At 36.6% G+C, this 72,089-nt stretch overlaps 1 protein-coding gene across 1 annotated transcript; it reads right to left on the reverse strand.

Moving 5' to 3' along the window:
- Nucleotides 1–3,609: 3,609 nt before the first annotated feature.
- SLC35F5 (solute carrier family 35 member F5) lies at nucleotides 3,610–41,332 on the reverse strand. Its single transcript, XM_047871980.1, has 16 exons — nucleotides 41,034–41,332; nucleotides 40,072–40,162; nucleotides 39,784–39,925; nucleotides 35,984–36,127; nucleotides 33,074–33,136; nucleotides 30,922–31,003; nucleotides 29,948–30,138; nucleotides 24,391–24,472; nucleotides 23,702–23,789; nucleotides 21,915–21,979; nucleotides 19,619–19,723; nucleotides 16,304–16,463; nucleotides 11,572–11,662; nucleotides 7,280–7,434; nucleotides 6,670–6,763; nucleotides 3,610–4,456 (listed from the first exon to the last, which is right to left on the reverse strand). Exons 1-15 carry the CDS (start codon nucleotides 41,071–41,073, stop codon nucleotides 6,688–6,690), a joined length of 1,575 nt encoding a protein of 524 aa, XP_047727936.1. The 5' UTR covers nucleotides 41,074–41,332; the 3' UTR covers nucleotides 3,610–4,456; nucleotides 6,670–6,687.
- Nucleotides 41,333–72,089: the final 30,757 nt, after the last annotated feature.

The raw sequence follows: 72,089 nt of genomic DNA on the forward strand, positions 1-72,089 counted from the left end.
AAAAAGTTCATGATATTCCTTGTTAAAAGTTTCGCTTTAAAAGTTCCAATTTGGAAATATTTCTTTTCCAACTTTGAAATATCATGAAGGAAATGTCTTCATCTGAGTACTTCCCCACTGAAAATTCCCAACTCAAAAATAAATTCACATTCATCTTACTGAAAACTCAAAATGTTCTCATTAGATATTTTTAGCATTTCAGCAAATATGCCTAACCAGAGTACTAGTTTCCCCACGTAACTTTTCCTTAAATATATGTCAATGATTTCATTGTTGAGATTCTAATAACGTATGTTGCACATGAAAAATTTTACCAGAAAACATTGTTTTAAATGCAATGATATTAAAATGGTGCTTAGTTTTTAAAATATATAAACCACAATTTTTCTAGATAACCAAAAATCAGAATGAAAATAAGGTAATCTAAATAAGAGTTAAAGTTAAAATAAACATTTCAATTATCATGCAATCATTATGTCTGACAGCAAAACAGAAAAGCTTCATGTCAATGTTAACAGTGAATTCCCAAGTCATTATTTGCTTCTAATTTATAATGAACTCATCTGTGTCCCCAGTTTATTAAGATTTAAAGGGAGATTACCTGTGTAAATACAGTACATGAACTACAAAACAAAATTTGTGTACACCGATAAAGCTGATAATATTAAAATAAGGAAATGGGGGGGGGGGAGTCTAAAAATTGCAAGTCTATGCAAAAAGTATATCTCAATTTATCTAAATGAAACTTTTGGTACATGACATATTAAAATAGAACCCTAACTTCAAATTCTGTAAACTGAAAATCTTGTATTAGTCACATCACCATTACAAAATAGAAATTAAATCTGCAGATGTCACAAATACTAATTATTTCTGTGAATTCTTCCTAAAATATTATTCAGTAATAAAGAATATTTCAAAAGGAAAGTAGGGAGAAATGAAGAATTATAACAACTAGAATTGCTTAAAATAAAAATAACATTTCATTTATTTGCTAATATGATTCTGGAAAAAAATATTTTCTAATTAATTCCTACTTTATTCTTCTTTCCAGATACTTTGTTTCTTCAACCAGCACACTGAAGATTAGTGCTCACATACCTTACCACACTGACATCCGAAAACCCTTAGCTTCCAGAGAAGTAATACCTTGCAACCACAAATCAGCTCTGCATGAACGACCATAATGGGATATTAGCATTCTTCCTGCAACAAGGCAGTATTCCTTTGAGAACATTAACATTTAACCTTGTGAGTTCACTTCTATAGAAACAATAAACTTTATTCATCAGCTACCAGAGGAAAATCAGTTTAATGTAAGGAATTAACTAAGCCAGGCTGATAGAAGCCAATATATCAACTTCTTAAAAATTCAAAATTTATTTAAAGTATAGGTGTATCACCTACAGCTAATGGCTTCTATGAGCTCCAACAAGCATTCATCGAAGCACTTGTATGGCTGCTTCATTTTTCAGTTTTGTTTCAATTCAGAGTCTGATGTTCATCAAACATAAGGTCATAATTTGAAACATTTAAGAGTGGGATTTAAATTACATATAGGAAGAAAAGTCCAAGACTGAAAGAAGGAATCAGAAATCCCTATTTTGTCTTTTACTTTAATTTTTCTTATTTTAGAGAGAGAGCGTGTGAGCAGGGAAGGGGCAGAGCGGGGGAGAGAGAAAGAGAGAGAGAGAGAGAGAAGGGAGAGAGGGAATGAATCCCAAGGAGGTTCCACACTCAGTGCAGAGCTGGGGACGAGGGGCTCAATTCCACAAACGTTGAGATAACAACTTGAGCTGAAATCAAGAGTCAAACACTCAACCGACTGAGCCATCCAGGCGCCCCTGCTCCATGTAGTCTTTGGATTCAGAAAAACAGAACTGTGGACCAGTACTGCTCTAACAGAGGGAGAACAGGAGCAGTTACTAGAATGTAACCCTGCCAACATTTGCAGAGGCCTGCAATTAGGCTGCTGCAATCTGAGGGCCTTGGACCTACATGTCTGGGAAATCACAGAATGGAAGTAAACCACAACTTTATTTTTTGAGCAGATGAACCCTTGACTACAAAGGTGCAGAAAGGAAGTCCCCAACTGCTCACTCTTTGTGGCTGCAGTATTCAAACAAAAAAATCATTCAGACAACACCTGAGAGAAAAGGTAATAGGTAGATGAGTGAAGCAGCAATAATTTGTACTTTCAGTTAACTGATTTAATGATGCTTCCTTCTAAAGAGGTTGTTCTTAAATTAAGAATACAAAAAACAAAACAAAAAACAAAACATAGTAGCCTAGTGGAAGAAGTCTAACCAGCATGCTAACGCTTATTACTGAGTCCTTGAGTGACAACACATGATCTGTAAGACATGTGAACACAGAGCATAAGAAAACCCAAAAAATTCTAAGTTCAACCTCATTTCCTACCATTTTTACAGAATAATTTAAATTTTGAATTCTGCCTTCACTGTCTCAACGATTTTACCCTGTAATTGTTGAAGGTATTGGTGACAAAACAGAAAAAAAACAGAAAGTAAAGGTATCTAGATAATAAACCTCAACTGAAGCTTGAGCTATTGAAATGTTACTTCATTAATTTCTTTTTAAGAAAAAATTCCTTAGCCTGGCTGGCTCGGTCGGTAAAGCATCCAACTCTTGATGTCAGGGTCATGAGTTCAAGCCCCATGTTGGGCATGGAGCCTACTTAAAAAAAAGAGGCAGGGGCACCTGGGTGGCTCAGTTGGTTGAGTGTCCACCTTCGGCCATCTCAGGACACGATCTCGCAGTTCATGAGTTTGAGCCTACATCAGACTCTCTGCTTGTCAGCCTGTCAGCGCAAAGCCCACTTAGGATCCTCTGTCCCCCTCTCTCTACCCTCCCCCACTTGCACTCTCCCAAAACTAAATAAATATTTTTTTCAAAAATTCATTATAGGTCCATATTCTTTACAATGCCTTTACCCTGGGTCACAGTAACAAAATCAATACTACTTTTAGCTTTACAAGAATTATTGGTGGCACTAAATAGGAGAACAACTGTTTGTTTTTTAAATTTAACATCATAAACAATCTTTTAAGCTAATATAAAAGATCTCAGGACAAGCAAAAAGATGGTTAAACTCTATTTTAGACTTATGGTAACACCAAAACAACTTTAAAAGTGTGAATAACACAAACTGAAGCCAAACACTGCAAAGAGATTTTTAAAAATCAGATCTGTTAGGAAATTTTGAAGAGAAATGAACTATTTTCACAAAACTTGAAAAGGAAATGGGTGATTCATCAAAAGTCTAGATGAATCCTGAGACACCTGTTCATTCACTGACGTCTGCAGTGAACAGGGGCAGTTGCAAAGTAAGTACATATAAAACTCAAATTTAAGAGTTGTAATTAGGAGTATTTTATATTTAACTTAAGCTTGGTAGAGGAAAAATTCAAATGGAATTTTTAAAGTATTTTTTTTTTTACCTTCTTAACAAACAAGGTAAAATATTTAACCATTAAACATTTATTTCGGAAAACTAGAATTATTTAAGAGACATCCTGTTCTAGAGTAATTTGGCACATATATGAAAAAAAAAATCAGAAACCAATTCATAGATCTGTAGCACGCAAATACATATATATAAACATTTTATTTCAATAATACTCTTCATCACTTCAATTTAAATCATTCCATTATGAAAATGTCTTAATTGAAGAGAGAATATTTCTTCAAAACTCTAAATTAAGCAGAGCTTTATCAATTAAATTTACAGCAATACAGCCTTTAGAAATACATAATTCTTCATTTTACAATAATACTTCCCCTTTAAAAATTTGTCATAGTTTGTCACAGATTTAAAATACAAGGCACCTAATGCTATGAAAGGGTAATACAGCATATGTAGTGTGAGTGAACCAGATTTTTCTCAGAGATTGATTCTCTTTAAAGTCCCACTAAATTTGCATGGACACACTTGCATAAAATTAAACATTTTTCTGTGTTGTTAATTTGCAATATTCTACGAAACTTAAAAGTATAATCCATACCTATTATAGGCAGCTTATTTTATCATTTTATCTGTAAGAAACACTGATCTATATACTTAAATGATTTCTTGAAAACATTTTCATAATATAGCCCAGTGTTTAACAAATAATGTGAAAATAAAGTCTCCAGAACATCAGAATTTTATTCCTTGATTAGTTCAAATTATTTTATCAGCTGAATTCCTTGAGATGTGTAAGGCAGGTTGGTCTTTTAGCGGGACTGTGGACTGGAACTTCCTATAACTGTGGTGATATGTACACAGCTACATAGCAAAGTACTTCATTATGAAATGAAGAAAACAGGTATGAGGAAAATATATTTTAGAGTTCCAAAGAACTGAAACTGTTATTTTTCAGACTAGGCACTGAAACATTTTCTACAAAAACTTGCCAGGGATTGTCTCTTCGCTGCATAATGTTCCATTATCAAGCTAAAAATAAAAACAAACACAAAATCATCATTAGATTATAACTGTCATAGCTTTAATTTTTACAGTTTATACTGTAAAAAGCAAATTATCTTAACATTGAAATATATAACAAACACAGTTTATTACACTTAACAACTGGATACTGGAACCGGAGGTGAGCACTAAAAGCGCATGGGAGTGAGTTCCACAGCAGTGTCTAAGGCCAACACTGCTTACAGATCATGTGGTGACAGTTTGATTCATGGCATACCCACCATTACCCCGATGCAACAAAGACTCCTGCCACACCTTTCCTTTACACTCTGCCGAGGTCCGTCTTCACTATCTCCTCTTATCCAATTCTCACTCCCAAATTTACTGAGTCCTTGCTGGGGTGGGGTGGGGGGGGTGGGCATAAGTGTGACCATGGGAATAATGCACACACAGTAGGGAGAGAGTGCATATGTTACAGCACTACAAAGCTTTAAAAAATAACTATATGTACTTTTTAAAATTTAAAGATGGTAAGTAAACATATTTGGTTCTACTTTGCTGCCAAAACCTCAGTAAAAAGAAAATAAAGGGATTTTTGTCACATGGACAAAGGGAAGAGCAGAGACTGGAAAACAACAGCGAAGCAGGTATCTCTAAAAGGAGGAGTGAAGAAACAGCTAAAACAGAAAGACTGGCACGGTTTATAGAAAAAGCAGTTAGACATTCAAATGTCCTGCCTTACTTTTTGCAGCTGGTCAAGTGTCCCTTCTCTATCCCCAGAGAAAATGTGAGGTGTATTCTCTAAAAGTGTAACAAAGGGTCTCTGGACTGTGGAAATGCCAAGCACAATCCACCACGACTCAGGTAAAAGTAACATTTATATCACCATGACCATGCAAACACTGCTTACAAATCTATCCATAATTATACAATAAGTACACTGGGATGAGGAGGTGGTGGAAAAGCAGGCAAGTGGGGTGGGGAGAGAGGAGGATGAAACTTGAATGTAATCTATCCTCATCTACCAAAGTGGGAACATCAACTGAAGATACCTAAAACAGAGAAATCAAGAAACAGAAGTATAAGTGTGGTACTTGAAGACAGTGTGTGAGGTGGGGTGGGGGGAGGGGGGGAAGAGGGGGGTCAAAACAACTGACGAGTTTAACGTTGACTTCTTGGAGTGGGACGAGAGCAGAAGCAGGTGGGCAGGGCAGGCGGCAGCCGCTCTGTACGAGCAATCTCGTAGAACTAGAACTCGAACTCTCTCAACTATGTGCATGGGTGACCATCATAACAGTAAAAGCTGGAATACAAAATGACCAAAGGAAAACACAAGACCAAGACACTTAGTCCTAGGTTAGAGGTGAATCTGCCACAAAGATGATGACACTTAACCTTCAAAGGCCAATTTGAGTGCAAGGAGTTGACAGGAGTTGTTAAATGTTCTAAGTGAGGAGGGGAAGCCCAGCTGAGTCAGGAAACATTTCAATATAAACTGCCTCAGGTTATCTTAGAAGAAAGGGACCTGAATCTGCAGAATTTCAGTAATTTACTGTGATTTCTCATTCTAAATAAGTACATAACTACTTTTATAGCTGCCAAAAATATATGTTAGATGTATTTCAAGCATTGATGCAGCAAAAGATAAAAACACTATGTACTTATCTGTCTTGTCAGAAATATAAAAGATAGTATTTTTTACAATTTTTTAAAAATGGGGAAATGTTCTTGAAACATTAATTGAAAAAGCATAGTCAGAGAATCAGGATATACACTATGCCAGTTGTGGAAAACACACACAGACATACAGAGAAAAGACTGGATATACACCAAATTAATATATTTTTTCTTACTTTTATACTAGAGGAAAAACATTTTTCTAAAGTGTATTATTAAATAAAATTATGATCCTTAGCGTGAATAAAAGTAATAGTTGAACTTGGGATCACTTAATTTGAGTCAGGCACTATTGCACACTTTAAATCTTACCAAGTATTTAATATTCCCAGTAATCTTATGAGAGAGGAGGGACTACCACAACCCCACTTCACAAATAAGAAAACTGAGGCACAGACAGGTGAAGAACCTTGTATAAGGTCACACAGCTAGTGCACAGAGAAGCTAGAATTGGAACCCAGGCAGTATGAGTCCAGAGCTTGACTCCCTTACCCTCTAGACAGTATTTGAGATTACAGGAATAAAGGACCTTATTCAGCACTAATACTAGCTAACATACAAACCTGGACTACAGACAACAGCTAACTAGCTCCGTCCTCCTGAGAAACACCGTGCATAGGAATGAGACTCTCGCACTGTTCACTGTCTTCTGGAACCCTTAAAAAAAATGTTTTTAAGGCAATAGTTAAAGAAAGCTTTTGAATGGAAAGGAGCCCTTAAAAATTATCTATTCTACTGGCTGAAGCTGTGAGGTCAACACTAAGACTAAGGCAAGACTTCCCAACAACATGCCCCAAGTTCTTGTTATAGTAGGATGTAAAAATCTTTCTCTCTTAAAAAAGAAAGATATTTGAAGCAGTGTTATCATATTTTATTTAAATTTTGTTCACACCAATGAAAGTTTTCTACATTTAAATTCATCACAGCAAAACAGTAAGCACTTTGGTTTTACCTATAAATCAAAACATTTTTTAAAGTAGTTATGAAGAAACTATCTTACCACACAAAGGATCTAAACAACTTATTTTAATTTTATGTGGCATAGTACATATAAAATTATAATCTTTCAGTAATTCTTCCCAAAGTGTCCACAAATTAGTCCAGCACGATACGATTTCCAGTTTAATTAGCAAGGATTATATTTTCAAAAACTTATACTGGAACCAAATATACCTCTGAATACGATGTTTTCTGCATATAAAGGCAAAAATTCTTCTGATTCCCACCATCACAGGATCCCAATTATTATAATGGCAGAGGAGAGTTACAATAAAAAATGAAAAAAATACAGGGATCGCGCCTGCAAAAAATAACCAAGAAAACTGCACCTAAAAATAAAAGATAGAAAAATAAAAACAATCCACCATTATCATTAAGACAACTTTATTCTTTAAAATAAGTTTTCCATTTATGAAAATCTGCAGGAATAAGTCAAAACACCAAGAAGATAATAATTAGCATTAATAATATATTAAGTATATTATTAAATATGAGGATTCAGAACTTCAGCATATGATTCCACTTGCTTAAATTACCGACAAAAACATGCCTTGCTTGGAAAATGGCCTAGGAAAGCCAGAAGGCATGCTTTTCCTGTATTAGGCATAGCACATCTGAGAGCAGAATTACAAACCATTTAGCTTTGTCTTCCACAACACATTGCCCATTTTTTTCCTGTACTGATTACTGCCGATCCTCAAGTAGATCCTCCCTTCAGTTTTGAAGTCATCTTCAAAAACTCACATTTTTATTTATTTTTACTTTTTTACTTTTTTATTTTACAGATAGAGGGGGAGGGGGAGAGAGAGAGAGAGAGAGAGAGAGAGAGCGAGCGAGCGAGCGAGCACGAGCAGGGTAGAGTGGCACAGGGAGAAAGAGAATCCAGGTTCAGTGTGGAACCTGACATGGGGATCAATCCCATGACACTGGGATCATGACCTGAGCTGAAATCAAGAGTTAGACACTCAACTGAGCCAGCCAGGTGCTCCAAAAACTCACATTTTAAAAAACTATGCTATAATATGTTGTGATACATTGTGCTATGTTACCATTCCTTCCCAAAGACAGCACCAAAAATCCTTAAGTGCAACTTGTGCAAACCTTTAATTAACAGTTTGCAACAGGGGCACCTGGGTGGCTCTGTCAGTTAAGCATCCGACTTCTGCTCAGGTCATGATCTCACAGTTCGTGGGTTCGAGCCCCACATTGAGCTCTGTGCTAACAGCTCAGAGCCTGTAGCCTGTTTTGGATTCTATGTCTCCCTCTCTCTCTGTCCCTCTGCTGCTCACTCTCAGTCTCTCTCTCAAAATAAATAAACATTAAAAAAAATTTTTTTTAAATTTGCAACAAATTCTCCTGCTTACTCTTAAAATAATTCGATTATGTAGTAACAAATGAAAAAAACTCCAAAAGGAAATCATGGCTTAAGTACACTAAAGACAACAAACAAGAACACTTTTACTAAGAAACGTGAGCCAGAGAAGACAGCAGCAAGCAGGGCCTCAGGGGTGAAGAGCCCATCAGGTATCATCAAGGTTGAGCCTCCAATCCATCATTTTATCAGGGTTGTCAAGAAAATTGAAGATAATGAGATGCCATAAAGTGAAGAAAAATCTTTCCCTTCATTAGTTTACCTCTACCATCTAGATTCAACTAAGAATCAAAACCAATTGTCAAAGAAGGCTGCACTGATTGAGACTCAGCTGCAACCCAGTGGTGTGATTTGCTTTCAACATACTGATGAAAATAGTAACTCCTATTTTTAAAATAAGAAAAACTGCTTGTTCTCTGTAAGTATTAAAAAAAAAAAAAAATTGCAGTTTAGAATCATAAGCAAGACTCCCTCTGGTGGGAAACATATACTACTCCAGTTCACAGCACCATTAGTCAGAGCAAAGGGGTTTTGTGAGAATATTTTTTATGAGGGACTCACAATGCATAATGCAAGAATAATCACTGACAACTTTTAATATGCATGTCCTGCTTGCAGATACACACACAGGCTGTGAGCGTAAGAATACCCAGGAAAGAGCAGTCAGTAAGAGAAACTAAAAAGCCTTCACAATGCTATCAAATTATTGGCAAAACATATTCTTGGAATATTTGCCAGAATATTAATAATCTAGAAAAGCCATGACGTATTTAAATGACCCAAGACCAGAAAAAGTATGAAAACTTATGACTAATGAAAGTTAAAGATATAGATATAGTAGATAAGAGTGATTTCATGAATATTCAGCTAAAACCCTATTTTACAATTGAGTAAAAGTAAACTTTGTAAAGGTGGGTAAAACCCTACTTGACCTTTAAAAGCAAAGTTCACCTGTAACAATGCAGTTATTTATGTGTTGCCACATAATAAAAAAGTTCTGATTTTATTTCCAACAAGCTATGAAGACAGCATTTTAAAATGTAGACACTGAGGGGTGCCCGGGTGACTCAAGTCACTGGAGTGTCCAACTTCAGCTCAGGTCATGATCTCGTGGTTTGTGAGTTCAAGCCCCATGTTGGGCTCTGTGCTGACAGCTCGGAGCCTGAAGCCTGCTTAGGATTCTGTGTTTCCCTCTCCCTCTGCTCCTCCCCTGCTTGCCCTCTCTCTCTCTCAAAAATAAATAACATTAAAAAATTAAAAATAAAATAAAATGAAGACAATGACAAAAAATTGTCTACATTACTGTCTAAACCTGACCATATCTGGATATAAATGTGAATACTAGCAGAGATGCTTCCTCTCATACAAAATATCAATTATAAGTAGGTTTAAATAATTTATTTAAGCACAATAAAAAATATTGATAAATGCTGTAATTTCAGAAACTATATATAAAAATAGTTGCTTATTAGAATTAAAAAAAAAAAACATGAAAGTAGAGTTCTCCTGTTTCTATTACAGTTCTGGGACACCCTGCCACTTTTTCTAGAAAGTATCTTCCTACCCTTGATTCTCACTGGAGGCCCAGCCAACTCATTTAACTGGCTGTCCAATTCGAGATGTGAAGACAATCGAGAAAAGACTGGTTATGTTTTTCTAATCAATCAATCATTTATCTTCATTTTCCTTATGTTTTGCCCTCATCTTAAAATATCTGAATCCATAAATTACATACTCATTAAATAAAATTAGATCCCCTGTGACAGTGTTTTAAAAATCCTAAAATTAACCTTCAATTTTTATTTTTCAAATCAGCAAAAGCTGATATTTTCAAAATATCAGTACAGAAAAGCTCATTTACACAGTAGTCTACCAAAATCCTCTTATACAGCACTCCCCTAGTTTCACTAGGGCAATTTTGGTTGATATTCAAGATCCTGAGATGTGGAAGGACCTGGATATTATTTAAACCTATAAAGAACCTAATGATGTATAACTTTAGTGTTATGTATATGTTACAATATTCTCGCTCTTTGAAAATGCATGATATAGAAGATAACCTAAATTAAGGAGAAACTCTGTTAATAACCATGACAAATAAGCAAGAATTTACTGAGCCATGAAACAGTATCAGCACAGAACCGTTTTTTAAATAAAGAAAATACATATCACTGAGAGTATTTTGCCTTTATCCTAAGAACTGCACAAAGATCTAAAAAAAATATCTTTAAAACTTTGATTATAATTTCTACACATTATAAGCCTTAGGGCTTTCAAGTATTCCCTCTTCAAATTGTATTAAACCAAACTACACACACACACACACACACACACACACACACACACACACACACACATTCCCTCTTCAAATTGTATTAAACCAAACTACACACACACACACACACACACACACACACACACACACAATTTTGTTACTTAATTCCTGGAGTTCAAAGTTTTACAAACACTAAACTGATAAATGACTATACTACATCTTTTAGTTGAATATATATGGCATGCCTTTCTCCCCCTTACCCCAAAAGCACTAAAGAAACTCCTCCCTTCGGGCTGTTAGAAGGTATTCTCTTTTCTGTGATGTTATCATTGCCAATGTTCATCATAAAAGTCCCTGCAGCCAGACCAGGACATCACAGAAGAGGAACAGAGCACTTGCCCCTCCTGAACCAGACAGAAATGAGCATTTGCTGAGAAACATTATTCCTGTTGCTCAGACTGATAATAGTATCACACTATTAAAGAAACTTTGGAATTTATCTTAGAAATCAAAACACCACTAATTATATAATAAGATATATCCCATTTTCTATTCTATACCACTGACTTACCAAAGAAAACATGCAATAATCAGCTCTAAAACTGGAGAACTACATATAAAGATACTGTTTGTTCTTCACTAAGAAATTAAGAAAAAAAAATTGGAAAGCTAAAAATGCAAGAGATTATCCATTTCTTTGGTACTTTTTATATATCTCTATGTAGTAAAGCACCTTGGGACATTTAATCATGTGCCCTAACTTTCACTGTCTCTGTTTTAAAACTACATCTAAAATATCTAATAAATAGTGCGTCTTACCTTTTGCATACACATGTCAGCTATTATGGACAGAGGTATTGTAAGGCTTAGTGCAAGTGTGCCTATCAACGATGAGGTAAGAAAGCAGCCCCTAAAAAGGAAAAAGAAGAAAATACATGTTACCATATTAGAAGAGTAAAACAACCAAAGGAAATATGGACATGAGAGATCAGGAGCAAAAACAAAAGCTTAGGACAGACTCAGACACAATAAAGCAACTAGAAAGATTCTTAAAGTTTACCTTCAAATATTAAAAATCCAAATACGTAAGAATAAAACTTTCAAAGTACTTTATGCCTTTTTCCAGATCTGCTTACAGATATTATTCAATTTGGATGCATAGCTCCTATTTCATTAACATTTTTAATAAAATTGCTGAAAGAGTTCTCATAGTTTTGTAATGACGATACTTAGCTAACAAAGGAAACAGCTTTATTAAACTGCAGGACAACACTTCACACCACAGACTTCTAAGAAAGTGCTAAGCCAACACGTGAGTCTTTCACCAAACCAAAAATATCTCACCCTCATGAAAACTAAAATAGTCTTCTGACCTGTGTTGTTCTTTTGGTTTAGCTCAGCATTGAAAAGGACTGGTTATTTTTTTTTTTTTTTTAATTTTTTTTTTTTCAACGTTTGTTTATTTTTGGGACAGAGAGAGACAGAGCATGAACGGGGGAGGGGCAGAGAGAGAGTCAGACACAGAATCGGAAACAGGCTCCTGGCTCTGAGCCATCAGCCCAGAGCCTGACGCGGGGCTCGAACTCACGGACCGCGAGATCGTGACCTGGTTGAAGTCGGACGCTTAACCGACTGCGCCACCCAGGTGCCCCAGGACTGGTTATTTTTTAATGGTACTTTATTGCTTTCCATTTTTCTAGCAAATGTCCTAACCAAACTTAAGCTCTTCACTTTATTTTCCCCTTGAACTACCAATGTTGGTATCAAATTTTGAAATAGCAATCTGCACATGATTTTGTTTAGTTGAAAGAAAAAAAAAATGAAAGAAAGCATTATACCAAATAGGTAAGCCATTTATACAGACTAATAATTTGTATGAAAAGAAAACAGGGCGCCTGGCTGGCTCAGTCAGTAGAACATGAGATTCTTGATCTCAGGGTCATGAGTTCGAGCCCCACATTGCAGGCAGAGGTTACTTTAAAAAAGAAAAAAAGAAAAAAAAGAAATTATAAGCCAAGATAAAACTGTAATGCATGTAATTGTGACTTACAGACCCATGGAAATTCTAGGTTAGTAAATTCTAGCTCAGTATATATTAGTATTAATAATGCTATCCTGCAATAAAAGAGGCTATCTTGATAAAGTGTCACTCAACATATTCACTAGAGGCTATACCATTAGTTCTTAATCCAGGAAAGAGAACTCAAGTACTAGTGGTTCCCACTACTTATGAGCTAACTGCTCTGTGAAAAGACAGTTCAGGAGGTCAATTTTTCCTTTTTTAATGCAGCATATGTACTTAGAGACTTGTAACACAAAGTACTATCATAAAGAGTCTGAGATGAAGTATTAAAAAGGAAACTACTTGGGGTGCCTGGGTGGCTAAGTTGGTTAAACATCCGAATCTTGATTTCAGCTGATGTCATGATCTCACTGTCATGAGATCAAGCTTAGTGCAGAGCACGGAGCCTGCTTAGGATTCTGTCTCCCACTGCCCCTCCACTGCCTGTGCTTGCATGTGCATGCTCTCTCTCTCAAAATAAATATAGAAAAAGAAAACTATTTGACTTATACTGCCTTTTCCTAATTTAGCTGATGGCTGAATCCTTTTATCATCTATTATCATTTCAGGGGCACACTCTGGGAAACGCTGAGACAGAGAACTAGGTGCTACCATTCAACATCTAATACAAATGGTACAGTATATGCGCTTTACAGCACACCTCAATTTTTTAAAAATAAACAATGAGGGACAAGAACACATCTTTAATTTACAAAAAAAAGTTCACAACCATACTTTTAAATCTGTAGTTTACTACTCAGCCCTTGATTATGTACGCTGAAGTTTACTGTTCCATTTACAGTTAAACATAGAATAATAACCCTGCTTCTCCCAAAGAAGGGAATCATTATACATGCAAATTATGACTTCTGAGAAATGTGTATTTTCTTATAATTTAAAAAAAGGTAAAATATAGAGAGATATGTTTCTTATACTTGTTTTGTTGCCAAGAACACCCAGAGTATAATGGGTATGTTTGTTTCTTCACTGACTGGTTTGCTGCTACTGAGTTGTTATCATTAGTACTCTAAACACTCGAGTATTAGAGTGTATCTGAAAAATAAACCTTCTTGAGATCCTGAAAAATCCATTCTAGGTAAGGATAAATATAGCTTTTATCATAATATATGACTTTGTATAATTTAACTATTCAACAATACTCATATACTCATATATCAATACTCATATATACACAGCTGGGAATATAAGTTGTGTTTCCTCTGTGAAGAATGACATTGCAATTCTCTATCAAAATCTAAAGTCCCTATAATTGACTCAGTCTTTTCCACTTGCAGATATTTATCCTATAGAATGCTTACATATATACCCAAAGACATATAGGAGAATATTCAATGCTATTTTATTTACAAAGTAAAGGAATGGAAACTTAAAATGCCTCTCAATAAGGAACCAGTGACATACATTATATTCTACTTATTATGTTACATAATGGATTGAAACATAATGTATTAGAACTATACATAGGCTTTTAAAAATGAACTGAACCTAAGTGCTGATATGTGAAGATTTATAAGATAATCTGTGAAAAAAACCCAAAGTACAGAACACTATCTATAGTATGCTCCCATTTGTGTCTTAAAAATAAAACAATTTGTTGGAGTGGGGGGTGGTAATTAGGAGACTGACACACCCTTCTGCACGTACAGAAAAATTTGTAGAAGGCTTAGAAGTTAACAGTGGTTGTCTATGAAAGAAAGGAATGGAGATTTGGAGTGAAAAAGAGATAATAGGATTTCCTTTTCATTGTACACCCTTTTGTATACCTTTGCATGAATTACTCTTTTCATTCTAAAAAAGTTATATTAAAAAAATTTCAAAACATGTTATTATTTATTTAAATGTAAAGTTTTTCCAAGGGAGCAACTAAAAAACTCACATAGAGAAATTACATGTCATGCTTGATCATCCTCCAGAACCTACATCAAATTCTGCTAAACATAATAAAACTCTATTGTAATATGTTTATTAAAAATAAAGCTCTCAATAAAGAATGAGCATTTTAATTCTTACAGGTGGCACAGTCCATGTTTACTATGAGTCTTAATGTAATAAGCATCATACTAAACCCTTTCACTAGCCAACACCCAAAGAAAAATTTAATTATTGCTTTGAAATATATTTATTTGCTTTGAAATTTTCTAATTTAAACTAAACTTAAAGAACTAGAAAACATGAACTTGTATTAAAATATAGTTAAGTACACATAATTATTTAAATTGCAGTAAAAAATGGCTGAAGATCAACAATTCTTCACGACTCAACTGAGTTCAATCAAAACTCTACCAGAGTAAGTAATTCTACCTGTCCAGACCCAAGAGTAGAGAGAGGCAAGAGAAATGAGACAAAAGAAATACCAAAATTGATAGAAAAGAATAGGATGAAAGAGAGTATATGATATATAATATAGGAAACAAAATACATAACTCTCTTTGATGCGCACCTAAAATGCATGCAATGAAAGATGGAAGAATGAATGAGTAAATGGATTCTGATTATCAAAGAGTTTTAGATCAGCAAAGGAATTTAAATACATAAATTACTACAAATGAAAGTTAATCTTTCAGTACTACAAATGAAAGGGAGTGTGGGAGACTATCAAGAAAACAGAGAAATTTCCTTAATTGAGGAAGGGGGAAAGTACAGGCAAAGCATTAAGGAAGTCCATGGAAAAGGCTACTTTTGTTGTAGTCTTTTGCAAGGGAAAACTAGTTAGTAGTCTTAACCAGCATATAATAAAAAATTCCTTTTAGGAGTTTAGGTACAATTTGTGTTGTTGTTTTTTTTTTTTTTTTTCAGTTCCTATTAGATGGGAACAGGACTAAGTATCAAGCTCTATATCTGGAAGATTTCTTAAACACCACACATAATATTGTCTTCAAACTATTTTAGGATCATTATGACATATCAACATACTTGGTATTATAACATTTCAAAGCATGTTATCATTCCAAGTTAATCGAGGTTTAGGGTTACACATCTGGCTCACCTACACGAAAAGCCCTAAGAATAAAAAAACAAAAAGCATCTATGAACAACCAGACATTCCAAAGTCTCCTAAATAAGCAAAGCTCCCTAGATTCTCACTCAGAACTCATGTTATTCATATTCAGAATATAAACCTCGTAAGTTTAGATGTCCATTAGGTAATGGCACCTTTCATTTATATAACATTCTGCCTTTAAAACACTTTTACAAATGTAGAGCATTTATGTTCATCAGAAATTTATTCAACAAATATTTGTTGAGCTCATTCTATGTGCAAGGTAATACTCTACACAATGGGTGCACAGAAGTTAAAAGACAAAGTTCTTGCTCTAGTAGAGTTACTTTATTAAATTGTGAAGTGTGCGGGGTGGGAAGGTGCACAGGAGGAACCATCAAAAGACAGAAGAAATATAAAATACTTAATCTATCCCAAAGTCCATAAACTGGTAACTAATAAATGATAGTGTAATAAATAGTACATACCACAACCACAGGAACTCTGAGAGAACCGTTCCAATAAGGCCATTAATGATAATGCACATTAATACTACTTTATTGGGAAACTCAAAGTCCTCAAATCCAGTATAATGAAGTAAAAAGAAACCTGGCCATAAGAGCAGCAGATTAAACAGACCTACAAAACCTAAATATGTATAAAAGAGACAAAAGTTAGTAATTGTGATTTATTTAAAATTTTCAAACTTATAACTCTATAATTAGAGAACATTAGATTTTGCACAAAGAGTTCTAACTGGTTTTCTTAACTGGAACTTCTGTTTCTTTGGTTCATATCTATGGACAACTCAACACCAGAAAAAACTACACTAGCAGCTGGTGATCACTGAATCTTCAAGGTTCAACTATTCACTGCACGGAGCAACTCCTATGGAATAAACTACTTAATTCAGAAAGAAAGGTTGCTAACCTTAGCTACTAATAATTTAGTGTCTTCAAACTTAAAGAAACAATTGGTATATGGTATGTATATAGATATTCAGCCTAAATTATGAGGAAGTTGATGGCTGCTCCCTGATTCAACTCATATTTATGTATAAAACACCTGTGGCATGCTCGGAATAATGAAGGAAGTTTCCAAAACAATACATTCTTGGTTCTTGCCTTCCAGGAGCCTATAAACTAGTTGGTGAGAGAACATACCTACATAAATAGCTACTCAACATATGAACTAAGGACAGACTGACTACTCATAAAGGAAGGCTGTAACATTTAGTGGTTGACTGTATGTGCTCTGCAGTCTAATTGCTCTGGGTTCCAATCCCAGCTCCACCATTCACTAGTAGTGTAAACTTTGTGCAAGATGCAGAACCTCTTTGAAGCCGCAGTTTTCCAATCCATGAGTGTAAAATCATATCTAAATAGGTTAGTGGGAGGATTAGATTAACACTTACAAAATACAGCATAGTACCAGCATAAAGTAAAAAGTTAGTAAAAGGTGAGCTATTATTGTTATTATAGAAATGCAAGTTTATATGAGTCCCTATGAATACAAAGACTGTAAAGAAAAAAATTACAGTTTTATAGTAATTTTATTGCACTTTCTGTACAGTTAAACACTGCAGATCCACTATGAGATTCATTAGATAACTATAGAGCTTTCTTCAAAGTTAAGTTATAGTAAATACATATTTCATATTTGTTGCTAAATAATAGGCTAGTATTTTGGATGCCTAGTTAAATCTTTACAGGACTGGAGCACCTAGTCTCTATCTGCTCCTAAAGATTCACAGTTACCTGCCTCCTCTGAAGAATGGTCTCGGAGAACAAACAAGCCAAATTTTCCCAAGAAGTGATCACCCCACACTGTCTGCATCCCACAACTAACCCATAGAGGATGCACAAGGCTCCTCTCATGGCTGAAATCCTACTGTCTGTGAGGACGCCTGTGAGGAGTACCTAGACATTACCGGCTCCTTTCCCTCTCCATCTCCTGCCCCGACATGCCATGAACTGGGCCAAACCTCAATTATACTGAGACCATAACAGTTCTTTCCCCTACTCTATCCTGCTTTTCTTACTCCCTTGTCAGGTTTCCCTGCAGAGCATCCCCTCAATACATCACCCACAAGAAATTCCTGTCTCATATCCTGCTTTTAGAATACCCAATTTAAGACATCTAGTGATAAAAATAAAAACAAACAAAACGACACACATACAGAAGGGATTCATGATCTGAAAAGCTTACACAACATTAAGAAGTTGTCGTAATCAAAACACCGAAATTTGGCATGATCAAAAACCAAATCTACTTTGCCGTCCCTGGACTATCAAGTCTATGGAATCCCACATGTATTACCAACCCCTGAACCTAAAAACAAAGGTCCCAATTGCTTCCACCCTCCAGAATCTGGCCTGTATACCCTCCTGTTCTTCCCTAAAGTGGGCTCTCCAGAACAATCACACAGATTCACTCACTGTTCCCTGTTATGCTCTGCTCACATCTCCAACCCTAAAGAACCCTCCACAACCCAATCCTAACTTCTTTCTGGTCCTGCCTATTATAAAGCCTAGAACAAATCAATATTGTGTTATAGATCATGTCATATATGATATATAAAAATCACATATGTTTTTTTGTCTGTATATAATAAGAATAAATTAAACAATTTTTCCTGAAAATTGCCAATCTTAAAAAAAAAACACACACTCAAAAAATATTAGCATTTCATTCCATTCCAGGTGGAATTTTCTATGACCCTAAAATAAGACATTATTAAAGTTACCTTCATATTTAAGGCATATTTATTGAATTCCATACTTAAACTTGAGTGATCACCTGGTCTGGTAGCTTTCCAAATGTTTTGTTTCTGTTAAACTTTAGGTGAAGATATTCAAACATTTCTTAGGAGAAAAATATTTTCTACAAATCAAATTACAATGCAAAAGCCCAAGAAAACAGAGCTGTTCCAGCTGAAGCAGCAAAGGGCTCTAAGAACCAGAACCATACATGCAACTCCACCTCCTCCCACCCATCCCAGGATCCTCTGCAAATCAGTTTGAAAGCTACTCATCTGTCCAATCTCCTTATTTCTCAGATGAGTATGGAATAAATGAAATTATAACAACTATATTCCTGGTCTCCTAATTCCCCATAAGCTGTACTTTGAACTTTCATCACCAGGCTTTTTTTAATCTACTGCTATTCAGATATCTTTTAGAAGATATCTACAGATATCTGACAGATAACACAACTATTTTACTCAGCTGATATCAGGCAAATGAGAACTTATAAGTTCTCATATTCAGTATTTTATTTACAAAAATTAAGAACTGATGCCAGAAACTACATTTTGGTAATTTGAAAAATCTATGTCATAAAAGAGCCTATATCTTAAAGAGCAGATGGAAAGCCTTTAAGTGTCCCATGAGTTTTAATGAAAAGTACATAGACTAGAATAGTCTTCTTTGCTTCTAAAAAGTAAAAAATGGTAAAATGTGTAATACAACAGGTATACTCTCACATGCTTATAATAGCATAATTCTTTCCTATCAATGAGGAAAATATCTGATTCACAGGCTGAAACATGAATGCAAAAAAGGCATTAGGAAGAATTTCTTTCTTTACTTCACACTGAGGAAACTGGCCTTCTGTCAGAGGTACACAGTTATGCAGGACAAGGTATGAGAAAAACACTGAGACTGGACTTCATGAGCCTTAAAATCTGACAGTTTTAAAGAATCATATGGAGGAAAAGAGAAAGGCTTCCTTATTCCCTCTAGAACAAAACCCTAAGCTAATCATTCAGAGTAAATAGCCTCACAGGTTAAACATATTCTTACCAAAGAACATTGGAATATCCAACTTATCTTCTCTGTCTACTTTTCTTTTAATCATAACAATATAGACAGCATAGAGCATGGCTCCAACAAGAGACCAAATGGAACCTGTAAAAATCAACGTAATGAGTTCACGCATTTTTCATTAATTCATTCAACACACACTTATTTAAAATCTAATACGGTGTCAGATACTATTTCAAGAAGTACACAAATATGAAAAGATAAACTATAGCCCACCCCCTCCATGTCCTCCAGGAGTTCAGGAAGCAGTTTAAAGAGTGAACAAACACATGTGCAAACATCCAATGATCTATACAAACACACATAATGTTAAAACCATGGAAGTAACTATTTGTTTTTTTAATTTTGAAATGCTACTTCAGTTTGACACCTGACACTGTCTGGTGTAATAGTGGTTAAGCCATTGCTTATACAGTCCTCCCCACTGTCATGTATCATCTTTAGTATATATTGTACTACCATTTTCAAGGCCCTGTTCAAGTCCCACCTCTGCCACAAAGCATCCTCCTCCTACTCCACTGAATTTCCATCCTCCTGGTCTTCTATTTTAGACAATTTAATATTTACATGGTTAAATGTAATATTATTTTATTCTCTAGTGTTTTTATTTTATAAGTCTAGGTAATGATTAAAGTCAAGAACTTGAAAAGTACAAACATACTTTTTAATGTTTTCTAAAATATCTAATACATGGCGTATAGTACGGGCATAATAAATGCTGATTCTCTTTAATATTAACTCATTCTCAAAGACATTTAAGTAAGTTTTAAAAACAGCTAAATTAATGTGCTGTCTGCCAAACGACCACATTTAATACTTCAATTAATTATCCCAAATTCCAATGTTTTATTGAATATATTTTTTAAAAATTTAACTTTTTTAAGAAAGCAAAAAAAGCCTATCAATAAAACCTCACGCATACACAACAAATACATATATCGTTTTACATATACAAAGCTGCTGTGGGTGAGAAATGATATAGTTCAAGGCATAGCTATCAGTTCAAGGGTGAGAAAGACATAAGCAGTTCAAGGCACAAACTATGCCTGGGCAATAACCAGGGATAGTTTAGAAAGCAGTGTTCCATTCAATGAATTTCAAATATCTAAACTAAGTATCCAGAAGGAAGCCATAAAACTGGGTTCTACTATCTTTGTTTTTGTTCAGTCTAAACAATAGATCAAAACTGAGTGTTCACCATGGCACTAAATGTTTCAAGGCAAGAATCATGAGTGAACCACAAAATTAGTGGGTGCAAGTATAATAGAAACATGGTATGTGCGTAGTCTCAAAGTATCTCCCTACAAGATGCTTACTAGTTGCAAAGAAAAAAGTTAGTAACTTGACACTGGAGCATCCTGGCAGACACTACCTTAAAAATTAGTCACTACTGGGGCGCCTGGGTGGCGCAGTCGGTTAAGCGTCCGACTTCAGCCAGGTCACGATCTCGCGGTCCGGGAGTTCGAGCCCCGCGTCAGGCTCTGGGCTGATGGCTCAGAGCCTGGAGCCTGTTTCCGATTCTGTGTCTCTCTCTCTCTCTCTGCCCCTCCCCCGTTCATGCTGTCTCTCTCTGTCCCCAAAATAAAAATAAACGTTGAAAAAAAAAATTAAAAAAAATAAATAAATAAAAAAAAAAAAAAATTAGTCACTACTAATGGGACAACACCATGTGCCTTCTAATATGATTTACTGATCAGGACACTTCCAATATCACTTCCATGGCATTCTAATCAAAAATACACAACATAAATTTAACCATAAGGAAGTATCAGACAAACCAAGAGTGAGGAACATACCACAAAACAACTGGACAGTATCCTTTCAAAGTGTTAAGGTTATAAAAGAAAAGAAAAAAAAAAAAAAAGACTGAGGTACAGTTCTAGATTAAAGGAAACTAAGGAGACATGACAACTAAGTGCAACAAGTGATGCTGGACCAGAAAAAGAACATTCATGGGAAACATGGTGAAATATGAAAAGGATATACAAATTAACTAAATTATAATCAATGTTAATTCCTGATTTTTGTAACTATACTGAAGCTATGTACACAGCGGAGAATCTGAGTGATGGCTATATGAGAATTCTATTAACTATTTTTTAATTTTTTTTACATGATTTCCAAAAAAACGTTAAAAAAAAAAAAGGCCCCATTAGTGCCCACCCTGTGTGTGTGTGCACATGCACATACATGCACACAAGGACATAAACAGTGATATGTACAAACTGTCTTGTATACTGTAACAGAAAGAATGCAGAGTCAAGTACTTACTTACCTATTGTATCTCTTCCAGCAGATTTTTCAGACCCTGACAAATTAACCAGCACAACACCTCCAATGCTGTGAGAATAAGAGCATTACTAATAAGCAAAATAATACATTCCTTAAAAGGACTAGTAATGAAGATAAAAATTATTTATAAGTAATCAAGACTATGCTCAAAACTGAGCAAAACTTAAACTGTCAAAGAACTTAGTGATTTAATTAATAATATTTAACAATGATAACAGGACAGTGTAAATGCTATACTTGTATTCAAATCATTTAATTCTTGAAAAATTTACAAATTACTTTATAATAAAGGTATTACTGTTGTTACCATTACCATTTTACACATGAAAAACTCACACACAAACATATGAAGTAACTTGACCAAAATCACACAGATGGGACTGAATCTATTGGTAGCCTGCTTCTAGGTAAGTATTCTTACCTCCTATGCTACCTACTGCTTTTGGTTAAGAAGTAACCAACTTTTCAGCCTCTTTCAAACTTGTTTTTGAAGATATGCATACAGTATACTCATACAAACCTAGCGATAGCACAAATGCTGCCTATTGGTAAAACCTAAATTAACAATAAAACCATACTTAAATATTTGAACAATTAATTATAAATTGACAAAAAATTCAACCGAATTAAACTTCATTTACTTCCCCAATACAAATATATTGTATTCCCCTAACACAAGAATAGGTTTAGCTAAAACATTAGCTAATCATACATGCAATATAATAAACTTCTAGTGGGCATAACATCTAAATAATAAATTAGTTGGGTCAACCGGCCTACCCCTGAAAACTACCATGGTTATGGCTAAAAGAGAAAAACACACCGTAATAAGAGCCACCACGTATGTGACTACCAAGTACCTCAGTCCCTGTGATAATTGCTTTTTATATACACTGGCTCCAAACTTCCAAACGAGGCTAATACGATCATCATGTTCTCACCTAGGAAACTATCTCAGAGAGCTTAAGGAAACTGACAGGAAAAAAGAACAAAGCTCTGACTCAAACCCAGCTCTGACAGCTAAGAAACACTACTCTCTTCATTAAATCATTCAACTTTCTTCTCTGATTTCTGATTTTTTCTCATAAAGACAACAGCTTTATCAAACCAATACATCTCTGTTGAGTACTGTCAGTAAGCAAAGCCCTACGCTACACTGCAGGCGGCACAAATAAGCAGCAAACAAGGCTCTGGCCTTTAAAGGTTTATAACCCATAGAAAAGACAAGACAAACATACACAAAGTTACATAAAAGATTTAAATACAGTTATTGACAATACTGATGTTACACACTAATTCAAAACTGCCAGATGGTTTATACAGAAAACAACTGAAAGATCATGTGATGAAATAATCAGAGAAGACTGCACGTTTGATTACTAGGAGATATAAAACCCAAAACCAAAACAGAAAGAGGAACTTGTTTTAGGAGAAGGAAACAGGAACTTGGGAGGTTATGAGGATTAAGGTGCCACATAAAATTAAAGGTAAACATCAGTACAATACACAGCAGTATACTGTCTGTCCTCACTTGAATGGGAGCCAAAGCTGCTTTGGGGTCCCTCCCTCCAGTTACTCTCCCCAGGACCATTTAGAAAACTAAAGAAGGACCTGATCCAAGGCTGCATAGCATGATATCCACATAAACCCTTCTTTCATCCTCATCTTGCTTTGCCATAGTATAATATAAACTATCCTATGTCACTAACAGAAAAATTTAAACATTATATTTTTAAGCAGAATTAACTAGCTATTATGTTACATTCTTACCTTAAAATTACAGCTAGTAGTTTAGAAAGAGTAAATCTATCTCCACTGTTACTTGGAAACACTGCAGCAAGAATTAAGGTAAAAAGTCCTGCAGGGAAAAAAGATACATCAGCTTTAATACTGTGGAAAGCAGCCTTTAAACTAAATGTTTATTTCAACAATACAGATTAAGTATAACCCTACTTATTTTAAACTAATAAGAGTTAAATTGAGCATTCAGAGTAACATTATGACCTCATCATAATCAAGCATGTGTGCTCAAGTTATTTTTACAGCTTCAAAAATACTTTTTCTCTCCCAGATTTGGAAGGTGATTCAATTTTTAAAATAAAACATCTTTCATTGGGTAAATTATGGTTCTGAAAAAAGCAATTACATTTAGCCAAAGGGTCCAGAAAAAGATCTTCAGAAAGAATATGTGAAAGGAATGACAACCACAATACAAAAAAACAGCCCATCAAACTTTAATATGTTGTTATATAAAAAATGCCATAACATAGTCGAAGGAATGTAAACAGTACAAGGCCACAGCATAAAACTACAAACATTTATGTAGTTACAACACACTAATGTACATTATTAGAATGAATGTAATTTGTAATAAGATAAAAATGTGTGTATATGTACATACACATATAACAGAAAAAGGTTTCAAGTTATAATGTAAATTTTGAAGACAAATTTCTTACCAGAGGTTGAGGACAAGATATTAACTATAGCAACCTGTGTGTCCGAAAGTGCTTCTTGATATGACAAATTTGCCAGAAACCACTAAAGACAAAGAAAACAAAGTGAACCCAATTGAATGACATGCTTACATCTGTCACAGTTTATAGGACCCTCCTTTTTTTTTCTCCCCCTAAATATTTTATCATAAGAGCTTTTAAAAGTTGCTTTCTATTGAAAAATCACAAGCTCAAAAAAGAGGGCATTTACAATTAGATCTAAGATCATTGCTATTCAATTTCCCTTAAGAAATTAACAATAGCTCATTAAAATTAGTATTCAAGTTTTTTTTTAATGAGAGTAAAACTGAGTATCAACTTTAAAATTTGCTTTATCCAAACACTTCTAGCATTCTATTAAAGTTTATCTAAATCAAATTTGAATTTGGGGAAATTCTCCAATATTAAAATATGTACAGATAAATATAGCATGATGAGAAATCTACTCAACGAGATGATGCCTATGGGGATGGATCAAGGTAGCTACCAACTAGGTAGACTGATAGATAAAAAGACATTCATTTTGGAAATCTAAAAAAGTCCAATAAAAAATGTGAATTTGCTAGCTAATTATGATTATTTCTCTGATACTCAGTTTGGAGACACAATACAAAGAGTTCTCATAACTGGATATAATTTAAGGAAGTTTTCCAGTTTGAGGGTTTTTTTTTCTTCTCTTAGGCTCATCCAGGCTAGGATATTCTTATATCCTCTATACTGTGCCTAATTTAAGGAATAAGAAGTAAGACTTCTTTTTGATGAAGCCTGATGTGTGTGTTGGGGGCAGGTGTTCCAAAATTCATTTATTTTTACTGCTATTAGATATCCTAATGCCTATTATCACAACTCATCCATTTTTCTGTTAATGGATATTTTTTGACTATTTCAAACAATGATACTATGAACATTCTAGTGCATGCCTCTGGGTACATATGTGCATGAGTGCATATATATACTAAGAAGCAGACTGCTGGATCAAAGTCAATTAACTCCTCTCTGTTTTTGGCATCACTGTTACTTCGACATTCATATTCCACTGAAGAACGAATGTCCTCTTAAGAAAGGTACACCTCTTGGGGCGCCTGGGTGGCGCGGTCGGTTAAGCGTCCGACTTCAGCCAGGTCACGATCTCGCGGTCCGGGAGTTCGAGCCCCGCGTCAGGCTCTGGGCTGATGGCTCGGAGCCTGGAGCCTGTTTCCGATTCTGTGTCTCCCTCTCTCTCTGCCCCTCCCCCGTTCATGCTCTGTCTCTCTCTGTCCCAAAAATAAATAAACGTTGAAAAAAAAATTTAAAAAAAAAAAAAAAAAAAAAAAAAAAAAAAAAAAAAGAAAGGTACACCTCTTGATCTCTCTCAGAACTTTTAGTTACGTGAGTACTATAATTATTAGCATACACATTTCAGCGAAGCAACAAAGGCATATCTTAGACCACTGCTAGAAGGCAGCAGATAGCTGAGTCTAGTAGATTCATGTAGTCTACACTGTACTCAAAGTGAAAGCCAAACTATAGCAAAGTGATTCTGACACCATCTGTAGTTCTCTGACTCCCTAGATAATTTCACTTGACTTTCTAAACGAGAAAATGAGGTAACAATTGCTAAGATGAACAATATCAAACATATATGGCAATAAAGGCCACAATCTGCTTGTGGTTCAAGTGCTAGAAAAGTAAGATTCTACTCTTAATTATCTTTTGGAGATCTGTCTGCAAGAACCGATAAAACTTACAGGGTGATCATGAGCTTTCTGGACCCACTTTCCTTACCACTTTAACACATAAATACTCATTTTCCAGACAATCTCACTGTCTCTGCTAATACAAGATACAGAAATAAAAACAGATCACTTAGGTAGCAGCCATTCAAAACTCCTAAGAATTCATCATGAGTTATAAATAAACTCTTTCTAGAAAGACCTTCCTATTCTTAACCTCTCCCCATTCTCTGGCTTTCAAATCCAACGCACTCTTATCACAAAAGAAGATTCATCTCAATTACCCTCCAATAAAAATTAACCTTACAGTGTTTCACTTTATTATTCCAGAGTTGAGGACAACCACTTACTAATAAAATAATCTATCACAAATAAGTCATATATTTCATTATTTCATGAGTGATAAGTTATTTTAAAATTATCATAAAAGGTACTCTAGATAAGTACTATATGACCCAAATTATATCCTACAGAGAAAAATTAAAACACCACAAGTCCTCATGAGACAAAAGACATACAAGGTGGACTGGCAAATACAGTAATCACTAACTCCTTCTGTTCTGCACTGTACATTAGCCACTAGCCACATGTAGCTACTGAGGAACTGAAAAGTAGCTAGCCTGAACTGAAATGTTTTGCAACTAAAACTGAAAAACTGAAGTTGAAAAGAAATAGAAACTTAAATAAAAATAGAAATTTAAATGAAATTGAAATGCTTAGAAGATTTTAGTACAGAAAAAGAATATAAACTATCTCAATCTTACACTGATAACATGTTAAAATATTTTATACATGGTGCATTAAATAAAAATATAGTATTAAAATTAACTTTACTTGTTTCTCTTAACTTGATTTCTCTTTAAAAAATTTTTAAAATATCATTTAAAAAATTTGGGGGGTGCCTGGGTGGCTCAGTCAGTCAAGCATCCAACTTCAGCTCACATCATGATCTCAGGGTTTGTAGGTTCAAGCCCCACATCGGGCTCTGTGCTAACAGGTGACAGCCTGAAGCCTGCTTTGGATTCTGTGTCTCCCTCTCTCTCTGCCCCTCCCCAGCTCATGCTTTGTCTGTCTGTCTCTCTCTTTCTCTCTCTCAAAAATAAATAAACATTTTAATTTTTTTTAAATTTTTTCTAATTGTAGAAAATTCAAAAATACATAGGACAACCACATTTCAGGCTCATATTATATTTGTATTGAATAGCACTGCTCTAAACCTTATCAAAGCTTATCACTCTCTTAAATAAGGTTTCCAAAAAGCTTTATTATTCTTTCTATAGAAATGTCTTTACTAAATACTAACATAGCTTTCTAGGCTTGTAACTTATTTAGGTTTTATTTTATTCTATTCTATTCTATTCTATTCTATTCTTCTATTTTATTTTAAAGACTACCAAAAGTGGAAACCACCCAAATGCAGATCAACAGATAAATAAACAAAACATGGTATATCCATACAATGAAATAGTATTCATCCTTTAAAAGGAAGAATGTTCTGGGGTACCTGGGTGGCTCAGTCAGTTAAGCATCCAACTCTTGATTTCGGCTCAGGTGATGATTTCATGGTTCCTGAGTTCAAACTCTGCCTTGGGCTCCACACTGACAGTGTGGAGGCCTGCTTGGGATCCTCTCTCTGCCCTTCTCTCTCTGCCCTTCCCCCAGGCATGTGTGCATTCTCTCTCTCTCTCTCAAAACAAATAAACTTAAAAAAAAATTAAAAGGAAGAAAGTTCTGACACATGCTATGAGGATGAACCTTGAAGACTTTATGCTGAGGTAAGCCAGTCATAAAAGCAAAAACAGTATATGATTCCATTCATACAAGGTACTTAAGAGTGGTCAAATTCATAGTGACAGAAAGTAGAATGGTGCTTGTCAGAGGCTGGGGAAGATAATAAAGGGGACTTATTTAATGGATATAGAATTTCAGTTTTACACAATGAAAAATGTTCTGTTGATAGATGGTGGTGGTTGTACAACGATGTGAACGTACTTAATGCCACTAAAGCTATAAACACTTAAAAATGGTTAGAATGAAAAAAAAAGGTTAAAATGGCAAATGTATAGCACATATATTTCATCACAATTTTTAAAAGGTTTTTTATATGCACATATCTATCTGTATATAAACCTGCTACATGGAATAGTACCTATGTAATGTATTTAATCTATGTAATACATTCTCTCAGAGTCATGAGTTGGAAAATTGCTTTATCCAAAGAAGGGAAATACAGTATTTCTTTTTAATAGGCAATAAGTTGTGTAATTCATGAGGTTTTCCTATTTGCCTTTCCTTTTACCAATTTGCCTAGGGATAAACTGTGTGCTCATTTGAAGTAGCTTTCTTCCTTTAAATTGAAGTTCCTGATATAATCATCCTATTCCACAACCAGCTCCCCCCCTAAACAGACACACACACATACACACATACACACACACACACACACACACACACACACACACACACACTACCCATTTAATCTGGCTCTTATCTTTCCCTCTTTTTTTTTAAAGTGTATATATTTATTCTGAGAGAGACCATGAGCAAGGGAGGGGCAGAGAGACAGAGAGAGAGAATCCCAAGCAGGCTCCATGATGTCAGCACAGAGCCCAGTGTGAGGCCCAGTCTCATGAAGTGTGAGATAGTGACCTGAGGCAAAATCAAGAGTTGGACATTTAACCAACTGAGCCACCCAGGTTTAACTTTTACTATATAGATGCTTTTATTATTCTCCACCTCAAGTCTCATTTGAAAATTAGGTAACATATAATTAATAAATCTTAGTCTTGCCTTACATTCTTTTAAAATAAGCAAACATTTGGAAATCCATATTAACAACATAATCCAAATGTATGAGCCTTACATTCTTTTAAAATAAGCAAACATTTGGAAATTCATATTAACAGCATAATACAAATGTATGAGCTTTTTAGTATGTATGTAATTATCATAACTCACAAAGATTTTCTGATTTGCACTGCTGAATATATTAAAGTAACACTCAACTAGATGTTATCCAGGAAGAGGATAGAAAAAAGTGGGCTACGCAATGAGGCAAAACTGGGAAGTAAAAAAAATCTTATAATCAGGCTAATGATATTGACATTAGCATGCATTATCTAGTGTTTAAAAAAGTTCAATATAAATTTAAATCTTATAGGCTCATACTAAAGAACCTTGGATTAGGCTGCTTCCAATGACATACACAGCAAAGAGCAATGAAATTCATTATTAAATTCTAAACTCCAGAGTTTTCACTAACTCAGACAAGTAATCCCAGCTTATTCAAAAAGAGTATTTGCTACACGATTGTTCTATCATGAAATCTTAAGCACATTTTTCAGTTTCTATATTAATAAAGAAGCTATCAACAATACTACAAAAAATTCTGTAGAAATGTTTACTATGAGTAGTTGCTAAAATATTTGACCACATTTACATGAATTTATTATACAACCACCAAACCACTTTTTTGACAAAATCAATGCATATAGTAAACTCTTCTCTGGGTATTTATTAGCCCTTGTATACATCATAGTATAAAATAACTATTAATTATTCTGACCCTGAAGCAATGTCAAATTCCAAATATATACAGAAGTAGCTATAATGTTATAGTAATTACTGAATTCTCTGAGGTATGGCAAGCAATTATTGACTCTGATACTCAAATTCCCCAATGATGCCAGATAGCTGAGTTTAAAGTCACGATTAAGCAAACTAACAGTATTACACTTAAATAGCATACTGTTGGTATGTACACTGTCTTAAAATTCAAGTTCTAAACATATAATAAAGAGAAGACCTACCACAAAGCAAAAAAAAAAGCTAATTTTTGCTACTTGAGTTGCAGTAAGTTTCCCTACAGTTTTGAGTAAGGATTCTTGTTCTTTCACAGTAGGATGTGACATGCGAGACAGCTTGGCTTCCAATGCATGGCTTGATGGAAGCTGTCGAATCTCCATGATATTACTGAACCTTACACGAGACTTTTTGGGAGCTTAAAAGGAAAAGTACAATACAAAATCATTAAATGTCTCCCCTCACATCCAACAAAACCCATAAATTTTAATTTACTGATAAATGTGTATTCTTTAATCCATATATGATCAGACTTGGACAGCAAAGAAAAGCAGTTATATTATTAACTGGAGCAGCTCTGCTCAAAGGGTTAACAGGAAAATGGTTTTCATCTATAAAAATGTTTTAAAGGCTTTAAAATGAGACCAAATATTCAAACAAGGGTTCTGCAATTATGTACATATATTGCCTGGCCAGGATTATAGTATGGTTATTATTTTAGCATTTATTGTGTAACTTTACTTGGATTTTTCCTCATAGATACCCAATTTACGAGAATTATTTTCCTGGTCAAGCATGCGGAACACTCCTCTAGAGGTTCACTCTTTGCAAGAGAGTATTATGGATAAACACTGTCTTACACTGAAGCTGACATTCTTTGCACCATTCACAGATACAAGAAACTCATAATTTGCTATTAGGGGTGTTTAGTGGCATGGCTGAAGAGGACACTGTCCATTTGAAAATATATATATAATAAAACCATACAGATTTCTGATATTTTTAAATTATTTCTAGTTGAATTAATAAAACCTTCTAGACAAAACTTCTGGAAGACTACAGGCCAAGCCGACACCACATGGAAAAGAAGAAATGCCAGGTGATCCTAGTCAACCCACAAAATCACTAAGTTTGGGGATGGTTTAAATGAAACTAAAATTTCTTCCCATTTCTAAGTTATAAAATTCTAAATTTTGCTTACTTTTTTCAGTATCAATGTTTGTGTTCTCAGGTTTTTCACTTGGAATATCATGAAATTTCACAGGAACATACAAAGGTTCACTCTAGAATGTAACAAAAACAGAAACAAATATAAACAACAAATATAATAGTTGATATATTGTCTAAAATTTAAGATGAGAGTATACAGTCATATATACCGCTCAAAACGCAGCTGTTCACCACCATATTTACAGAGAATTTTCCAAAATATATTGGAACAGCATTGGTACATTATGATATTTAGCCTTTAAATGTTATAAAAACAGACCCCTTTCTCAAGCTAACAGATTATCTCCTATTCCTTTTCATGTATTCTTTTAACAAATACATGCTAAATTTCTACTATGTCAGAAACCGTTATAGATCATGGGGCTATAAAAGTGAAAGAAGACAAAGTCTCTGTCATCAATGATCATGTAGGTTAAAGGGGAAGGCAGACAATAAAGAGATAATGAAGTATATAATGTGTAAATATCTGCCAAATTATTTCCTCTTATTACTTAAAATTCAACTGAAGGTTAAGATTCCTAAAACTATTACAGGTTTAATGGACAGAGAAAAAAATGGCTACCACTTATCAGTTCCTGCAATGCACTAGACACCAAGTCCAGAGCAGTTAAACATATATTTCCCATTAGTCCTCATAACAACCTCATAAAATGGTATTTAAAAAAAACTTGGCGCACCTGGGTGGCTCAGGTGGTTGAGCATCTGATTCTTGATTTCAGCTCAGGTCATAATCTCACAGTTGTGGGATCAAACCCAGAGTTGGGCTCCAGGCTGAGCCTGCTTAGGATTCTCTCTCTCTAGCTCTCTCTCTGCCTCTCCCCACCCCACTCACCCCTCTCACTCACAAAATAAATAAATAAACATTAAAAAAATACTTTTATGGAAGCCGAGATATGAAATAATTAAGTGGTAGACAACAGAACTACCAGGTTTATCTAACCATGCGTTAAAGGTCTATGTTTTTAAATGGTTCTGAATTCTTCTGTTTTTACAAATGTTCTTTAAATGATCTATATTTAAGGCACAATTCTTTAACTAGGCTATTTCTTAAATTAACAGAAAATGTTTTAATTTCCCTTTAGCTCTTGGCATAGAACTCTGCCAATGAAAAATATTCAGTAAATGAAGAGGCAACAGGATCTTAAAAAAGACATAGTCTCTTCATTCACTAAACTTTTCATTACAGCATTTGGTCTAGAAAATTTTGACATATCCATCTCACAGATAACAGCAAAAATCAGTAGAAGAGTAGTTATAAGAATAGTCTGCCACCTCAACTCTTCCTTCTACGCTGATAGAGGCAACTGATATTAACCTTGCTGATTTTAAAGATCCCAGACAAAAGAAATGAGATTTTCTCTAAGCTTCATAAATTCTTTAGAGCATCTGGTAGCCTATCCTGCATACAACTACAGTTCTAAAAGGCAAACAATAATAAAGTCACCACACTAGTACTTTATAAACTGGTGTTAAACTTTAGAGTAACATTAAAATTTTTATAAGATAGAATGCCACATTTGGACCAATACATTTTACAGAAAGGCCTTAACAATGATCTACAAAAACCCAGATTTCTACATACTTTCTCTCCAACTAGATTATAAATGCTTAAAATAAGTGAATATGTTAATTACTTTACTGGTTCACTTATTATCTCTTTCCCCCTCCCCAAACACACACTCTCACACACTAGAACATAAGCTATATCTCTAGAGCCTAGAACAAGTGCTTAACAAATATTAAGTGCTCTTAAAATTTGTATAAAAATTTGTGGAATAAATAATCTGCTTATATATTGTCAGTGTCCAGCAAATATATTTGTTTCTAAGTGATAATAATAATGAACACAAAGTGACAAAGTTAGTAAGAAACAAAGGACAAAGGACTGTCCCTTAGTATTTTCACTCCATAACCAATATACTCTTCCCCTCCCTCTTTAGAAGGTGGAATTGCTTACTTCTAGGTCCCAGGAAACAAAGTACTAAGTTACAATTCTTATGGAAGGCACCCAGTTTTAAGATATATCTATATCTTAATATAGTGGTGCTATAAAGCTATTTTAGTCCTTCCTGTCATGGCTCAATTCCACCCATTCCACTTCTGATGAGAAAAAAAGCACTTACCAAAGAACTATTCATAGTTGTATCTGTTGTGCAAGCAGCAAAGTACCCTTCAGCATCTGCAAACTACAGATAATGGGACACAAAATACGATTAAACTCATGTTATAAAGTAAGGCTGCTGTCATTCACAGCTCAAAGGAACAGAATCAAGAATCCAGAGTAGACCTTTAAGAGTATAATTATTAATAAAAATAGCAGCTAATGCCAAGTATTCAATCATGCAAGGTAGGTATTATCAACTTCATTTTACTGATGAAGAAACTGAAGCTGAGAGATTTCATCTAAGTGACAGAGCCAGGATTAAAATTCAAGTCAGTCTAAATACAAAACTTACAACCTTTTCACAATACTATTATAACATTTCAGATTGGCAAGAAAAGGACAGGTGGGTTAGTGAAAAAGACAAAAAACATCTTAGTGTTACACTGATAACAGTATTAATACCAAGAACCCCCTAAATGGATCTCAGGGCCTGGACTGCACTTGGGAGAACTCTGGGCTAGTGCTGCAGAAGCATGCTTTTATTCATACCCACAGCTACCCTATTATCTCTGCTTAAAGTCTGAAGAAGTTAAATAACTTGCTCAAGGTCAACAATAAGCAAATGACAGAACAAGATTCAAACACCAAAGCCCAGGCTCTTAAAAGAATTCTTAAGTGAATAAGAAGGAGTCAATGTAGAAAAATAAACAAGATATAGACAACTCAAAAAGAATTCTATTACACAACAAATAAAAGAAAAAGCTACCAAAAGCAGGCAGATTAAACAAAGTATCACTGTTCACCTGTCAAATTAATAAATGTTGGGGTTTGGTAAGGATTCAATCACATGCATTGCTAACAGTGATATGAAATATAGACAGTAATTTAGCAGTAAGAAGCAAAAGCCTGAAAAATGGCATTAGTTTTTTATCCAGCAATTAGGCTTTGCAAAATTTATCCTAATAACTACAGATGTGTATAAAAAATATTCCTATTTATTTACATCAAAAGAGAAAGTGAAAACAACCTAATTATCAAGGAACAGTTAAATAAAATAGAAAAGATAATAACAAATGTTTATTTATTGGCCTGGGAAAGTGTTTATGATATATTGTTACATGGAAGGCAAAATCAGGTTAGACAATGATATTAAACTTATTTCTACTATAATTTTAAATATATTCACATAAATACACAGCTCTAGAAAGTATCAAACATATATAGTGGTGTTAGAATGGTGAGATTATGGACAGACTATTCTTGTTCTTCTTATTACCATAATTTGTCTTCAACAATAAACATTCATCACTACTATAAAAAAAAACATTAAAAAATGTTCTAGGAATACTACATTATTGTTCATGATATACCACTAAGAACAGAAAGCCAGTTGTAAAACAGGACATAATGGTACAATTCCAATTTATAAAATATAAAATGAAAATACATGAAAAAGAATGGCAGGATATATGCCAAAATACTCTGGGGTTATTCTGTGAATGTTGGAATTACTTATTTTCTTCTTTTTGTCCCTCTGTATTTTCTAAATTTTCAATAATGTGCATGTATTATATACACATAACATATTCCTACATGTAATACTACAATGTATACACATTTCTATAATGTACATTACCTTTGCAAAGTAAAAAATAGAACGTGTTCATTAGAAAAGACAATAAATAATACTAGTCTAATGCACAAAAAATAATACACATGAAAAAAATAAAAGAGAAAGAAAGTATTTGGAAAGAGTGGGGAATGGGAGTTAGTTATTATTTAATGGATAGAGTTTCTGTTCGGGATAATGAAGAAGTTCTGGAGATGGATAGTGGTGATGGCTGCACAGCAAAGAGAATATATATTTAATGCCACCGAGCATTTAAAATGTTCATTATATGACACTATACATTTATTTTTATTTTTTAATTTATTTTTGGGGGAGAGGGAGAGAGAGAGAGAGAGAGAGAGAGAGAGAGAGAGAGAGAATGAGGGGAGGGGCAGAGAGAGAGCAGGAACAGAGGATCTGAAGCAGACTCCGTGCTGACAGCAATGAGCCTGATGCAGGGCTCAAATCCACAAACTGTGAGATCATGACCTAAGCCAAAGTGGGACGTTCAACCAGCTGAGCCACCAAAGTGTCTCTATGCCACTATACATTTAAAAATGGTTAAAATTGTAAATTTTATGCCATCTATATCTAACTACAATAAAAAAGGCGGGGGGGGGGAGAAAAGGGGCTAAAATGGTAAATCTGATGTCATGCATATTCTATCACAATTTTAAAAGAAGAGAAAAGGAGAGAGATGGGAAAAAGAAGAGAATGTAAGAGGCAGTTTAATATTCTTCACTCTCAAAAATTCAGTGTCTACTTCTACAAGGAAGATACATCACTATATAAACTGCCATTTCTCTCAACTCCATGAATCAGCACATTATGTGCTGATTATCAATGAAAGAATGTAATTTGGTTAGCCAAACATCTGAAACATGGCCTAAATATGCTATTCTCATTTCAATAAATAAAACCTTGAATTACTTCATTTCTACAATCAACTTTACCACTAATTAGATGCTATTCAACCCATGTGCAAATGACCAAAGACTCCAGATATTCTTCTTACTCCTCACTTTCATCTTCATCTCCACATTAATTGATCTGGGCCAGCTCGATAATTTTTAACAACTCAAAGGATGTTATGAGGTAACAGCAAGAAAGTGATTATGCACCTTTGATTTCTCATAAGATATTTTGATACCAGGTTGATTAGAAGAAGAATTTAAAATTTTGGACAAAAGTCAGTTTCTCTTATGCTATTTTCATTCATTTTAACAACTTGAAATTTGACAGTCCTTTGAAACACTACTAACTTTACACTTTGAAAAAATAAATCCCCTCTCCAACAAGTACTTAAAATTTAAAACTTACAAAAGCAGCATGCTTTCCTCGAAATCCTCTTGTACACTGTTGTCTCCATGGCTTCCAAATAATAAAGCCCAAAAGGTATAGAACAAACATAGATGTTTTTGCAAAGGTGCTGAAGAACGGCTTGTTGTACTGAGTAAAAACATACTGTAGAGGAAAAATTTACAGAAACTATGAAATGACTTTAAACCTTATTACTTATCTCTAATAAAATAAGCCTATTACATGATTTTTAACTCTAGAAGTTCAAGTGAAACAGAAAATCAAAAAGGATTATGAAAATATTTTATACTCACTTCTAAATATTGTATTTGCTTATATACAAAGAATATTCCCAAACAAAACAGCAACAACTTCCAAAAAAAATGTTCTGTTCAACATTCATCAAAAACCTACTATGCAAGAAAGAGTACTTGTGCTAAAGGCTAAGGAAAAATAAGACAGCCTTTCTTTTCATATATTTATGAAAAGAACAGCATAATGTGTTAAGTACCACAATAGGGGTATACAGGTACCATGGAATTACCAAAGGGAGACAGACCATTTTGAGGATTATGGAAGTTTCCTAAGAGAAGCTATTCTTGAGCTGAGTGTGGGGGACTGAATAATAGCCCAGAGGAAACAGCATAAAGGAAGGTAATAAAGCAGAATAGTGTATGAATAAAATTGCATGAAGTTTAATAGTTAGGAAATTATATAAAACCTGTCACCTTCATTTAACTTAGAACTCATGATTTTCTTGTTTCCTAAAAAAATATTCCTAGTTATGTATACTGAAAGGCCTGGAAAAAATGACCCAGGAGGAGTAAGCACCTATAGAATCCTGATGGTAATCTGTATTATCTTGCACTAAAAGAAACCATGGGTTCTTAAAGAAATGACCAAATCCAAGTATGGAGCAGGAAAAGTACCAGATGAGCCTGGGGCATCTTGCACCAGAAAACAAATAGGATGTTAAAGATTAATAGGATCATACTGAAAGGACAGTAGAGCCAATTTGAAGGGGCCCCCACTGGTCAAAGATAGGACAGCTTAAGCATAAAACGGAGTAACTACAATTGTCTGAAACACAGTAAATATACAAAAATCCATGAATGTATAATGATACTCTATGGTTACTAATGGAAGTTGCTAAGCAACATTACTCTAAAATGAACAAAAGAAAAGAATCAAGATTTATTCAACCCTTCCTATATGAACCATGTTTCAGGATAACCACATAGTAGTTACAGAAAGCTCTCCGTAAAGAATTCCAGCTAATAAATGCAGAAGTAATGACCCTTAGAAAAATCATCATTTTACAACCCCTAAATGAAATAGTCCATCAAGAGAATAATCATATGGATAACTGACTACTACCTAAAGGTTGGTAAGAAATTTTACAGTGCCAAAGTTGGCATCACCCAAAGTAAGACTTGCAGCCATTTGTGACTCATGTGTTATCACGGGAAGTACCCAGTTCCACCAAGGTATTTTTCCCGAAAAACTGAACCTGAATCAAATCAAGACTTAACCTAAGTACCATTTTACAGGAAGTAAGAGAAAAGGAGGAGCAAGTTAAATGACACCCCAAGGAAACAATCAGCAAAATTTGGAATGTGTGTTATGAAGTGAATATGTATGTCTTCCCCAAGTTCATATGTTAAAATCCTAACCCTTAATGTGATGGTATTTGGAGGTGAGGCTTTTGGAGATAACTAAGGACAGAACCCTCATGGATGGAATTAGTGCCTTATAAAGACACCACAGAATGCTGCCCTTTCTGCCTTGAGAGGACACAGTGAGAACACTGCCACCTAAGATCCAGGAAGCATATCCTCCCCAGACACTGCATCTGCCAGTGCCTTGATCTTGAGCTCTCCAGGCCACAGATGTGAGAAATAAATGTTTGTTGTCTGAGTCACCCAGGCTAATGGCAGTCTTGTTGTGATACCCAGAATGTGATATATCCTATAGGAAAAATGATCCAGCTTTTCCAACAAATTAATAGCATGATTTTTAAAAAAGGCAGGGGTGGGGGGGTACAGTTAAGGAACAAAAGTGAATTAAAAGCAATTTGAATATGGATCAGGTACCAGATGATTTTAAGAAATTATAATTTTGTTAGATATGTTAATGGCAGAGTGATCATATTTTTAAAAATTAGGACCTTTCAGTTTGAGGTGAATATGAAAAAATTTATAGGTGAAAGGATAAGTGGCTAGAATGTGCTTTAAAATAGTCCAGGAAAACATGTCTGGGAGGTTGATAAGAGAAGATTGGCAAAATTTGATAGTTGTTAGGTATATGAAGATCCATTATACCATTCTCTCTACTTTGTAGATGTTAGAAAATTTTTATAATACAAAGATTGATTTTCTTGTTGAAATACACAATATATCTCAAAAGTTTAATGAGCATATTTGGCTGAAAAATTAGACACATCATATATGCTCTTGGATAACAAAATTATAAAATATCCTCTTATCAACAGATTGGAATTACTTAAATTATAATTTGATCAGGTCCTCTTCTGTCCTAAATTTTATTACCAGATAAATAAAAATAAAACCATTTATTTAAAACTAAAATAAATTTTTAAAGATAGGCTTAGTTCCCTGTCAACATTAAAGAGATTTCTTTGTGGTTAAACTACAGAATGTTAATCTAAAAAAAAAAAAAAAAAAGTTATAGAAGAGTGAAAAATAAATGGCTGTTGTATTCCAGAGCCTACTTCCAAAACAGCTAAAAATTTATTTATTCATTGCCTACAATGCCAATATCAATTATTTACTTAGCTATGATGTGAGATGACCAGCAGTAGCAAACTGCTTTTTTTTCACATTTAAGTTGATTTTATAAATGCTAGTTTCCTTTTGTATATTAGCCTTAAGACTGCAACATGTAAGTTGAAAAGTAATTTCTGAAAGTGAAACTTCTTTATAAAAAGCATGTCTTTTTATAGAGATTAACTAAACAAATAAAAATAACTACATATATAATTAGAAAGAAAAACTACTTTGTGCACTCAAAATAACACATTACTATCACGAGTACTCTGATAAAGGCAAAATAAAATTTAACTGAATGCGCTGTGTACCATGTATTTTACAATGTTTGAATCGGCAAATGTATAACTGTGCATGCACTCATGCATATGCACAATAATGAAAACTCTGATCACTTTCACTCATTTGTCCAAAAGCATTCTTACTATCCACTAAATGGTGACAAATGGTTTTGCATCCTAGATACTTGTTCCACTAGAAAATATATTTATAAACAACAGCAAAAACCCTGAATTTACAAGAAAACAGCAGATACATTATTCAAATATTAAGAAAACATGCACATAGTCTCATTTTTTTTAAATAACTCTCTAGAAGACAGATGAAAACTCTACGATACAAAAAAGAGTATCTTTTGTTTCAACTTGAATTGACACGAATTCACTTATCAAAGAAAATATAAGTAATTCAACATTCAAAATACTGCTTTTTAAAAAAAATATTTTTATGTTTATTTTATTTTTGAAGGAGAGACAGAGCATGAGCAGGGCAGGGGCAGAGAAAGAGGGTGACCCCGAATCTGAAGCAGGCTCCAGGATCCAAAATGTCAGCACAGAGCCGGAAGCGGGGCTGGAACTCCCAAACCGTGAGATCATGACCTGAGACGAAGTTGGATGCTTAAAGGACTGAGCCACCCAGGCACCCCCAAAATAGTGCTTGAAGTAAGCACGAGAGATAGAAATGATTAGAGAGATACTGCAGATTGACAGCAGCATTATTAGAATGCAACATCATTCCTACACAAGAATTACATACCGAAGTAAGTTCTGAGGATGCGACCCATATCACATCAACAAGTAGGAGAATAACAATCCCAAGAGCCATTCTCCTGCGCTGGGTGAAACCACTGCTCTGGGAATTCATCCGGTTCATGATAAATACACACACCATCTGCAGTCTGTTTTGTAGAAAATACAGATCCCATTAGAGAAGATTTCGAAAAATAACCATAGAAAATGAGAAATTAGCGTAAGAGAAACAAACATCACTTGTTAGCTAAGGTTCAGTTTGAAGGTCACACGGTAAATTAAAAGTTGGATTTACCTTACTTTGAAGGCCTTTCTGAGATCTTCAACAGCAATGCCTGAAAACTTGGCAGATCTGAGTCTAAAAGGAGGTAAAGAACTCAGCGCACCTAAAAACAACCATAAAATGATGATTACGAAAACATCAACGACTCAAAATAAGGTTCATCACATCTTTTTTAACTCTTAAAATTCAAAATGAACAAATGAAAAGAAAAATACCTAAGTGTGTTAAATACAATTGACACTATTCTCTAGCCTCTAATGGTATTCACTGTATATTTCAAATTATATTCAGAAACGTACACAGTACAGAAAAAAAAAAAGGCCAGTATTCAACAAACGGCAGTATTTAACAATAGTTAACTACTGGTAAATAGCTCCTCCAAGTTTCGTAAATACACAACTCTATTCGCCTCTCCCTACAGAGGAATCCACCACAGGGGGCAAGGTCTAGACTCGCGCCTGTTTCTGAGTGTCTCCTCGGTCCCCTGTCTCTTGGCAGGGGAGTTTGATTATTTGAGAGGAAGTGATTTGTTTTGAGTCTTGAGGGCACGTTTCCAAACGCCTCACGTGGTAGAAGGGGAGGATACTCCACGCTCCCGCACCCACCCCTGCCTGTCACCGCATCTACTTTCTTTAGATCGAAAGAGAAATTCACGAGACGAGTGAGGAAACAGCTGTTAAAGGGAATCCTCTTCCTTTGAGGGGAAAAAAACCACAAAAGTTAAGCCGGTGACGCCTCCTCAGGGAGTGAGAAAAAGCCCGGAGGCGGCGCTCGAGCAGCTCCCACTAGTAACTGAGTCCTCACCAGGCTCACACGCCCCTGTCAGCCTTCCCCTCACGCCGCCCCTCGGAGACCAGTACCATTTCGGCCAGGGCGCTCCGATCGCCACCAACAGCTGGGGGTGGGGCCGTTCGTGGACACTCGGTGCCGGTTTGGGCGCAGGTTGATTTCGCGGCCCTCCCCTGCCTGCCTACCTGGCCTTCCTGCCCCGCGATGGTGTCGTGGCGGCACCATGAGCGGCCTCGGCCCGGACCCGCCGCCGCCCAGCGCCACGGCCGCGGCCTCGGACTCACAGAGCTGTCGCGGCGCCTGACATTGCGCTGCGCTGGAGGCCCAGCACCTGAAGCCGCGGTGTCCCTCGGGGCGAGGCTGCGGACGCCACCCAGCCCCACTCGGCCCAGAAGGGCGGGAGTGGGCGAGGGGAAGGGACCGCTCAGGCAGCGATGGCCGCGGAGGCCCGAAGCTGGACCCCGGCCACGCCCCCAGCCGGCCAGCCTGCCCCGCCGCCCCGCCCCGCCCCCCCAGCCCGACGGCGGCGGCGCTGACATTACGTCACGGCGGCGCGACGGCCCACCGCGCGTGGGCGCGTCTCCAAGGTGACTTGGCAGCTTGGAGCGGAGTACTACAGGTTGCAAGGGCGCGGAGCTCGAAGACCATTCCGTGACGCTGGGGAGGAGCGGAGATAGAAGAAGTAAAGCAGGGTGTGGTGGAAGAAGAGGGAAGCAGGCGTGGGTGGCTGGGGCAGAATGAAGGACGAGGGAGGTGGCCGAGGCTCCACATGGCCCCGCCCTAGAACCAAAGCTAGCAGCTCCGTTTCCTAGAGTTGGAGAGGACCTAAAAGCAAAGTGGCTTGGCAGAACTTTTGCTTTCTGGAACCTTTTGTGTGTAAAACTAGATCCCAGTTCTCGGAGGTACAAGCTGTGTCCCTAGGGGAAAACTACTTCACCTCCTTGGCTCTCAGTTTTCTCATATGATGAGAAAATGATGGCACCTGCCTCATCTGTTTATGTATATCTACACACTTGTGTGTATACACACACACACACACACACACACACACACACACACACATATACATATGCATGCCAGGATTACATTAGTTTACAAATGTGAAGGGCTTAGATCAATTCATGGCTCATGGAACTCCACAAATGTAAATAGTAAGCTGTATAGATTTTTTTCTTAACTATCTTTTGACTATCCCATAAAAAATGCTTGACCAACGTCCTAATTTGTATTTAGAAAAGAAAAACAAGACTAAAGGGTTCTGTAATTTAACTGGAGTTATCCACCACCAGTGCGTTTTTAACATCTTCAAGTGCAATAGTAAGAAATAGGAAGAATTTAACTTTCTTGCCGTAGTGACAATATACTACATTTTTTAATTCTTTTAAATCTTTTGTTTCACTGAAATTACATATTCAGATGACTAATGAAACAATATCAATGGACATTTTTTGTGTTGCTCAACCAGTTTCTAATAAATGATCAGTATCAAGCACCTCTAATGAATTATTCAGAAACCTGTCATTGAGAGTTGGAAAAATCTTAACCATGTTCTTAAAATTACTACTTAGGGGAAATGTGGTTGCATATAGTAAGTAATATAATCAGCACCCTTTTTATTCTTTTCTTTAACATTCTTTAGGGTGACAAGCTCATTATATGCTACATTTATAATATACAGACTGAAAAAATAATAATATAAATACCTCTGAGTATCTAAGGATCATGAAAACTTCTAATTCTTAATCTGACCACAATTTGTTTACTAATCTTGAGGATGATTCTACTCTCAATTTGGCCTCAGTTCTCCATGTGTAAACATAGGGAGGCAGTTGGTTTTTTCTTAATTAAATAATGCAAATGATAGTACTTTGTAAATGTATGTAAATGCAGGTTACCATTATTACCACCTGTTTCCGCAGCATCTGCTAAAGGACAATGCTGTGATACTCTTGTGATAGTGAAAATACGGTTAATTCTAGACCAGCTGTCTTCAAGCAGTCTCCAACCCTAGGTTAATCGTCCATTAATGTATTTCCCCAGTTCCCTCTGAAGGAGATTCCACTGTATTGCTCTGTGACAACAGATTCTAGTGTGATTTCTGTGCTGTGATACCATCTTAATTTCAGGCATTGCTTTCTTTGGACCCCAAGTATATATCTTGGATAATATATACTCAAGGATAAGTCCTCAGTAACTTCAAAATCTCACACCAAATACCAACTGTCTACATTTTCATATATAAGTTCCACAAGAGCAAGGATTTTTGTCAATATCATTCTCCATATATCCTCACCATCTAGAACAATACCTAGGACAGAGTTGGCAGTAATATCTGTTGACTGAACTTGAACTTCCTGTAGTCTCTTGACCTTTATACCTAATTTTCCCAAGTCTCCATTTCTGTCAGTTGGTACCACCTTTATTCTAGTCTCACAGGACTAAACGGTTAACTTATTAATTTCCTTTTTTACTCTTCAAAGTTGATCACTCTTCACTGAGATCTCACAAAAGTAGACCCTTAAAATTCATCAGGTATTAAGCCTGACACCTTCAAAAAAACCCACCAGAAATGTAGAGTGTAATTTCTCCCACAAAATACATATGTCACAATATGAGTACGAAAACAAAGTTGTGTATGTACAGAGCAGCCACTAGCTAACTCTCCTGTGCACCAGCCTCAAAGACTACAATTCAATTCAAGCTCTAGTAAAATTATACATGACTAGGAGTTACTGATCAAATCCTGGCCATTTTGGGCCAGTTGTCGCAGAGATTGTGGTTGGCTTTCTGGACTGACTGCTGCAATGGTTGTGGGTCAGAGTTCTATTTTTATATATGCTCTGGTCTTTGTCCCTTTGTATTTTCAGTCTCACAAAAGTCTATGTATCTTTCTATTCTCTGAAGTAGCTACCAGCATGCTGGGCATATAGCTCAATAAATATTTGATTTTATTTGCTTCCAAGACATAGTTTAATGGATTGAGGTTTGCAATTAAACAAATTGTGGTATAGAAAAGACTGCTTTTGAATGTGTCCCTTACTGAATTTTATGGGGTAAATCATATGCTTCAGGGAAAGTCATAAACTTGGGAGGTTCTGAGGTATCTCAGGTACTGGGGTTTATTGAATACAACCAAGTCTTAGATTTTAAAGGGTTTAAAGGCAGGTTAGATGAGCAAAATATCAACACAAATTTGACTAAAAGTTCCAAATGTACATAGAATAGACATGCCAAGTCAGTGCTTGATTGATGATCATTCATTGCCATGTCTTTGAGGGCATGGATTAGAGTTCTGAAGGCATGATCACTTCAAACATCTAAGTAGAGAAGGCTTTAGGAACAGGTAGAATCTGAGTGATGTGTAGTGTAGTGTAGTGTGTAGTGATGTGTAGGATTTAATGAGGGAGCAGGGAGAAGAATGATATTTTTTTTTCCTAAGAGAGTAAAAGTCTGAGTGTAAGGGAGGAAAAATTATTTTTCCTTTTATCCCCCTAGGTTCTCCTGCTAAGACGGTGTAAAATTAGACTGATAAAAGACAGACTGATCAAATAAAAATAGTTTATTAACATGTACAACACTCATCATTCAGGAGAAACCTCAATGAAGAGTAACTCAAAGGGGTGGTTAGAACTTGGGCTAGTATAGGCTCTTAACAAGACAATAATTTGTAGAGAAATAACAAAACAACAGAGAGAGTTTTATTAAACTTTCAAGAGCACTAAACCAATGGAAGGTAAATATACGAGAGAAACTAATGGAATAAAGTTTGTGTTGGTTCATCTTGACACTGACCTTTCACCTTCTTCATGGCCATGAAACTTCCTATTAATGACAGTCCTCATTTTTCACAAATTTCTCCTTTTAGTCAGATAAGGGAAGCCTTGGGGAGACTTCTTTCTACATCTATTGATTCTCTTTTGTCTCCAGCTCAAAATAATCCTTATGCCAAAGTAGCATATTTTGGGATGGCATATTCTGGTCCCCTACGTGAGCAACAGTAAAAGGTGTGTCCAGAGGCAAGTTATAAAACTGATTGGGCAGAGCACAGCATGTATGTAGAGAAACAGTGGGAAATGAGACAGATCAGATGAGTTCTGATGTTGCAGCATGCTCTGGAAACTAGGTTAGAGAGTTTGGACTTTTATATATGATGGAAACTAAGAATTTTAAATAAGAGAGAAACACTTTTAGTAAATCAGAAATTACTGACTACCCACTTGACACTTACCAGTGTGGTAGTACTGTGGGGACATTGCATACAACGAGGAGCCTGCCTTCAAGAAATTCATGTTATAGGCAAAACTGACTATGTAATTAGGGCAAGTATTTGCTAAGCTAGGAAATACTGAATCTAAATGTGCCTCTCTAGTATCCCTTTAGCACTCTGTGCTAGCCACCAGATTGATGCTCATTTTGAAAAGGGTCTTACTTGAATATTACTTCCTTTTGTATCTTCCCGTTGAAAACATAATTGGCAAGGTACTAGACAAGAAACTAAAGGCCATCTAATTAATCGCGAGGAACTTAAAATGACATTGTCCATGCCCACCCTGTGCCTTCAACCAGCTGACCAGGCCCCGGCCAGCTGAGTGGCCCATGCCAGCAGGCTAGAGCATGGTAATGAGTTCTCTGAGAGCCATATCCACTTCCCTCCCAATGTGATCTTGACCTCAGCTTCTAACTTATTCTCGTATCCCCCACTTTGGCTTGTGCTCTGTTCCTGATACTTGATACTTGATAGCACTCATCCAGCACAGCATTGGATCTTTCCTCTCTTATCATTTGCACCAACAGCTGAGCTCCCATCTGCTGCTAGGCACTAAGTAAACGACTCAGACTGAGCTTCATAGTCCCTGGAACCCTTCCTCAACCCATGCAACCTATGAAGCCCATGTGGCCTTTGTACAGCCTGCGTTGCCTCAACTCCCAACTGAAAAGACTTGAAAGAAAAAACAGATTGAGGCTAAGACATGTGTAGCAGGTTGTTAGATGTGACTATTCTTGTCTTCTCCTGCTTTGAGCAGAGGCCTCAAAACACAGAATAAACAATAGGTAGCAAAGAGAGTCATTTTTTAAGGTGAGGTCTCAAACAGTCTGTGGGAGACTTATAAAGGGGGTGTCCAACTCCAGTTGTACCATTAGCACACCATTTGTATCCAAGCTGTATATGCAGACTAAGAATCCATGAAAGGATTCAAAATATGGGAAAATATTCGCTTGAAGAGAGTTGTCATGTAATCTGAATATCCCCATAGGGAATTGGGAGGTGTGCTTCTCTTCAAGCCAACCAAGGGGGCAGGCACATCAAGAGAGCATTCAAACGTCGTGGACATGGTATCTCAAGAGTAAGGAACACAAAGACTGGTGTCCAAATCTGAGAGTGACAGGATGCAGCTGCAGCCTGCAGAAGGCTTGCAGCTCTGACCGCAAGATGAGCAAAGGGAATTCTGATGGGAACGGCCTGTACTTTCAGATGAGGCAAAAGAAGGTGAGTTCCTCCTGGGCCAGAAAGGAACCCCATAGGAAGGAGCAATTTGGATAACTCTCTACACTAGGGCTGCCTAGAGGAATGGGGTGTTCCTAACAGAAAACTACTTGGGGGGGAAATTCTAAGTGGTCAAGCAGATGAGACAGCATATGCAAAGGCAACTATAGAAACCACATTTTCCACCAGAGGCATTCCAGGAGAATGAAGATCTGCATTTGGAATATACCATAGCAGTGATGTTCTGGTAAAGGTTTAACAACTAGATCTTCAGGAAAAGGATCCAGATTTGTAGCATTTCTGATTTACAAGATATAATTCCATGGCTCCAGACTCCCACCACAGCCAACTTCAGGCTACCCACATGACATCTGCGTGGCATTGGGAAAAGATGCAACGTAGAACACCATTATAAAGTACTTCCACCTTGCAGATGCAGTAGACATGAGTAAACTCAGGAACATAGATTGCAGTCAAATGCAGTTAAGTAGGAGGTGATAAGAATTTATTATCTTTTATTTTAAAACAATTGTAAGTTTATGTATAATTTAATTTTTAATGATGGCTAGGTTTAACAACCACCTAATATCCCTGACAATTGAACAATTAGCTCTTGCAAGTTGGTACAGGCAAATGAGTGTACCACTGTGCCATTCCCAGAAGTCACAAATGTCATAATGCCACCAAACCAGTCAAGACCTTTTCTGTTCCTCACCTGGCTTCATTCCTCTACCCAATCCCCTACCTGCAGAGGCATCAGACACAGCCTATGGAGTGGGGGAGAGGAAGTAGAGGAAGATGGGAAATAAACCAACCACACTTCCCTCCCAACCACATGCTTTCAGGCCTGAAATATATCCCTGAGTTGGCAGAGGGATGAAACTTAAATTGTATACGAGCTCAAATTACAAGATTATTAGACAAAAATGGGCTCTTTAATACCCAAAAATTTCCAGAAAAGCTAAACAACATGCCTATTATTTCATCCTCAGCAGCAAAAAACAGAGAAGGCATATTTATTAGGTAAAAAAAGCGAGAAAGAATACTCTTATTACCTGTTTGCATCCTGCAAAGTCTAGCTCATTCAATAAATATACTAATTATATATTGCTTTATAACAAACTTTCAGTTTCTGTGGGTCAGGAATTTGGGAGTGGCTTGGCTTAGTGGTTCTGGCTCAAGGTTTCTTCATGAGGCTGCAATCAAGATGGCAGCTGGGCTGCCATCACCTGAAGGCTGGAACAGGGCTGAAGGCTCTGCTTTTAAGATGGGAAACTCCCATGGCTAAGGACAGGAGGCCTCAGTTCCTCCCTTAGTGAACCTCTCTACAGACTACTTTAAGTGTCTTCATGACATGGTGGCTTGCTGGCTTCCTCCAGAGCAAGTAGTATGAGGGACAGCAAGGAAGAAACCACAGTGTCTTCTATGACCTAGCTCCTAGAGCAACTCCATCACTTTCACCATATTCTACTCATTAGAAACAGGTCACCAAGTCCAGCCCATATACTGGAGAGGTGGAAAGGATAGAAGGTGTGAGAATTAGGCTCCACCTTTGATAGAGGGAAGTATCAAATTTGTGGACATATTTTAAAACCACAACCAGTAAACATCTGAATAAACAACCACATGTATTTGATATAGTCAAGTTAACCCAAACCATTATGTACCCATTATTGAAGGTTTAACCGTGAATCCTTTTATCTATATGTAATAGGAGCTCTAGCTGGAGTCTAAGAGGCATTCGGAATTATCTGGGACTCATTGGCAGGCACATGAAGACCAAGGTTTTTCTTGAAAATGGCTCATCCTAAGAAAGAAAGAAGCCAGGAGCAAGTCTGTGGCCCTGTAAGAAAGTCTTGGTCCTCAGAGAAAAGGAGTAATGTTAAGTAAAATCTTATATTATTCTCATTTCTAGCATATCAGCCTCACTGAACACTAGCAGAAAGAAGTAACAGAGAAAGGGCTCTTCCTTTCAAAATTCTGTAAGAAATTGAGAAACAAGCAGCATTCTAAAAGAATAGAACAACACACAAAATGAGAACCACACAACCTTAATGCCATCAAAGTCATTTTTGAGGGTGCATAGCAGTGCAACAATGATGCTGAGAGGTAGAAGCCCTCTGTGGTGCCCCAAATGTAGTGGTTTCACCCAGTAAAAGAAAGCTCACTTACAGGTACACGCATGTTCATAGCAGCACTATTCACTGTGGCCCAAAGGGAGGCGACTTTAGTCCATTTAGGCTGCTATCACGAAATACCACAAACTGGGTAACTCATAAATAACAGAAATTTATTTCTCACAGTTCTGGAGGCTGGGAAGTTCAAAATGAAGGCACCAGCATGGTTGCATTTAAGTGAGGGCCCTTTTCCTAGTTCATAGACAGGACTGTGTCTCACTGCCCTCACATGGTCACTGATCTCACTGATCTCTCTCTGGAGCTGCTTTTGTAAGGCATGAATCCCATTCATTATGGTTTCATCCTCATGAATTAAGCACCATCCAAAAGAGAGAGAAGGCTCTTGTGTGAGCACATGTTTGGAGCATGTAGACTCCAGAAATCACTAGAGGGGTATAGGAGATCTTTCAGGGCATGAGGCCCAGCATTATGTATGTGTACGGATAAGAGTGCAAGCCAGTGAAACGAGAGATCTAGCTGATACTGTGAACTTGTACCCACTTGAAAGCCTGGGTGAATTCAGGTTATAAACCAAAGGTACTAAAAATAGTGTCCTGCTACAAGTTGTCCATGCTGGGTAGTTCATGTAGTAGGAGTTCAATTTGTCCAGGCCCCATTTGACTTTTGAGAGTCATCTGTCACATGGAGGCAGGCTTATGTTTTGCAATCATGAAAGAGTTCCTCTCCCCTTTGAGATTAATTAATTCATAAAAAGATTCAACTTACTAAGTCTAAAAAGGGAGACTTTTATACTTAGTGACCTAAAATGACTGAGCCCATTCCTTAAAAGCAGCTATTCTCCATCACCACTTTCATTCTCCTGGTTTGTACCCAAGAATGTGTGGGGGGCACAGAAAATGACCACATCACTAAGTTACCCCTAACCAAGTGAGAGGGTGTTTCCTAGGAAGTGATTCTTTTGAAGGGGAGTTGCTTCTGTGGCCAGAGTTACATCCCTGAGAAATTCTAAGATGGCTCTGGGACCTTTGCTTCAGACAAGACTTCAAGGACCTGGTTTTGCTTCTGGAGCTCACAAAAAATACATGTTAGTAAGTGAAGTTTATTCATAATGTTATAATTTTTAAATATTTAAGTGTGCCATTTTATGCATAGGACATCTTTTAGAAAGTGTTGCAATACATGTTTGTACTAATGTATATGTGTATATATATTATTATATATACATATACATATAATATATAATATATATGTATAATATATAATATATATATCACTTACACTAAATATTTTATACCGTAAGTTTATGATGTTATAATTCTTAGTAACTCTGAAGAACAAAATGTAGAACTATAACTCAAAACATAATTCTGCCAAGGTATTGTTTTCTATCATAGGCCCTCATAGGGCAATTGATCAAAAAGTATTTATTGATGTTCTCTTGAATGACCATTGCTAGACAATATGGGGCAAATATCCATCGGCTCTACAAATATTTATTGAGTGCCAACTGTGTTCCATCCTCTATTCAAGATACTGGACCATCTAAGAATGACCTTAACCTCAAGGTACCTAGAGATATAGCAATAAACAAAACAAATAAGGCCCTTATATTATGAAGTTTATTTTCTAGAAGGGAGAGGTACATAGATAAGCAAATATGGATTGTGATAAATGCTCAGAAGGAAGTAAACATGGAGACATGTTAGTAAGTAGGAAAGGCTCATTTCCAATAGATCTGTCAGGGAAGGCCCTAAGCAGATGACTTTGGTTCTAAAGACTGAGACTGAGCCAGTAATGGAGAACTGCAGTCTGTGGGGAGAGCAACCCCATGGAGGAATCAGCAGGTGGGTTTAAGAAAGACTAGGTGTAATCAAGCATCCGATCTTGGTTTCAGCTCACGTCCTGATATCATGGTTCATGGGTTCGAGGCTCCATGCTTCATGGAGCCTGCTTGGAATTCTCTCTCTCCTTCCTGTCTCTGCCCCTACCCTGCTCATTCTCTCTCTCAACATAAATAAATAAACTTTAAAAAAATCAAAACATTAAACAAAAAATAAAGAAGACCAGGTGTTCAACATGAACATGAGATGGGAGTGGCAAGTGGCAGCCCATGTGCAGAGTCCTGAGGCTCATAGTAAAAAGTTAAGATTCCCTTCTTAGTGTGATGGGAAGCCATTGATCAGTTTTAAGCAAGGAAGCGACAACATTCTGGGTGATGTTAAAAAAAGAAATTGCTCTGGCTGCCATAGGAAGCACACATAGGGAGTGGGTTAAGAGGAAGTGGAGAGATCAGAAGGTCACTGTGGGAGTCCTGAGACAATGGTGTCTCAGGCTTGATGAGAAGGCATGAAAATGTAGACAACTGGACAACCTTAAAATAGGTTTTAGAAACAGAACTTGCCGATGAATTGGATGTGGTATCGCCACCAAGAGTATTAAATATCTTCCCAACAGCACAATGTGCATATCTTCAGTGCCTCAGAGAGTCCCTGGAGCATATGCGCATATCTGTTGAGTGGGTAAAACTGGCTGAGCAGGTAGAAGGGTCGGAACTGAGCAAGAAATACAGAACAGTGTTGTCAAATCCTATCCTGTGCTATCTATGACAGCTGCTAGAAAATATCAAAGATAAAATCAGTGGTCAAGTGGGCAACTCCAAAGCATGAAATGGGATTAACAGGTGGCAAAGCAGAGTGCTGCTCCAAGCCAGGAAAAGGAGGGGAACCAACTAATGTAATGATAGGGTGTGGCAACCAGAACACTGTGCTGCAGGAGGTGGGGGGAGTATAAATCCTGCTGAAAATCTCCTTAATTTGCCTCCTAGAAGATGCACTTAAATCTTCGATCTCTCTCTCTTTTTTTAAGTAGTGAGCTATCATTTATGTGGATATTGTTAGGCCAGATGTTAAAAGCTGAATCTTGCAAAATCTAAAATACCTGAAGTGTTGCTTCACCTTCCAAAAATCCTCTGTGTTGTGCTTTCAAGGGTTTTAAACTGCAGTTCAATTAAGATATAAAATAGGTACTTTGAAAATCAGGGAGGTGCAGGTGGTGAAAAAAACCAGGCAGCCGAAGCTGTCAGAAAAGCCTCATCTTAGAATGACCTTCACTTCAGCTTCTCCCCCTGCCAGGAGTTTGCATCATTATCCTCTCCTTGGAGCAGCTGTTATCACTGAAACCGTATGATTTTTGAGGTCATTAAGTATGAGAAGGACACATGAAATAGGAAAATTTGAAAAATGTAGTTTGAGTCCACTAAACTTAGCATTAATGTCTTAGCAAATGTTAAGACATTTCTTTTTTCCCCATAGACTGTTTTTTTTAAAGCAGTTTTAGGTTCACTGCAAAACTGAGCAGAAAGTATATAGAGTTCCTGTGTACCTCCTGGCCCCTACCCACCCAGACTCCCCCTCTATTAGCATCCTGCGCAGATTAAGGTAGTATTTTAAATGCGGTGATTTAACATACACCCCATCTCTCCGTGCCTTTCCAGTCTGATGAAAATAAACAAAAGGTTCTTTTGCACACTGTGCATCTGTTACAGCTAAAAAGGAGTCTCTTGTAGTTTAGATGATTGACCCTTCAATTTTCCCGACAGACCAAGTTGATCATTCCCCCAAGGGCATTAAAACCCGCCCCTCTATATATTCCACCCAGGAATTTTCAGTGAGAGATGTCAGCTGTTTTGTCCCACCACCTTCCCTGCCCCCCCCCTTAAACTGTCAATGATCTTTTCCTTTAATAAATGAAATGAATAGATCTGAACATACAGATGGTCCCCAGCTAAATATGGTTGGACTTAATGATTTTTCGTATGTCAATTTTTAATTTTTCTTATGTTGATGTGAAAGTGATATGCATTCACTTGGAACTGTACTTTGAAACTTGAAATTGGATCTTTTCCCAGGCTAGTGATACATGATAGGATCCTCTCTTGTGATCTGGGCAGCGGGCTGCAGCTCCCAGCCGGCCTTACAGTCACGAGGGCAAACAAGCAGTACACTTACAACAGCCGTGTATCCATGTAGCCATTCGGATTTTCACTTTCAGTACAATAGTCAATCAGTTCCATGAGACAGTCATCACTTCATTATAAAATAGGCTTTGTGTTTGATGATACTGTCCTCCTGTGGGCTAAGGTAAGTGTTCTAAGCACATTTAAGATAGGCAAGGCTAAGCTATGATGTTTGGTAGGCTAGGTGTATTGAATGCATTTTCGACTTATAATAGTCTCAATTTATGATGGGCTTATCATAAATTACGGGCTTATCAGCCCGTAACTCTATCATCAGTTGAGGAAGATCAGTAATTGCATACTGGGTTGTATTTATTCATCTGCATTTGATGGGTCAACGAGGACTTTGAATATTAATTGAAATGTATTTTCATCATAAAGATTACATGGAGCCAAGCCAGCCCTTCGTTGTTCAATCCCTGAGAAAGTCTGTAGTGGAGACAACGGAGTACAAACATAATAGGGATACTGAGCAAATTAGCACAAATATAGCACTTTAATTCACTAGCTTGCTCTTTACCACGTACTTATTCTGTAGCAAACATGGTGCTTATCACACAATAATAAGTTAATCAGAAATGGCCCCATCCCTGAGGAGTTCCGTCTAATGTGGTTCTCAGTGGGCTGATTTTAACCCTTCAAAGGACATTTGGCAACCTCTGGAGATATGTTATGGTTATCACAATGGGGTAGGTGCTACTGGTATCTAGTGAGTAGAGGCAAATAATGGTACTAAACACCTTTAAAACTTAGGATATCCCCTTAACAAAGAATGGAGGTAGTGCCAACAATGGTCCTATCCCAAAATGTCAATAGTGCTGAGGCTGAGATACCTTGGTGTAATGAATGGAAATATGTTACTCACAGATTTACTGAACAGTAAACTAAATTTTCCCTGGAGGATTGCCCCTACTGGGAATGCATACGTAGAATGATGTGTTTTGAGGTCAATATAGACGTCTCAAACCTGCAAACCAAAATAGATCCAACCAACATCAGAAGAATGCACAGGATGAGCAGTTTGTTTGGCTTACCGTGATGTTTTCGGATTGTGTTACAATGACTCTCAACCTAAGGACCAAGGTAGAATTACATGAATTAAAACCTTTGGTGCAGGTTACACTCCTACTTTAGTATCCAGTAAAGAAATGCCCAGCCCACCTCAGAGAGTTGGGCTCTCTAAGTTGGAGGCTAACCCTGACCCTATGGTGCTTCGGCCTCTCTCTCTCTCTCCCCCTCTCTCTCCCTCTCCCTCTCTTTCCCTCTCTGTCTCTCCTTCTTCCTTTTCCTCCTTCCTTTTTCTCTTTCCTCCCTTATTCTCTAAATTCCTTGAGCTCTTACATATACCTTATTTCACACTTGAAGGTTTGAAGCTATAGTCTTGTCATGTCATGAATGGAAGCATTGTCTTCTTAAGAAATAACATAATGGGAAATTTCTTCTCTACTTTTTTGTCTTCCCCTAGACTTGTCCTCCCCTCCCCTTAAATGGTTAATGGCTTAGTGACTTAAAAAAGGGAGGGAAAGACTTACAACATAAGTTATGACTATAGAGACAGGAAAAGAAGAACATCAAATATGTCATAAGGTGACAACTAAATACAGTGAAATGAATCAGAAGAAAAAAAGCTATAAAGGCCATTACTAGGACATCAAGTACAATTTGAATATGGACTGTGCATTAGATGGTAATGGGTATCAAAGTTAAATTTACTGGACCTGGTCATTGTCTGTGGTTATATAAGAGAATATCAGGAAATACATCAGGAAAAGATAAAGGGTTATGGTATCTGTAACTTACACTAAGTGGTTCCACAACACAAATAGCAGTAATAATAATACACGTGTATGTGTAGTTATATGAATATATACATCTAAAGAGATGGTGGTAAGGCAAATATAGCAGAATGCCAGCAATTAGTCTAGAGGAAGAGTATATGAGACTTCATTGTACAATTCTTGGCAATGTTCTGGAACTTTAAAGTTTTCAAAATAAAGAATTTTAAAATTACATATGTGCAAAATAAAATAAGGAAAATTAACTTACTCTTGGCAGTTGCTTGAATGCATACAGCTGAGAAGACAGTTTGCTCAAATGGAAACTACACCTCCGCCATCTGCTATAAGCATGGTTTACTTATGTGGCTACAGCAAGGTTCACGTGTGAGATGGAGTTAAGCCAATTCAGGAAGTGTTGTGCTTTTCTTATTAGGCAACATATGCCAATGCTAGATTTGGATGAAAGCCTGTAAAACTTGGATGGAGAGATACTCTAGCTCCCTGTTCCAGCTGAAGGGGCAGCTTATTCCTACACAATCAAGAAAAAAATTTACTTTCTTGAGCGTCTAAAATAGTAGATCAATGGAGGAACACGGTCAACGTAAAAGTTAGAGGCCTTAGGGGGAAATGCCTAATCCTTTCTCTTCCATCCCTTATTTCAAACCCTGAAAATGTTCTGAGCTTCAGTCCAGTGCTAACTACTAGCTAATTTTCTTTCTGCCACGGCACTCATAAATTCTCTTTTTTCAAGGGTTTCTATACCCCAATGCCTGAAATTCTCTGATGATCTAGAATGATTCCCGGCCACTATATGCACTTATCATCTTACCTCACTCTGGACCATCATTGATTGTTGGATTTACTGGATCGGTCAGCAAATAATAAGTGCCAAACCTTCTCCTCCCCCAGCCTTTCACCATCTTAGTAAATGGGCGTACCATTCACCCTGGGGTAGGGGAGTGTTAGCCTTTGTTCACCTTTTTTCTCACACCCAAGTACATCAACAAGTTCTGCCAGCTCCACCTTCAAAAGTCTGGGCACTTTTCACAACCTCTCCCCCCACACCCTAGTCCAAACCGCTGTCACTTCTCACCTCAATTACCAACAGTGCATCTACAGACCTGCATCCACGGTTCCCCTATACAGTCTTTTTCTCCAGACTGTATTTAGAATGATCATCTAAAAATATAAATCAAGTCATATCATTCCCATTCTCAAAACCATCCACAGTTCTTATCACACTGAATAATCCAGTATTCCTATAGAACCTACAAGGCCCTAGATACACTGGCCCCTACCTCCCTCTCCTGCCATGTATCCCCCTGCTCACAGGATTCCATCCACACTGCCTTCTTGCAGTACCTCCGCCATCCTTAGCCCTTCCTGCATTAGAGCCTTTGTATCTGCCTTTCTTTCTCCTGGAACACTATTCCTGAAGTGTTCCATGCCATCTCCTCAGAGAGGTTTCTCCCCAGTCCACCCAATCTAAAATTACTGCCTTCCCATCACTACACCCACTCCCACCCCCGTCACTCTTCATCATCCTGCCTCGCTGTATACTTTTCTTCATAGCACTTACCACTATTCGTTTGTTTTCCACCAGATTATCAGCTCCATGAGTACAGGAAGGTTTTCAGTCTTGTTCACAACTGTATCCCCAGCATCTAGATCAGTGTCTAAAATATAAAAGGAGCTAAATTAATATTTACTGATGGAATGAGTGCATGATAAATGCTCTCTGACAAATATTCCTAAATAAGGTCCCTGCTCCAGAGCAGCTAGCTTACGCTTAATGTTGTTGTCTTCAACTTTTCAGAACTCTTGCTTTACTGCTCCCTTGTCCTCCTGGGAGCTCTTAAAAGCCAAGAATACGAGAGTGTAGAGAATGAGATTAACAGTTTGGAGGAGTTCAATTCACTTTTCAAGTGTGGCATAACACATGGGTGTAGTGTAGGCGTGAGCATGTGTGATCACCTGAGATGACAGGAAAGGCAAGTATGACAAAAAACACCTCCTCTGTGGACTAGTACACAGCCTGAAATTCTACTGTTAGGAAATAAATTATTAAGTCATCTATATTAAGGTATTGATTCTTCTTCAATTATTCAAACCATTAATAAGTTCTTAATGAATGGTACTCTTCTTCATTCTCAGTGCCTAGCCCATGATTTGCACATGTTTGTATTCAATAAATATTTGTTACATAAATGAGTAGACTCTTCTCTTTGAGTTTACTACCTTATTTTCCTTACCATTCACTTAAGTCTCTACTCTGCAAACTCTATTACCACTTCAAACTCTGATAGTTTTTTCCTACTTTAATCATACACTTGGATTTTTTTCTGAAATAAATATGCTAGCTATTGGTTAACAGAAAAGACCTTGGCAGCTGAGACGAAGGGCAAATGCTTTTCTGAAATCTGAGCTCTTTAGCCTAGCGTTCAAATTGTCAGGAGATTGATTCTGGCCCATGTATTCCAATGTATCTACTCAGCTTTCCAGCCTGTGCCCTCTGCTGCAAAGTGGCCAGCCACCCCACTGTCCTCCAGGCCATTTTTACTCTCATCTTTATAAACTGCTCATGTTCTCCACCCCCTTTCTACTTCAACCCATGGAAATGACACTCATTTTTCAGTATTTGGATCAAGGAACAATCCTCCATAAATCCATCTCGGACCATGCTAAGCTAATTAATCTCTGTCCTCTGAAATCCCATAGCAATAAGTATTAGTGTCACTTGTTTGAACATATAATTACATATTATCTGGGATCAAAATCTAATTCTTCCTGTATCTTGTCTCTCCAGCCTGACTGTATAAGCAGGGAATATATTTCACCTTTCTCATGTATTTCTTCTGTATTTTACAGAGCCCAGTTGGCTGCTTTTTTTTTTTTAATGTTTTTTTTGACAGAGAGAGAGACAGAGCATGAGTGGGGGAGGGGGCAGAGAGAGAGGGAGACACAGAATCCGAAGCAGGCTCCAGGCTCTGAGCTGTCAGCATAGAGCTTGACGCAGGGCTCGAACTCACAGACCATGAGATCATTACCTGAGCCGAAGTTGGATGCTCAACCAACTTAGCCACCCAGATGCCCCAGTTGGTTGCTTTTATACAATGGTAGAGCTCAGTTAGTACTTGTTAGTACTTGATGAATTAAATACGTTTGACTACAGGAGAGATGTATGTGCCATCTAAAAGGTTTGGGTAAAGCCAAAGATGAATACTAGGTTTTATCAATGATAGAAAGATGTCACATTCTGGGCCCTGGATTCAGTACTGAAGGGAGGATGAAGCTGACATAAGACACAATGGTGATTGTCCCCCCTTATTCTCTCTGAAGTTAGCCCTCACCAGACATGGCTTGACTCTCCTGAAACATGGTGAAAACAATCTCACTACCACATTTAAAATTTTGAATTTTTAAAGCATATTTTATATACAAATATGTCCTGCTCACAAAATTACTTAATCTTCCAACTGAAAATAAACTCTCTTCAAATATATTAAAAATTAAGTTGACCCTCCATCCCTGGATCTGTCTATATATTATAAAATTAAGTGCTGAATGCCTGATGTGAAGTCTGAAGCATCCTGTCATACCAGAAACAATGAAGCTATCAAAGACTACTTGGTCATATAAGAAAGGTTCAGGTGTAACTTCATAAAGTTCTCACTAGCAACAGATGGAATCATTTAAGCAAAATCAGATTAGTAATTGCAATAGATTTTGAAGTAACAAATATGTTTGAAATCCATAAGTTAATTTTTTAAAAATCATATAAGATTTATTTGTTAACTTTTGAACATGCTAAGTATCAACCAACTATTTTGAAAAACTAGTAAGTTTCTTTTTATAGAAATATTCTGGGGGCGCTTGGGTGACTCAGCCAGCTAAGCATCTGACTCCTGATTTCGGCACAGGTCATGATCTCACAGTCTGTGGATTTGAGCCCTGAGTTGGGCTCTGTGCTGACAGCAGGGAGCCTGCTTGGGATTCTCTCCCGCTCTCTCTGCCCCTCCCCCTGTGAGCATGTGTGCCCTCTCTCTTTCAAAATAAGTAAATAAACATTTTGTGGGGGGGGGGCGCCTGGGTGGCTCAGTCAGTTAAGCGTCCAACTTCAGCTCTGGTCATGATGTCACGGTTCATGAGTTTGAGCCCTGTGTTGGGCTCTGTGCTGACAGCTCAGAGCCTGGAGCCTGCTTCGGATTCTGTGTCTCCTCACTCTCTGCCCGTCTCCCACTCATGCTCTGTCTCTCTCTGTCTCACAAAAATGAATAAATGTTAAATAAAAATTTTAAAAATCTTTTAAAGGAAATATTCTAGCTAATTAATAAGGAAAGAATAATATTTGACACATTTGGCCCAATTCTTCACTCTCTCCAGGATCCACATCCTTTTTCACGCAACTTTGCAATGCTCCTTGTTGAACCACAGTTGTCAAGGCAGTCCATTAGGGCAACAGCCAAACTGACAGGAACAATTCAGCCACATTTACTTACGGCAACAACGCAGGTAAGAGGCAAAAGAGAAAGGCACAAGCTCCCCCGTGTTCAGGTTTTCCCTAGGGAACTACATGGGCCCAGGGGCAAGTAGAAGTCCTAAAGATGGGGAGAATAGCTCACTCCAACAAGCCTGGACCCAAGGCTCCTGCCTTTTTGTGGACCCAGGGACTGAGAGGAAGGAGAGAGGGAAGGGCTCAGAGAACAAAAGTACTAGTCCAAGTGGAGAAAAACGCCTCAGCAAAGGTCCTGATGAGTCTTGGAGCCTATACCTGGGAAGGGCCTCACCTGAGATTCCTGCAAAGTGAAGTCTGAATGGAGGCACCTGGGCTAAGAAAGCAGCCATGTGTGAGAGCATGGCTTCTGGGGGAGGGGCCCGAGTCCCTCTCTGCACCTCCAGACTGTGCCTTGTACCAAGTGTGGTGTGGGGAGGGCCAACTTCCCCCTATGAGGCTTTCCTGGCAAAGCCTTGTAATTACCCATAGGTCTGAGAGGTCGTACACAGAGTTGTGGCCTGGGGCCTAACTCTTCACCTATCACTGCAGGCAGAACTATGTTGCTACCTCCTAACTTTGGCTTTGGCCATATGACTTGCTTTGGAAACAAGATGAAGTGAAAGTCATGGCGCAGAGATACTTTGATCCTTTCTTATGTAGTGATGGCCGATAAAATATCCATTTCACAATCCCACATTGACTAATGGATGGATCTAGGCACCGATTATCAATGGCTGCTAACATCACAAAACAAGAGATAACCTGATATAATGTGCCTCCTGACACAAGTATGTAATGCGACCTGTGACACAGCCTTGCCAGAAACCCAACCTGAAATTAATCAAGTCTCTATATCTAAACCACAGGTGATAGAACTCAGTAAATAACACTAAGCCCCTCATTGTAGGACACGGTGAGGACAAATAATCCAATTTCTTAAACAAATGATTTGAGAGGGAAAACAAAAAGGAAATGGAAACCAATAGGTTGAAAAATTTAGAGATATAAAAATCAGTTGCCATGTGTGGGCTTCATTTAGATCTTGGTTAAAACAAAATATTTAAGGAGTGCCCGGGTGGTTGAGTCAGTTAAGCGTCCAACTCTTGATCTTGGCTCAGGTCATGATCTCATGGTTTGTGAGTTCAAGCCCTGTGTCAGGCTCTGCATTGAACATGGAGCCAACTTAAAAAAAAAAAAAAAGTTAAAAAAATATGCAACAAAAAGATGATTTATGCTTTGAATACTGGATATTTGATATTTTAGGGCATTGTTAATTATTTTAGGGGTGATAATGGTAATGTAATTGTTCCACTGTACCAATTGCAGCATAATAAACCCCAAATTTAGTGGCTCAAAACAACAAACATTTTATTAAATCTTAAAATTCTGTGGGTTAGGAATTTGAGCAAGTCTCAGCTGTGGGATTCTTCTACTCCATGTGGTACCATCTGAAGTCACTAGGTAGCATTTGATTAGCCCATGGTCAAGTTGAGAAGGTTCAAGATGATTTTATTTGTTTGTTAATTTGTTTGTTTGAGGATGAAACAAGCATCCCTTGAAGAGACAGAATGGAAGCCAGGGCTCAACTGAGACTTTTGAAACTCAGTGTAGTTTCATGGTTGTCAGACTTGACATGGCTGCTCAGGGCTCTCAGAGAATGTGTCCCAAGGGATCTAGATGGAAATTTGAAGGCTTATTAAGACTTCACCTTGGAAATAACCAGAAAGATACTTCTGCCACATTCTATGGTCAAGCAGATCTCTATGGTCAACCCACATTCAAGGTGAAGGGAATTAGGCTTCATCTCTCAATGGAAGGTATGGTAAAAAACGTGGAACCATCTATAATCTACCACAGGATAAGGGTAAAGATGAAACAGGGTAGCCATGCATTTATCACTTGTGGAACTGGATGATAAGTGTGTGAGAGTTCCCTGTATTATTATTTCTATTCTCCATTATTCTGTTTGAAAATTATCCTTAATAAGAAAGTTATAAATATAGGGTAGAGTTTTCTTTTACCTGGAAGCTATGTAATATGAAAGAAAATACCACTATAAATACCTCTGGTAGTGTGTATTTGGTGTAACTTCACTGATATTACACATTGAGAGGGTCTAAATAAATTATTATTATGGATAGGAACTCAAGGATTTGGAATTTGAAGGAGAACGTTTCATTTCCTCAGATTACTAGTATGCAATAGTATATATGGTGTGAATTTACAGACGTCTTCTATTTGAAATATTATCAGTAACTTTTGTGGTCTGTAAAGAGCTTTTATTTTTTAAATTATTTTTTAATGTTTATTTATTTTAGAGAGAGAAAAAGAGACAGAGCACAAGCAAGGAAGGGTCAGAAAGAGAGGGAGACAGAATCCAAAGCAGGCTCCAGCCTCCAAGCTGCCGGCACAGAGCCCGATGCGGGGCTCGAACTCACAAACTGTGAGATCATGACCTGAGCTGAAGTTGGACACTTAACCCACTGAGCCACCCAGGCACCGCTGTAAAGAGCTTTTAATACCTAGTACAGCACAAGCTTTAACTGGGTGCTTTTATGTGGTTTTAAAAATTTACATTTAAATAGTTACAGTGGTAAAATCCAGGGAAACAATCAACTATATTTCAGTTAAAAATTAACATGGTTTAATAACCACATTTTTCCTTTAGACATAATATGACTGAATTCTTTTCCTTCCTTTCAGATCTGTCATAAAGTCTTTATGCAAGCACAGCTTAAGTGAACTAAATGAAAACAAGAATTGCAGGACATCTGAATGTGTAAAATGTATAAAGTATCTTCATTCTCCCTAAACTCCATGTAACCACTTGTTTTCATATTCACTAAGTCTATTTTTGAACAATCTGCAGCTCTTAATAATATTATTCTTGTTGATTTATCTTTATGTATAAAAATATGGAGGACAGGCCACTAACATTTACATTACTAACTATATGGCCAAATGTCTATAACCACCAAGTTGGTTTTGTGCCTTATGGAGGATCTCAAAACTACACAATACCTGTACAACAGGATTTGATGTCAAGGCTTACTGCTATTGCTACACTACAGTGAAAGGGAGTCCTGAACAGCAGATAGGGGAATTCCAGACTTATTTGACAAATATGCAGTGATTCACAGGAAGAATAACTTGAGGAGAATGCAGATAACTTTGACATTGGTGCCTTGTTTGTATTTGCCAACTTCTCTCCCCATCCCAACGCTACCACAGCCCTTCATGGAAGATTCTTCTCACAATGTTTCCACGTGATGCTGAAGTAGAAAAACTAGAGAATAAATTAGAACTCAAAGACATGTGACCCTGGGGAAGACATTTATTATTTCTGTACCCCATTTTCATATCTATATAATAAAGATTATAATATCTGTCCCATCTACACATGGGACTGGTAGGATCATCAATTTATATAATGTTCTTTGAAACAACTTTGAAAGCTTATAACTCTCTATAAGCATATTACTAGAAGTAGTGTTCAACATACATAAAAATATTTTTCTTAGAGGATAGCTAGAGCTATTCTGCTCAAAAAGGACTCTTCATTTTCAATCCCTTTAGTATTCTCCACCATTTTTTTTAGAAAATCAGAAGCCATAATTTTTAAAAACAGGAAAAATATTTTTAATCACATGAACATGGAAGTGACTACTCATTGCCTACTCAGTAGGTGCTCTCTCTTCTCCCACTCCATTAGAACTAAGATGGTATTCGCTGTGCCCAGCTAAGACACAGTACTTCCTGTCCCATATTACAGCTCATTATAATCTTTGACTATGTCTAAAATTGTGATAGCTTACTTAGAAATTTGACTGTAAACACCAAAACAATCAGATAAGAGGGTAGAATCACCACATTTTCCTCTCTCTTCACTGTGTCTCTCTGCTAGGCTTATTTTTCTGCCTAGATGGTAAACATTTTCCAAAGTTCTCTGAGCAAAGCCATCAAATATGGAAAAACTTGAAGGGCTTTTTATTCACATTAAAGTGTTAATGGCTTAAAGTAGTTAATATATTCAATGGTTGAATTTAATATAATTCCCCAATCAAAAGTAAGGCTAGGAAAATTCAATCTCCATGAACCACGATAAAAACCTGTAATGTCTAAAACCAATAAATCAGAAACAGCTCTATGAACTGTAACAAAGGGAACAACTAAAAGATTACAAGCGCAGGATAAAGAGTGCTGGGATGGGGGTTGGGGGAGAATCCTACCATTTTTCTTAAGGGACAGATCATTTCTATGCTTTTCTAAACCTTTACGACTTTTGCTTCTTCTGGTACCATTCCAAAAAAGTCATGTGTCTATATTAAATTGATTTTAAAAAATGTTTCTGGGTAGTTATTGATCCATAGTAATATCACCAGATATTTCCAGTGGTTTCATTTTATGTCACATATACCCAAGCCTTACTATTCATTAATAAAATTCAGAGCTGTCAACCAAGGAAAGAAAATGAGAAAGCCCTTTTTTTTTTTTTTTAACATCTCAGCACATACGTTTGGATAGGGTTTTTTATTTTAACCTCATTTATCCCTTAAAATACACTAAATATTTTAGTATATTCTATCTCACCTCGTTTCCATTTGTCTTTGTTTATCTTCCTTATTCTGACTACTATCTATTTATATTTACTGAGCCTTTTGGTCCATGGCTGCTCAGTGTATTTGTTGAAGATTTGAAAGCAATGATTTGACTGTTGCTCCATTGTTCATATTATAATTTTGGTGCCATATTTTCCAACTGTGCTCAACTTGGCTTTATCTCTTGTTTGGGCAGTATCCCTCCTGAATATTTTCTTATCAGAGACTCCTTTGATTTCAAGGAAGAAAATCTTTCATTGTCTATTTCACATCTTCTGTAGAGCACTTGTTGCTCAAAGATGGTAAATGTAACAAAACATTCAATGAACAAATGGTCTTTAATGCATATATATTGCTGCTTGCCACAAAATAACTCAAAACTACACTGTAAACTTATGTAGCTTCTTCCCTTTAACAAACTTAAAGGTTGGAAGGAAGGCTAAGTTGTCTTTTCTCTGTCTACTACAGTTCAACTTGGGTGGACAAAATGGCATAATCAGTGAAGCAAGAGAATTGTTCAGGAAAAAAAAAAATCAATGTTTTGTCTCTTGGAATTGTACTTCATTCTTCCTAAATCTTCCTATGTTACCAGATGTACTGAAGCTAGTATCTAGGGAGAGAAGGTATAGTGTTGCAAGTTCTATGAAAATTTTACTGGCTCTCCCAAAAGGACATTTCTGAGATTATATAATGATCATCTTGGCAGACCACTTAACTTTCATTTAATGTGAAAGGAGAAAAAAATATAAAGCGATTCATATGTTTACAGTTGACCTTAAATATATCATTGTTAAGCCATGGGTTGTCTTCTAGAAGAGGACAAAAGGGAACACATCAATGAAATCTAAGGCCAGCCTGCATAGACATTCAATGAACCTGCAAATTTATTGCCTGAGTGTTATACTAAGCACCATAGCAGATAAGTGAATTGAATGTTATTAAATGAAGTCATGCTTTGTGTATGATTAATTGCTTGACTTGGCATTTAACATCTTTTCATTACCACATAAGCCTATTGTATTGAAAAACTAACAGTATAATATTGAATGGAAGACCTTCTTAAAATTGGTATAAAAAAGCCCTATCATATATTTATAAATATGCAGGTGGAAAACCTTTAGAGAGCTGAAATTGCCCTAATAAAATTTTTTTAAAAATTCAATCTCAGGGGCACCTGGGTGGCTCAGTTGGTTGACTCTTGATTTTAATTCAGGTCATGTTGTCTCTGTTAATGAGATAGAGCACCATGTCAGGCTCTGCACAAACAGCGGAGAACCTGCTTGGGATTCTCTCTTTCCCTCTCTCCCTGCCTCTCTCTCTCTCTCAAAATAAATAAATAAAGTTTTAAAAATTCAACCTCAGTGTATACATGGTTATGTCATTGCTAATAATTCGTAAACTTGTAACTGACCTTTTCTGTCAGTATAGTGATCATTAGGATTTTTATTCCATAAACCTGCTCTATTGTCCTACCTAGGTTTATCCTTTTGGGCCCCTGTGGCAGCAATCTCTGACCATATTTCCCATATTCTCTTGCAGTTAGGTTGACCATGTGACTAAGTTCTAACTAATGGACTATGAAGTTGTACATCCACCATGCTTTATCCCCGCCAGATGGATACAACAATGATAAGGCACTAAATAATTCCTAGTTACAAGATGGAAGAGCCTGAATCCCTAAATCATGCCACAGAGGAAAGCCATCCCCACCAGGAGCCACTCATTGGACAGCCACATGAGCAAAAAGAAATTTCTATTATGTTAAGCATTGAAAGTTTAGATTTTATGTACTTTAGCAGCTAGTTACTCCCATACAGTCACCTAAGCTAAATAGTATTCTACCTTACTAGAAGAAATACACACACCTGTATACACAAACACAAACAAACACAAATATACATACATACTTTTCTTTTTTTATATTGTTAATTCTTTTTTAGATTGTTTTTTTTATATTCTTTTTTTATATTGCTTTTTCTTTTTTTATATTGCTATATTGCTTTTTTTATATTGCTAACAATTTCACAACTGTTCTGGAATGTAATTTGGAAGTATTTATCAAAACCTTTAATTATGTACTCCCTATTCATATCTAATAATGTGATTACCTTTGACCTATTTCTAGGAATTTATCCTGAGTAAACAATCACCACTGATGTGTGCAAAGATTTAGCACCAATGATGTTCAGGGTAGCATTTTTTTTTATATTAGCAAGAAATGGTAGGCAACAAAAATATTCACACTAGTGAATGATTTAAATAAATTGAGGTATTTTAGAAAATGAATATTTGAGATAATTAAAATAGTGCTAATAACACAAATGAAAACAGCAGGTGGCAATATAACATATATAGCTTGCTCTCAATGATTTTTTTAAAAATGTGTATCTGTGTGTGTATGTGTGTGTGTGTATGTATCAGAAAAAAATCCCCAAAGGGACTGAAAGGAAATATATTACAATACTACTGGTATTTATAGACAGGTAGTGGAATTAAAGGTGATTTTAAAATTTTGCTTTTATTTCTGTATTTTCAAAATTTTCTTAAATGAACATAGGTGTGTGTGTGTGTGTGTGTGTGTGTGTGTGTGTGTATTTAATTAATTAACCTCCATAGTATCCAGGCAGTGATTCGGGCCTAACATCCACACAAACTATTCCCATCCTAACGCCTATTTCACTACACTGCAAAACCCATGCATGTCCAAGAGACCAAAGTTCATCATGGCAAATGTGTATTTTGTTTTTTTAACATCCCCCTACATCCTGCTTCTTTGTCTTTTTGTTCTCTATATTTTTTCTTACTTTATAATAAGCCTTAACCACCAAAATTCTAAAATTATTCTGGCTTATTTAAGGTTTAAACTCTTTGAACCCTAGCTTCTTCCAAATTAGACATGTTGTCTTGAGAAAGTCACTACACCTTTTGGAACTTTGTCTTTTCCCTTATTCAGTGAAAGAATTGGCAGTGTCCTCTTCTACTCCAACATGTGGTGATTTTGTGGTAATGAATTACCATACCAGACTGATCTTAAAATTCATTTAAGGTTCTTCTTCCTGCGTCTCTGTTTCCTGAACTGAAAAATACCTAGTCCTCAGACAAGGACTCCATTAAAGAGTCAAATTTGCACCTAGGGGTTTATTTTTCCTTTTTTTTTCTTTTTTCTCTTCCTCCCTCCCTCCTTTCCTTTGTCCTCATTTTTCTTCTTATAGTTATTAATATTGTCTTTGTTAATGTTATTTCTAGTCTTATTCTCCTCTTGTCTTTCTGACTCTTTATGAATGAGAAAAACTACAACCATCCCAATGTATTGATTATCCTCCCATAACTGAACTTCACCAGGAGGCTCTGTCAAGAAAAAACCTGGGAATAAAGAGTGTGCTTTTGGTAAACTTTAGGAAAGTTTATCATTCAGAATGCCTTTGAGCCAACCGTAGAGTCCCTCCAGGCCACATGGGGACTGGAAACTAGGACCCTGAACCCTGTTGCCCTGGGGAGCTGTCCTCTGGGTTTCCCCCTTCTGGTAGAGTTCAGTATCACTGAAGTTCTTGTCCTCTCTGATTTTTTTAATATTAAATATAATTTATCGTCAAATTGGTTTCCATATAACACCCAGTGTTCATCCCAACAGGTGCCCTCCTCAATGCCTATCACCCACTTTCCCCTCTCCCCCACCCCCCATCAACCCTCAGTTTGTTCTTGGTATTTAAGAGTCTCTTATGGTTTGCCTCGCTCCCTCTCTGTAACTTTTTTTTCTCCCCTACTGCTCCCCCGCACATGGTCTTCTGTTAAATGTCTTCTCTGATTTTTATTCTCTGGTCCTCACCTTTTTTCAGTCATTCTAGAGTTCATAGTAAATGCAGTCTGTGTGACCCCACTGGGAAGAGAATGGTGGGATTTAGAGCTTTGGGATCCTGGTGGCAGCAGGTTTGTTTTATTTCCTCACAGTCAAATAACTTGTGCCTCTGGGTGTAATTTAGTTCTGGAGAGGTCCTCTGAGCTCTTTTTGACAACACTATCCCTTTCAATGAGGAGAAAGAAAAAAAAAACACATTTCATCATGTATGTCAAGGTCATATTAGAAGGCTATATACTCAATACAACTACCTTCTATCAAGCACCTATCAGATGTTAAAAATCTTACACACGTTTATTCACTTACAGAAATTAAGTGAAGAATAGACATAGTCCACATTTTATAAAAGAAGAGTGGTTGAAATTTCACCAAAGGTAATGGTGAATATGCTTCAGTTTCCTAAAATGTATTATAATCGCACCTACCTCATAAGTTTCAAAGACTGCATGAGATAAGGTTTGTAAGGAAGTTTGCACATGGCAAACACTTGATAATTGTTAGCTGCTTTTTCAATTATTTTCAATTATCACAAGTAAGTGGCTAACTCTGAATCCTGTTTTCTTTTTTTCCCCTTCTTTCTGGGATTTGAATTTTAAGAAATTCCTTACCCATTATGGTGCTTACATGGGAGTGGGGGAAGACACACAATATATAAGTGAAAGTGAAAATGGTGATAGACGCTGTGGAAAAATACAAATCAGGGAAATAAATCAGGCTTTTTAGAGAGAGAGTCACAACTTTAAACAAGATAGTCAAGTTACATTAACACATAAGCATCAATTAATAATACCAAATATTAGACAGTGAAGCATTTTATATTGTATCTTGTGGGTTCTCTATTTTATTCTAAAGAAACTTTGCAGAAAATCTATTGGAAAAAAATTTTATGGAAAAGATTTCCGTAAGAGGAGTCCCTGGATGGCTCAGTCAGTTAAGCTTCCAACTCTTGATTTCAGCTCAGTCATGATCTCACAGTTCGTGGGATCAAGCTCCACAATGGGCTCTGTGCTGACAGCACGGGAACTGCTTAGAATTCTCTCTCTCCCTCTCTCTCTGCCCCTCCCCAGCTTGCACACTCACACTCTCTCTCTCTCAAAATAAATAAATAAATTTTTTTTTAAAAAAGACCTCCATAAGAATTTAAGGTATGTTCCTAAGGCACAGCATTAGTAACATTAAAAAAAAAAGGACAAATTTAGTACCACCACAAACACTAAAGAATGTTCAGAATGTATTACAAAAATAATAAACAATATTGAATGGTATTATGTAAAGAAGAGTATTGATTTCTAAAAACTCTGTCTTCCATAAAAGCAATAAGAAAAAATGGAAAGCTTGTCAGAATCATGTTCAGAACTCTGAAAATTAACAAAAGGCTTGTAAAATCCCACAGTCACACGAGAAAAATGGTTGAATCTTGGTTAAGCTTTGTGGGGTTTTAACATGCCCTAGTCTCATCTCCTGTTCTCACCTCTAAAGTAGTCTTAAGAATTAATAGCTTAGGGGCGCCTGGGTGGCTCAGTCAGTTAAGTGTCCGAGTTCGGCTCAGGTCATGATCTGCTTTGGATTGTGTCTCTCTCTTTCTCTGCCTCTGGAGCCTACTTCGGATTCTGTGTCTCCCTCCCTCTCTGCCCTCTGCTCATGCTCTGTCTGTCTCTCAAAAATAAAAAAAATAAAATAAAAAACATTAAAAAATTAAAAATAAATTAATAGCTTATATTTGAGGTAAAAACCAGCAGCCAGGGAGCTACTAGAGGATTGAAGCTCCTTCAAAGACTTACTCTCAAAGAATTGTCATTATTTGGCTAGTCTAGTGGTTCCCAAGAAGACCTCACCTGCAATGCTATTTGTATCTAACCTGACTCTGAGCTTGTCTAATGCAAAGATCACAATCTCAGAAACAACTATAGGCTACTGTATAATTTTGTGGATGCCAAAGGTAGTAGACAAGAACTGAAGCAAATCAAAGACTACCAAAAAGCTTAAAAGAAAACCTGGGAATGAGATATCCATATACCAGAGATGTGTGCATGCTCAAAAAAGAACTGAGAAGGCCCTTAAACTCACCCCTAGGTAACCTTGAGTTTCTATATAAACAAGAAATGAAGGCTAAATGTAAATGATTTAATTTAAACGTAAATGATTTAAACTATCTTATTTAAATGCAAAGATTAGCAGAATAAAAAACAACCCACATGATTTGACTATATGCTGTCTACAGAGACATACTTTAGATTCAAGGAGTCTAATAGGTTGTAAGTAAAAGTATGGATATAGATGTATATGCATACATAAGCATAACCATAAAAGAGTTGGAATGGCTATACCAATGGCAAACAAATATTTTGTTCGTTCTGAGATAAAAATAGTTACAGAAAAAGAACATTTTATATTGAAAAAAGGGTCAATCAATAAGAAATTATAACACTTGTGACCATATATGGACCTAAAAACATATATGAAGACCCAACATATATGAAGCAAAAATGATAGAATCAAAAGGACAAATAGACAATTCAAAGTTGGATCCTTCAACAACTTACTATCTATAATGGGTAAAATGACAGAAGATCAACAAAGAAATGAACAGAACTAGACTTAACCAAGGAGACTTACCAGGAATCAATGGAACACTCCACACAATAACTGTGGAATACATATTCTACTTAAACGCACATAGAACATTTTCCAGGATAGGCCATATGTGTATACCATTAAGTAAGTATCTATAAATTTTAAAAGATTGAAACTATACAAAATATATTCTCCAACACAATGGAGTAAAATTAGAAACTGATAACAAGGAAATTTGGAAACTTCACAGAAACATGAATACTAAAAAGCACATTCAAATAACCAATGATCAAAAAAAAAAACTGACAAGGGAAATTAGAAAATACTTTGATATCAATGACAATGAAAAGAGAACATACTAAAACAAATGGGGTATAGCAAAAGCAATGCTCAGAATGAAATGTATAGCTATTAATGCTTACATTAAAAGAGAAGAAAAATGTCAAATAAAACTTAACCCTCCACCTTAAGAAACTGGGGGCAGGGGGAATCAAACTAAAGCTAAAGCAATCAGAAGATAGGAAGTAATAAAATTGCAGTATAAAAACATTAAATAAAAAAGCAGAAAAACAATATAGAATATCAACAACAAAAATTAGTTATTTGAAAAAATCAAGAAAATGGGTAAACCTTTATCTAGACAGACTAAGAAGGAAAGATAGAAGACTTAAATTACTAAAATTCCTAGAAAAACACACACTACTGAAACTAATTCAAGAAAAAATTCAATGTTGAAATAGACCTAAAACAAGTTTAAAAAACATTGAGTAAGTAATCAAAAATCTACTGAACAAAGAAACGCCCAGACCCAAACAAGTTTACTGCAGATGGTACCACACATTTAAAGAAGACTTAATGCCAATTCTTCACCAACTCTTTCAAGGAAAAGAGAGAAAGAGCCACTGACCAATTCATTCTGTGGAGCTAGTATTACCTGAGTCTAAAACCAAACAAAGAAATCACAAGGAAAATAAACAACCTACAGACTAATATTCCTTAACAATAAAGATACAAAAATCCTCAGCAAATCACTAGCAAACTGAATCCAGCAGCGTATAAAGAGGATTGTATACCATGACCAGGTGCGATGTATGCCAGCAATGCAATGTTGGTTCAACACAAGAGAACCAATCAATATAACACACCTTCTAAGTCCTTATATGTAAAAGATAAAAACTGTATGATCATCTCAATTGATACAGAAAAATTACTCAACAAAATCCATTATTCTTTCACGATAAAAACACGCAACAAACCAGTAGTAGGGAGGACATCCTCAACTTGAAAAAGAGCCTTTTGAATGAAATGGTTGTTTGGGCAGACATATGCTGAACATGGACCCCAGTGGGAGGCTTAAACTGGTGAACCGTGTGATCATGACTTGAGCTGAAATCAGCAGTCAGACACTTAATCGACTGAGTCACCTAGGTGCCCCATAACCAGTAGTTTTTAAAAAGTGAAGTAATACTGAAAAAAAAAAAAAAAAAGAGTGCCAGATGGCTCAACTGTAGCTAGGGCAGACATTGTTTGGAAGAAACTTAGTTTTTGTTTTATGTCCATATGTGTGTATGTATGTGTGTGCACGTATGTCTGCGGGTGTATATGCAGCTATATTGAGTTGAAATTGAAAATGCACTTCTTACATTTTACAGTGTAAACTTACAAATAAGTTTATAAGAAAACATTGACCTGAAGCACAATGTCTCCTTCAAAATAGGTAATATATGAAAAATAAATAAATAAAAGAACCATCAAAGGCTGCTTTCTTTTTGCCTTTAAATGTTCTGCCTTTCTCACAATGCATTTGCTGGATAAAGGTAGCTGGAGTGCCAGATGTCAAGAATCCCAGGTCTCCTCTTCCAAGTTTAGAGCAGAATAAACACTCTTGTGCCTCTCTAGCAGCAGGATTCAACTTGTCTTTTGCCTTTGGCATTTTCAGGTGATCATGAAGACAAGAAATGCTGTATTCCAATAAGGACATTGTCTCTCCTCTGGCTGCTTGACAAGTGTAATTCTAATTCTAGATAGGCAGTCTGAATCACAGACTTGGCTTCTTCGATTTGTGAGTGAATCTCGCCAACACTTCCCCACTGGGCTAGTCCTTCCAACAACAAGGAACCTCCACTAAGATGAGCAGCCTTTAAATTAGCAAAGGAATGGGGTGCCTGGGTGGCGCAGTCGGTTAAGCGTCCGACTTCAGCCAGGTCACGATCTCGCGGTCCGTGAGTTCAAGCCCCGCGTCAGGCTCTGGGCTGATGGCTCAGAGCCTGGAGCCTGTTTCCGATTCTGTGTCTCCCTCTCT

The sequence above is a fragment of the Prionailurus viverrinus genome, chromosome C1 (assembly GCF_022837055.1).
Source record: "Prionailurus viverrinus isolate Anna chromosome C1, UM_Priviv_1.0, whole genome shotgun sequence".
Lineage (NCBI taxonomy): Eukaryota > Metazoa > Chordata > Mammalia > Carnivora > Felidae > Prionailurus > Prionailurus viverrinus.

Coding starts and splice junctions, on each gene's coding strand:
- SLC35F5 (XM_047871980.1), bottom strand. CDS start 41,073: ATGGTGCCGCCACGACACCATCGCGGGGCAGGAAGGCCAG. Junction 39,926..40,071: donor AGAAAGGCCTTCAAAGTAAG/GTAAATCCAACT, acceptor TCTACAAAACAG/ACTGCAGATGGTGTGTGTAT. Junction 7,435..11,571: donor CTGACATGTGTATGCAAAAG/GTAAGACGCACT, acceptor TTTTATTTTTAG/GTGCAGTTTTCTTGGTTATT.